Here is a 70,834-nt window from a genome sequence, read left to right as displayed (position 1 = left end):
TGTGTGTGTGTGCGTGTGTGTGTGTGTGTGTGTGTGTGCGTGTTCCTGTTCTCTTCTCCTAAACAAAACCATTGTTCCAACCACTTCCTGCACAGCAGCTTGCAGCTGGACTCTGAGTAATAGGAGGAGAATTTAAATACACACACACCCTGACACTCACAGCGGTCGGTTCCACTCAAACATGTTGGCCGAACATGGGTGGCAGCAATGATGTCATCAAACTGGGACTTGCTAGATCACTGCAGCACTCAGGCTGATCAGAAGCGAGGAGAGAGTGTGTTTATGTAAGTGAGAAAGGAGAGAAACATAAAGAGAGGAGGAGAGAGGATGTCAGGCTCGCTGCCAGCATGCAGGTCTGATATGAAAAACGATGTCTGCAGCCGCAGTGACAGGCGAGGGAGGACGGATCCAGTTCTGCATCAGAGACACTACATCACGATCCACACAGACGAGTTACGCTCTCACACACACACACACACACATACACACACACACACATCACTGCCGTAAGTCATCTGTTGCAATATTATATAACAGAACTTCCCCATAAAATCAATGCATTCAGCTGCAAAGATTCAGAGACTGAAATCACACAACAACTCAGTTTTGTACCTCAAGCTCATCACAACAAAGACAAATCAGGGTGACAAATCACCGGAGTTTCCTGGTGTGTTTCCAAAGTGTGTCTCCCTGCAGAGCGCAGATGCATTTGTCTCAGGTGGACTGACTCGCAAACACATCTGCACTCACTTCTGCTCACACCATCAACTCTTAAGACCCTGTTAAACAAGATACATGCAGCATTTTAACATGTGTGGGTCACTGACATAGATATAAAGTGCTTTGTTGCATAAATCAGCAGCAGGATTCCAGTATAAATATCAGTCTTAAGGGTTAAGGCTGGCACTATATTATAACTTTATATATATATCTATATATATTAAAATGCCTAGTTGACGGATTTTGAAGAACATTCGATTATGACGATTAGTCGAATGCTCACGACACGTTCAAACCCAAACATATCGCAGCTTTGTCAATTGACTTTCACGTCAACATATTATGCTCTCCTGCATCTGCTGTTGATGTTTTGGGATTCTGTTACTGTGATGTCAACAAAAACACATGGTGGCACAGATGAATAGGTTTAAGTAACAATGGCACATGGTAAGGTGTAGAAAAAACCCATCATATTCAGACAGGAAGCGAACAACATGCTCCCGCTTTAAAGTCCGGGGTTTGTTGGATCCATCCACCGCCCTTCCTGCCCGCCACACAGGGACTTTTATTGTATTTAGCTGTTACTGGCAGCGTTTTTAACCCGATGCCATCCAGTGGTATAACATGCAGACGCGACAGTTTCCATCTGGCTGCATTCTCAACTGATGTCGACCTTCTGTGTATCACGGTGCCACGAAAGGTGGTTTTGGGGGTCAGGATCTTACACCAAAATCATTACAAGAGCAGCAGCATTTGAAGACCTTGGAATGAAATGGGCTGGACGTTCTTTACCAATTTTTGTGTTTTTTATTGAAATATCTGAACAACTATCAAATGGACTGCCAGCAAGTTTGGTACAAAGATTCATGTTTATCTCAAGATGGTCATGTATGACACTCAGGATGAATGAAGCCCCAGATCCAGACATCTCAGCCCGGTCGGGCAGCTGGAAGCAGTCTGACATATTACTTCCGGTGTGCCGAGTTTGAGTCGATTCTGGGCCAGGTCATTTTGGCCACTTGGGGGATTGCAAAAACTTTTGTAATCTTTTAACATTTCTTCAAAAGCCAGACAATGAGTTCAAAATTTTAGCCAAGTCACAAGTTAAATTCAAGAGCTTCTGTTGTATTTATGACTTGGTGAAAAAGAGGGACAGTAAAATAATGGGGCGTCCTTTGATTCTTCAGTGAAATTACCTAAAATAAAGCACTTAAAGAAAATTCAAATGTAAGCAGAAACACAATTTATTAAGGTTACAATCTCCTCTGCTCCAAAATAGTACAAGTAAAACTATCTAGAGTAATGTCTACTTTAGTAAAGACTTCGTCATGAGCACTAAGATGGAAAAGAAACGTCTGATATCCTCTGTTCCAAATGCAGAAATAACAGCCAGGAAAAAGCAGTGCCTTGCAAAAAAGTGTCCCAAAAAAGAGATAGAAAATTCAAAAGCTGTTAATGGCTCATTCAGTCTTTATGGTTCTCCATATGTACTGGTTATACTGGTGCCTTCAGTCGGTCGATGTTAAGAGTCATATGTGGTTTTCTCTGTGGCAGGCTGCCTGGCTCCACTCCTCTATATTCCTCACCAAACAAAATCAAAAATCCCCTCACCAAACATTTCCCCTCTTCTTTGTTCCCCAAAGCCATGCCCTCTTCACCTGTGTGGAACAGCACACCTGAGCAGTGTGTACTTGTGGTTGGTGACATTTTAAAGCAGGGGTCAGAGAGACACAGTGTCTTAGAAGGTTAATCTTGCTATTAAACCTCCTAAAAATAACATGCATTTAATTCTACCCTCACTTTCACCTCTTTGGTGTCACAGTTTCCCCACACTGAAGGAAGTGTGTATCACCCGCTAACTCACCTGGCACCACTGAGCCAGCTAATGTTACAGCTCAGCTGAGGAGGACGCCATTCATATTTACATCTTGCCATGTCATGAGTAGATGCGCACTTCCTTCTGTGCAGTAATATGATGTCACAGCAAATTTGACCTTTTGGATATAGGATGCCATAATTTTGTTATTATTATTGTTATTATTATTAGTAGTAGTAGTAGTACTCTTGATTTATGGCCAAAAACATATTTTGTAAGGTCACAGTGATCTTTACCTGTGACCACCAAAATCTAATCAGTTCATTGTTGAGCCCAAGTGAACGTTTGTGCCAAATTCAAAGAAATTCCCGAAAGGTATTGTTGCCTTTTTTTATTAACAAGAATGGTATGGACAAATGGACAACTCGCAAAGATAATGCCTCAAGCTATGGCTACTGCCGACACAGAGGTATAAAAACATTAGTTTGTGATTTGGAGACGAACTGTCCCGTTAAAAGATACAAATCATCTTTGACGTCTGGGAAAATGTGCATAAAATGATGCACAATACTTAATGGTTCAGCCATAACAATCTTTGGTTTAAATATAAGTGTAAACATCATGAAAGCTATTCAAGTGGGGAAATATCTGCTCACATTCTGCTGCAGCTAATTTACACATTGTTATTCATATATTTATATGTCTAAGCACTGGAGTTGTTTGCTGCATGTTAGCACACATCCCTCAGGCTGTCTCCTATTTTGCATCCTGTTTTACTTTGATGTAAACTGTCGGAGCTCACTTGCTGCAACGGCCTGATTCCCCACAGGGATCATTAATGTTTCATCTAATCTAATCGAACCCCTGCTGTCACCACAGAGCCACTCTGCAGAGCTGCAGAGCAAACAGAAAAGCCTGTTAGAAGTACAGCAGACCGCATTGAGCTCACACCACAACAGGTCAGAAAATTGAAACCAAATGTAAGGGAGAAACATGGACAAACATGAAATATGTTACTTTTAGTACTGAACGACATAGATGTGTGGCACAATGGGTTAACAGCCACTTTCAATGAACATCTGTGGCTGTGACATCCTGCAGAGTAACAACCTGCTGATTCACCTGTAAAGCTCATGTCTTTTGAAAATCTCCTTTACGTCACATTCCAGCTCTCTGTGAAGGAGTGAAACGGTTCGAGAAAGTGAGAATGAGAGCAATCACGTGCAGAGGAGTGTCTGCAGGGGCGTTGAAGGGAGGGGTGATAGAGTGATAGATTGAGGGAAGTGAAAAGAAAGAAAGAAACAGAAACTGATGCATATTCTCATGAAGCCAGTCTGAACTGTTCGGGAACTCACACATACCAACTCAGTGGCATATATATATATTGTCTATTTTTAAATTTTGGCTATTTTTTTTTTCTTCAACCATTTCTGAATTTTTATTTCCGAAAAGATTTTTTGAGGAGGATGATTTATTTTTTTTGTCTTTAATATTTTGGCCAGTTTTTGTTCTTTAAAAATTATTGGTTAATTTCATTTTGCTTTTAAAGTGCTTCAATTTTTTGCCATTTGCTTCCTTTAAAAGTTTTTGGTAATTTTTTCTTTGGAAGGTTTTTAAGAATCCATCTATCTCAAACATTTTGGGGTATTATTGTTTTGGCCTTTAAAAATGTTTGGTAAGTTTTTGTTTTTTTCCCTTAAAAGCTTTTGTCGATTTCTCTTTCTGTAAAATGTGATGTAATTTCTGGCTATAATTTTTGCCATTTTTTAATCTTTATAAATATTTGGATTTTTAAACTTCCTCAAACACATCATTAAGTGATGAACACTCGATCTATGATCTTTCATCGATATTGCTTTATTCTGTCTCATTTAAAATGTGTCCAAAACTAATATATAACATGCACAAACTAACCAGCATGAATGACAGCAGTGAAAAACTAAGGCTTTTTCATCTCCAAAATTTCATCTTTCATCAAAGTGTCAGTTTTTAAAATCTAACAACTAATTTATGGTGGAGGGAGGGTCATACATTGTTCTAGAGCCATTCATGGAGGCTCAATGACAAAGATTTGGTGCGTCATTCCCGCCACTGATAAATAAAGAGCAGTCCCCCGTGTTGGCATGGTATCTACACACACACACACACACACACACACACACACACACACACACACACACACACAGACCGTGCATCATGTTATTGATATGACTATGGGAACAGAAACAGCATGCATGCATCTCTGTCACTTCCCTGGTGGTCAGTGGGCTCTTTATAGTCACACACACAACTTCCCTTGCTTTCAGTCTAAGTGTAATGTATTGTTTTAGCACTTGTGTGTGTGTGTGTGTGTGTGTGTGTGTGTGTGTGTGTGTGTGTGTGTGTGTGTGTGTGTGTGTGTGTGTGTGTGAGTCCGGTGCTAATGCGTCCAGCCAGGCAGCACTGATACAACAGTGAGAGCAGAGATAAAGCCGGCTTTGTGTCCGACTCAGGATCTCGGCCACAGAGCGGCTGAAATGGCACACAGCCATTGTCACAGGTTCACTGCGGTCATGCACACACACACACACACACACACACACACACACACACAGCGACACCAGCAGTGGCTGAACCCACAGATATAAAAGGTGCTGCGCTTTTTAACATCAGTGAATCATCACCGTATTATTTTGAGACAATGATATTATAACTGTAAAAAAACAGGACTGACAGCCTCTAATAGCTTCTGCTACATTGTGCGCCACTGAAACATATTTCACAGGAAATGTGAAGGATTGTATGATCTGTCCTTCCACTGAGAATGCTGCTTAAATCTGCATTAACTGATTTTTTTTTTTTTTTTGCCACTTGAGGGCAACAAACAAGACGTAAACACAGCACTGAGATCCTGTCACCTCGTGAAGCTGATATGTGTAAGAAAACTGTTGGCTGTTTACACCTCAAAAAGATATGGAGCATCATTAGCATTCATTTGTAATTGTGTTTTTTGCAAGAATTCTCTCCTTTTTTAGCTTAGTTTTGGTCTCCACCTGTGAAACATATCTGGTTACTTTGCTGCTAAATGCTCTACTATCAGTCCCTCCAGTTCCCGTGAATTCTGCTCGACCTCACAATATTTTCCAATCATAAATAGATAAATGAAATACACAAAATTTCCACAAAGATACGCAAAACCACATAAAGATGAATAATGACTATAAAAGAGACACAAAATATATATATATATTTTTTTAAAGAGCCAAAATAAACACAAAGTCTGATTACTCCTGTGTAGGAAAGGTGGTGGGACCCTTTGCATGTTTTGCCCGAGGGCGCATTGTCTCATAATCTGCCTCTGGACATGTGGCATGAGAGCATGTGAAAAGTGTCAATTGCGTTAATCAATTTAGAATTGGCAGCCCTGCAATTAAAAACAAACCGTATTTACAGCTTCTCACTAAATATCACATTCGAAAAACCCATTGACATTGAGATGAGAAAACCGGAGGTGCTAAAAAGGAATTTTGGGTTTTAGTTCTCATTACCGGGGCTCTTCATAATCAGTCAATTATAACAGTTTAAAGGTGTGGTTCAAATCCCATAATTCCTCCTTTGAAGCCTCTTGTATTCGTCTCAGACAAAATAAACAAGAAACCAGAAACAGACGAAACAGCTTGAGACACGTTGAGTGATTGATGCAAAGTCATTAAGACGCACAGCTGCTCATTTTCCATCTCATTTCTACCCGCTCTGAACTTTGACTGACGCTGACTCGACATCACGCATCATTCCTTCTGATAATTTCGGGGCTTTGTAATTCGTTTTTGCCTCCCATGTCATACCAAGTACCCTTTCAACTGGCAACAAACTGATTGTTTTTGTATCTCTCAGTATTCTTTTATTTGAAGCCACTTATTAAAATCCATATCCTGATAAATTTGATGTAAAAGTGTTTTTCCACAATGAAGCTTCTCTGTCATTTAGCTTGTGAGGCCAAGGCTTTAGCCCTGAATGTTTTATAAATACAAAACTAGGAACTGGCCCAAGGATAGATCTTTTTTTTTTATCAGAGGTAATTGGTAATTGTGTAATTTTTACAATTTTTATTTTGGCAGGCCAACTCAAAAAAATGCCCAATTTCATTTCAGGAAAAACAAAAATCAGCAAAAAATAATAAATAAGAATTGAGAAATTTTTTAAAGAATTTTAAATTTGAAAAAAGAAGAAAAAATCCCCACATTTTTAAAAAAAAATGCCAACAAAGGGGAAAAAAACCAAAAAAATTAATAGAAAATTACTGAAAAGAAAGCAAAGACGAAAGAGAGAAGTGAGAAATGGTGCCCACCTGTGTGTTTTGAATGCATGTTTTCTTTCTTCAAAATTGGCTCTAAAATAAAACAAAATTTTAAAAAATCTGCACTTTAAGATTTTTTTGACATGCCTCCTTCATTTTGCACCAGGCCCTCCCCTCTCATAAATAACTAAAAATCACATCATAACATCCATGCTTGTACTTAGTTAGATTCTGCCACTTTTAAGAAAAATTAGTTTTCCAAATCTAGTCAACACATAGAGTTTTCTGTTTCTACTCAGCACACATTACTCACAACTACTAATATTTTTAACATCACAATTCATAATTAAAGTTAAAAAAAAAAATCTGGGTAAATAACGTGCCAGAGCATCAAATTAGAGCTTGTTTATCAAAAAGGAAGACCCCCCGAGTCCAGGCTAAGCCCCCATTGTCCTAAAATCTTACAAGTGCCCCTGCTCTTTGCCATAATGTATTGCTATTATTTCCTTCTTTACTTAACTTTTCTCAGCCATATTGTGCAGTCAGTGTTTTACCTTTTTCCCACTTCCTGCTTAAGCTCGTCTGGTGCAGATCCGGAACCTCGACCTGTAGAGAGAGCAGAGGTGAGGTGAAGTGCCTGGTTTCAAATGCACCCAATGTCACTCTGTTCGTTCTGCTCCCCTGCCCACCTCAATACACAGCGCAGTATCCTCTATCCTCGAATGAAACAGCCTGTACGCATGGTGTTGCTTCATGCCTGCTACACCTACCTGCAAGACAATTTTTTAATTGATAAAAATGATTAATACAAACAGGTACATTCATTTAGACTGACCGGCTCTATTGACTTTTACAGTAGGTTTTACATGATTTTCACTGGCCCCTTTTAAAGTAGCATCTGCTCTGCTCTTTGTTCTATGACTTAAAATATTTCAGCAAATACCACACTTTGTACTTTGAAGGTGGTTGCTAACAGGTGCCTAAATGAGAGTACAGAACGCCATCATGCCAAACATAGCTCTACAGCCTCGTTGTGGTGGTAACATTAAGACATGTGACCATAGTGAAGTTTGTTTATAACATAACGCTAGCTTTTTACCTCTGGCGATAGCATTTAGGCTTCAAAAATCCTAGTAGTGGCAGTCATTTTTGAAGATTATCTTGCTGAACAAAACATGGAAGTATGATTGCTCACCACAGAGCTTATTTTCTGCAATGATCCAAAATCCAATGGAAAATCCGAAAAAACTTTCTGACTGTGCAGCTAACTTCAGGAGCGGCCTTTAGAAAAACATCATCCCTGGGGAACCCTTCTGTTTATGTGTTCACTTGCTAACAGTTTTCTTCTTCACTGATTTTATTGTCACACTTCTGGCATGGAATTACGCTACCAACAGCCAATCAGCAGATCAGCATAAAGAAGCCAAAGTTGTTTTATCAGTTGTCTTACAGAGAACTTGAACTGATTTTATAAGGTGCAATCTGAAATCTTCAAATAAATGAGGCCAAAAAGAGGCTGTAAATCTTCTCAAGTGTTTACAGAAAACACAGTTAACATATGAATTAAGGTTGAACTAATTCAACCGTGGTAAACCCCAAGTGCCCTGCAGCAGCTAGCTTAAATAGCACTGTTTACACATAAAGTGAGACAGGTGTACTGATGGTGGGCCATCTGTGAGGCCGTTGTGTCCACAGCATCCATTGACCCAGAAAACAACAATGTCCTGCTTCTGTGTGAAGGATGGACAAACTGAACTGAGCAGGATCACTCCGCAACAGCAGACTAACAGCTGACACGTTAATGATAAACACTGCTTTTAATCATCCTGTCCTAATACAAGCAGGTTCTGTCACTGATCTGATCACTTAAAATGCAGAGAGATTAGATGGATGGATGGATGGATGGATGGATAGACAGCAATAGAGAGCTCTCTCTCTCTCATAGAGACATAGCTAAAGAAAGAAAGATAGAGATTTAGAGATATATAGAGATGGATACACATACATCTGCTAGCTTTTCACAGCAAAGTTTTGACGTCAGAATATGACTTTTTTCGTTCAGCATCAGCAGTCTGGCGTAAATAGAGAAACTGATACTTCATGCAATAACCACAATAACAGGGTTAAGAAAAGAAAACTGGGGAATCTATGAGCTGAACACATCAACACAATGAAAAGTGAATCATTCGGATTGTTAATGTAAAGCGGTGAAGTAAAACAATGGCAGCTTCTCGACCCTGTTTACTGTCTTCATGTGGCACTGGGCCATGCTGTGCTGCACGTGGACAAACCCTGTGTGTTTATTACCATTCCTGTTCCCACATTCTCTGAGACACTGCAGATCCTGATGCCAAGTTGTCGGCATTCGCCCGACCTCGCTGACACACTCAAAAGATTGGCACAGCGGCACACACAATCAGCAAAGGGAATCTGCTTGATTTCCTGTAGAGGAGGAAGAAGCCAGGAGGTGAGCTGAGGACATGGAGAACTCTGTGACCCCTCTTTTATCACCACCACCATTACACCACTGGCATGTGTGGTGTGTGTGTGTGTGTGTGGACAGCTGGTGTTTGTTTGTGTTTACATCTGAAGTGGATTCAGGGAGGCAAAGCTAGCGATGGCCGCACTCCCTCTTTCAAAAGCCTTTCTCTCTTCTCCATTTCTGCTTTCATCTCCGACCTTTCTCGCTCTAAAACATCAGACTTGACAGTTCTCAGAGACACAGAAACACAGAGAGGTTTGTACAACATGACTTTGTAGACTGGCTGGGTGACTGTATTAAATCCGCCTCGCTGAGAGGTAGCCAAGCATGAGATTATGATGCATCCATCTTCCCCCTGTCATTATTTAACACTGTGCTCTGGTGTCTCTCACACACACCATAAGTCTAAACTAGAATTACCGCCTCGTGGTTGTATGCCTCCCTGCACCAGTCAAGTTACAATTTACATCTATGTCTGTGAAAACATGGATGCTCCACACACACTTCCCATCAGCAGCACAGACGATCTATACAATCTGCACAGTTTTAAGATTAGTGTGATCAATTCAGTATCTGACCAAATGTCTCCCTTTTTGTTCCTGAGATATGAAAAACAGAAATGTGTTTTTGCAGAACAGTATGATGTCACTGTGAGGTTGACCTTTTAGATATTAAGAGTCAAAATTTCATCGTACCTACACACATACACTTGAGGACGTTTGTCATAATTTGTGGTATTAATTCCTGAGTAATGGCAAAAAAAATGTTTCTTGAGGTCACAGTGGCCTTTGAACACCAAATTCTAACAGTTCATATTTTTAACCCAAGCGGATGTTTGTGCTAAATTTGAAGAAATTTCTCGAGGGCTTCCGGGCTGACATATGGTTTTCAAGAGAATGACACAAATGCAAGGTCACATTGACCTTGACCTTTGACCACCAAAATATAATAAGTTCTTTAAGTCCATGTGGACGTTTGTGCCAAATTTGAGGAAACTCCCTCAAGGCCTTTTTGAGATATTGTGCTCATTCCTATTCCTATCAGTTCATCCTTGAATCCAAGTGGACGTTTGTGCCAAATGTCCGCAAAGGCCCTCAAGGAGTTCTTGAGATACATTGCTTACAAGAGTGAGACAGATGAGGTCAAGCTGACCTATGACCATCAAATTCTAATCAGTTCATCAGTGATTTGCAGAATTTGACTTGAAGGAATTCCCACAAGGCGTTCTTGTGATACTGCACTCAAAAGAATGAGAAGGATGCAAGATCACAGTGACTTTTGACCACCAAAATGAAATCAGATCATCTTTGAGTCCAAGTGAACGTTTGTGTTAAATTTGAAAAAATCTCCTGAGGTGCTCTTGAGATATGTCGCTCACAAGAAGTAGACAGATAAGGTCACAGTGATCTATGACCACCAAAATCTAATCAGTTCAATGTTGAGTCTAAGTGGACGTTTGTGCAAAAGTTGGAAGAAATTCTCTCATGGCATTCTTGACAGAATGAGTTCATAAGAATGGGATGGACAGACAACTGGAAAACATAATGCTTTCAGAGTCTGCTATTGCCGGTGTGGAGGCATGAAAAAGTTAAAACCCTCACATTTAATCAGCTGTAGAGCTGATATTCCCTGCTGCAGTAAACCATGCCGATCAGGTTGACATACAATATTTATTTAGGTTCACAAAAATGATAAGTTAATTATCAGGTAGTCCACAAATATTGTGGGAATGGTCTCATACAGTCATACAAGTGGGGAAACATACATGAGAAACCATTTAGGAACAGGCCCACCCAGAAACACTCTGATTTAACCAAATAAAGTGTGAAGCATGGGAAAAGAATGAACTCAAACATTAGTTTAGTCTAAATAATAAAAAAGGAAGTTGCTCTTTTATTCATTATATCCATAACGTCTCCAATCATCTTTAAGAAAAGACCTTCACCTATTCAAAATATCTCTTCTTACTCTCAAAAAAATCAAATCAAAACTAAAAAAGGGGCAGACCCTGTGTTTAAAATATTGCCGTATGTCAGGGTCGTCCCTGAACTGTCCCTCAGCAATATCAGTGGACCAGGGACCGGTCGAAACAAGAAACCTAAATGTTGTAAAAACCCATCTGTGTGATAGTTTATACATCTTAAAGTAGACTGTAGTGTCCCCAAATATGTAGTGGGTTTCTCAAAGCTGCCCCTCACCCACTGTCTTCTTGTTTCTCAAATCTCAAGAGACATGTCCAATTTGTCCTTCACAGTGAGATGCTGCTGATTTGTTGAGAAACACTCATCTGTTGCATCTTTATTAGCTCTGGGACCCACCACCCCGCCCTCCTCTTTAACTCCACCCCCTCCCATAAACACGTCTTGACTGTAGTCTGCATTTAAAGGTGGACGACATCACAGCTCCATAGATGTATAACAATAGCTAGGTACCAGATGCCAAGATGGTGCTTATTCATTTCAATACAGTTGCTCCCTTGGCATATAAAAAAGCATCCAAGTTGAAAATGTGCAGTAGTGTTTCACCCACTGGGCCCGCACCCGTCATTGTGATGACGTCACTGGTATTTAAATTTCTCCGCTGGTGTAAAGTTTTACAAATATAAAACCTCCATGGATCAAAAATTCAGAATATAAAGAGTCAGAATGAATCTTGCAGTTGGAGGTGCGCCGTCAAAAGTTTTACAAACGTCTCTTTTTTAAAAGGTGGTCTATGGTGACGCCTGGGCCGCAGGGGATTTTTTTCACTGCAATATTGCAAGTGACCAAGAGGGAAAAATGGCTGCGGGGCTAAGCAACATTCCCGGGGGAAAACTTTTGAATCCTAGGACAGCGAAGGACTGACCCGCCTTACTGTACCTCTGATTTACTAGTACTCGCTGTCTTCATTGGCTGGATTGGCAAGGTTTAGGCAAGAGGAGTGAAATTGCTAAAGGTTAGGGTAAGAAGGTCAAGGTAAGCCAATCAGAGGGAGAGTAAAGCAGAGTAAGGGGGGCCATACCTTCACTCTCCTAGGATTCACAACTTTAGACTGTATGTATATTCTTGTGGTGCTCCAGCTCCAAAAATAAAAAAAATCAGTATGTGGCAGTAGATGTTTTAATGACAAATAAATGTGTAGGAAACCCTGATGGCGCTGCTCTTGATCAGTCACATGTATGGGCGGGAACTTGATACAGCGGAAAGCACTATAGCACAAGACAGCAGCATATATTTTGACTTCCCGGAGACGTGTCGTCCATATTTATATCCAGACTACTATGGTCTCGACCTCATGTATGTTTGCTACAAAAGATGTTACACGTTATGAACACATCATGCAAAGTGGCAATTCTGTTTACAAAGATGGAGTCGTGTTTTTTTTTCTTGTTTTAAATCTGTAGCTGCGTTTGATTCACTCTTTCCCAATTGAAAAAAAATCCTGAAGTCCCACCCACTTTCAAAACCACCTCCCTTAAACTTTCAACAAAAACAGAACAATTAGCATCATAAACAATATTATATTAAACCATGATTTCTCATTTTTCTTGTAATAACAACCCAAATCTCCAGAAACAAAGTGGACAGTTGTAGTCTGGTTTCAAATGGTGTCAGGAGAAGCCGTCACAGCGAGGATCAAACCTGCTGACTTTAAGAAAAAACCTTTAAAAACGTCCTGCGGCGGCAACGGTTGGTTTAAGAAGAATCCCTGATTGGCTGAAAGAAGTCAGGTGACCACCAGGTGAGGTAAGAAAAGTCCCACCTTTGACGATGGGGATGACAGTATGGAGGTGTGTCCTCTAAAAGCTAATGTGTGTGTGTGTGTGTGTGTGTGTGTGTGTGTGTGTGTGTGTGCGTGAATATGTGTGAGTGTGTGTGTGTGTGTGTGTGTGTGTGTCTGTGTGTGTGTATACATTTTTGATTACAAACCCGCTCACATGCGTACACACTCACTCTCAAGTGCGTGTTGATTTTTGAGTTCAAAACACTGCATCGCCAGTTCCTCTCTCCTCATGCAGCACAGAAACACAGAACACCAGTGGAGAAAAAACACCGGCTGAAAAGATGGAAAAAAAAAAAATAAAAATAAAAACTGAAAATTAAGTTTGCTGCCTTGAAAGTCCTTGAACATCACATAGAATCCTTGGGCGTGACAATTCTTTAAAAATTTCTGGGTTTTTTTAAGTTCAATAATATTTCTCTTATCTATGCATTTACTTAGGAAAAACTAACAAAGATTTCGCTCCTCTCTTATTACTATGTGTGTGCGTATCTCTCTTTTTTTTTTTTTTTTTTTTTTTTTTAGAATTTTGTTTGCATTGGTTTCCTCCTCGTCCTAAATTGTCCAGTTTTTCTTGGTTTGCGTAGTTTCCATCCGTCTTTTGGAAAAAAGAATTTTCTACCCATTATCATATCCCACCCTCCCCGCATTCATCCCATCCCTCCCTGGGGGGGAGAAAAGGGGGGCTTCTCAGTCCCATGCTGCCCTTCATCTCTCTGCCTCCATCGCTACACTGGCCTTCTGCTCAGCGCCTGCATGGGGGTTCACACCCGTGGGCCAGGCGGGGCAGGGCTGCGTGGGGGGCTGCCCCTGAGTCCAGAGTCCCTGTTGAGGCTGCGGCACATTAGGTACATTTGGTGAGAACCCCCAGTTGCCAACCTGGGGGGGTGGGGGTGAGGTGGCCATGGAGGCGGCCATTGGACTGCCGCCGCTGCCGCTGTTGAAGCTCTCCGACGCCTTCAGCCTGGAGAACATGGTCAACGCGTCCGGGAAGTTGGGGGGCGTCGCTGGTGTGTTGGCGGGGGTGCACATCTGAGGATGAGGAGGGAGAGACAATCATTAATGCATGCTCTAATTTGTTTTCTACACACCATTATATCTGACCACGGCTACTTCTGTCAAAGAAAGGAGCTGAAAACTCCTTAAATCAGCATGAAATAAATCAATGTTGATAATTAGTGAATTTGTATCAAAATTAATTTTCCAAGCAAAAATATCCCAAAGGTTTCAGCAACTCAGACCAAGAAAACTGGCTAGTTTTCTTGGTCATCGATGACAGTAACTTGAATTTTTCAGTTTTTTCAATTTCCACCGGCAACATGTCGAACAATAGGTTAATTTTGCTGCTCTTCAGTTTACTGCACTGCACTCCACTGAGGTCTGGCAGGAGCTTGCAAGCTAAAAGCACGCAAACTGTTACAACGCCAACAAGAAAATAAAATAAAGATCAAAACATTGAAATTCTCCGTCCTCTTAATGGACAGCACGTTGAAATGCAGCAACAAAACTCACTGAGTCAATGTAGCACCAGACTTTGAGGAAAGGCCTCTTGTAGTTTATGCTTTTTGCGTTAACTTGTTGGTTACTGGTTAATGGGTATCAGCCTATCAAGAGCAAAATTAACAGATACAGTCATCCCTAATTGCAAAAAATAACACACAAAAAACAATTTATTTCAGGGTGCAGGTTTTGCTGTCTTTAATTTTTATATATTAAAGAGTGGTTGCCACTGATGGCAACCCATTTCACATATTCATTAACCATTGACCTATAAAATGTCAGAAAACAATTAAAAAAACAATAAATGCAAGGTTTTTTGGTTTTGTTTTTTTCACGTTATGTTATGCACTGTTTATGTTACGAATATGAGCTGGACCCCAGGAAGAAAAGTAGCAAGCGTGCTTTAGCTATTGGGGATCTTAAATAAAACAAAGTTAAACTAAGCAAATTAATCAATAATGACTTTTGACAGCAGACATGTACTAAGCTTGCTGCTTTCAGCTGTGGATTATACCGTACTTGGAGGACAACAGAGTGAAATATATTGTCTTGAAGCTGCTGCACTATATTTTGTTTTATTGAGACTACTATCAGTGGAGAAACTGGCATGTTTTTTCTTCTTGTGTGATGAATTTCTGCCAGTATGACTGCTGACTTTAACCATAAAATGATGAGGCTATAAAGAAGTTTTTGCTCTTTTGTAACAACAGAACGACACCAAAACCTAGTTATACTCCAAACACTGCTGAAGTAGAAAAATGTTATGAGCTGTCAAAACTGGTTAGTTATCTTCAAGAAAAGTGGTCAAACAGCAACAAGCAGTGTGACTACAGCAGCGTGCATCATGGGGCACAAAGGGCAGTTTGAAGCAGTGTTTAAAGACAGATATCGCTTAACAGGAAGCAATCAGTTTTGTATAACCGAAGGGGAATTTAGGGGAATCCCATGCACTCTTTGCTACCCCCAGAGGGTTCTGATGATGACGTCTCACTTCTTTGTTTATATACACTTCCTGTTCCAACTATAATATAGCATTTAACCTGATTTGGCAGGCTACATAAACTTGTCACACAGAGTTAAAGCTAATGTTGCTTTCTGGACACACAAGTAAAACTACAAGTCTCCTTAGTATATCCCCAGTGCTTTAGCCTGCTCCAACCCTCCTTTGTGCCAGCGCTGTTATTGTTCTGCTGCCAGGAGTTCCTTTAGTGGCGCCCACCCCGAGCATGCCAAAAGCAACACTCAACCTACCACCTCGCAGCTAACGAGCCATGTGAACAACATGTTTGGCTGCTCAGAGGCCTTCATCATCGTCATCCTCACTATCACACAGCTCCATGGCCTGCTTCCTCCTCTGAGTCCCCGTCCGTTCGTGACCAGGAAAACAACAACCTGCTGTATTCCAAAGGGACGCAGAGGTGGAGCAATGTTTCAGCCAGGAGGCTTGTCATCTAAAAATAAGACCCTGGGCTGAGAGGCCAACAGGGCAGGTACCTACACGACAAAATAACTTGAAATTGCCACAACAATGGAGAAAAACAGCTTGGCAATTCCTGTTGAAAGACTTTTGTGTAACACAATAGAAGATTATGCAGAGATTGAGGATCTTGGTGGGTCATTATTTACAAGAACTATATTCCTTTTGATTTATTCCCTATCCTATGCCTGGTGGAAAATATTACACCAAACTACCTTTAGAGTTATGGCAAATTAATAATTCCTCACGTCTGCAAAAACAAAAATCTCCAGAAACACAAATTAAAAGGTTTCAAATGTTTACAGTATTTTTGTCAATTCGGCGTCAATATCATCTGTAAAGATAAACTGCATTCGTGCACAAACTTGATGTATGGAACTGTGGGAGTGAAAGACAAACGTTTGAGAAATTAAGATTTCTCATTAAAATCAGTGCTGGTTGATGAATCAGACACACAAATTGAATACCAACTGTTGTTCACTCTACAACTATACCACTTTATCCTCCTTTTTCAAAAGAGGATAGAGACATGTTTACGGTCTTGCTCCTCCCCAGAGTCCCCTCCATGTTTACTGTCTGCCTTGTTTGCTGCTTCCTGTTTGGTGCTGCAGAGAGTGCAGCTATTGGTTGCTGACTATGTTAATGCTATTGAACTTCAGTATTTGCATGAGCCAAGACTAAGTAGAATTACCACTTTGTGGTTGTTTTTCTATGCAAACCGGTCAAGCTGCAGTTATAGTTTGCATCCATGTCTGTGAAAAAAATGGATGCTTCACACACAGATGATTTATGCAGTCAGCGCAGTTTCAAGATGTGTCACAAATTCAGTATGAGTAATGGCTAGAAAAATGCAGAAATGCAGAGAAGTTGACATTTGACCTTTTGGAAAAAAAATGCATCACTCCATCATTTGATCCTATTAGACATTTGTGTGAAATGTCATCATACTTGGTGAAAGAATTGTTCAAAGATTATTTTTTGGGCTTTCATTGCCTTTTAATTGACAGGACAGTGAGAGTGTGAAAGGGGAAGAGAGAGAGTGGGAGACATGCAGCAAAGGGCCGGGGCCGGATTCAAACCCGCAGCTGCTGCAGCGAGGACACAGCCTCTGTACATGGGGCGCCGCTCTATCCACTGAGCCATTCGGTGCCCCGGTGAATGAATTCTTGAGTTATGATCACAAACGAGTTTTGGCAGGTCACAGTGACCTTGACCTTTGACTTTCAGCAATCAAATTCTAATCTTCTAGTTATTTTTTTAGTCCAGGTGGATGTTTGTGCCAAATTTAAGGAAACTCACCCAAGGCCTTCTTGAAACATTATATTCATGAAGTGCAACAGACAGTGTCACAGTGACCTTTGACCACAAGATTCTAATCAGTTCATTTTCCTGTCCAAATGGACATTTGTGCCAAATATGAGGAAATTCTCTCATGGCCGGTCTCAGCTACTGCTAGCACAGATGCATAAAAAATGACTTGAGACAGCCTGGGTTGAGTTTTATGACCACTTTAAACTCAATGATCAAGATCACGGGGGTGCACATCACCAGAGGAAAAACTTTCAAGTTTTTATTGTGACAGTAATTTGTCAGTGACATTGAAATTGCTTGAAAAGTTGTTTGAGGTAAGCATAAGATATTTTTTTTCTTTTGTTTCAATTACAGCTGGCATGACTGATTTTGTTGTTGCATTCAAATTAAATCAACTTCATTAATCGTCTATTGTTACTTCATTAACCACTTCTGGCCTTAAATCTTCCCCTGAGCCTCTTCAAAGATAGATTTCAACACTGAAGCAATGTTCCGATAACATTTTCCACTTTCTACAGATACATTGGTTAAATGCTACATTGTTTGTTTAAGGGGGGGTCATTTTCTGGAATTGGGAGTCATCGGCTCCATGAATCAACTGTGGGCAACAGCAGCTGCAGTCACACATGATGAGCACTGGGAAAAAATGTTAACATGCTGAAAAGAAAAAAAGCTCAAGAACAACATTCCCTTTACAGACAGCCAGAACTCCGTCTGCCCCGCAGTATCTAATCTACCCTTGGCTCCATCACCCAGGATGCTCAGATTGTGACACGCAACAGCGGGACAGGAACACCATTCCTCCCTCGGGGGTGTAATCGGACCACTTTGCCCCCTAAAACTGCTGCGGCGTGCAGGTTGGTCCTGCAGCGTGAAGCCAGACCGAGTGAGCAGTACTCAGAGTGGCATGCTGTTATGAAAGGTGAGTGTGTCCACTGTGCACTCTGACAGGAAACGCTGGCTCATGTCTCTGAGGCCATTTCCTGTGGTAAAAAGACACCCTGGAATGCTGAAGTGACCTCTGTGATCCTTCCTGTTCCTGGTGGGTGGATTTCTTAAACCTTGTGACCAGTTAAGAGTCCGTGTGACCGGTGTTCATGTAGAAAACAATAGATGAGGCCTCATGAAAGTAATCTGCTGACACATGACCTTTCTGGTTGTCCACTGGGACCTTAACATTGAACTTACTCATCTATAAACACATGAGCAGGTACAAATATAAACCTTCAGTCAGCTCAGAGATGTAACTTTTCACCTCATATTTATTTTTTGGCTTTTGCTTCACTGAACAAAAATGTTAACACATTTTTGTTTTTCCTCCCATTTTTAAAGGTTTAAAGATCCAGGTTAATGATCAGAGACTTTTTATGCACTCAGTATATTTAATTCTCTCAAATTTTGGCTCAAGACTGTAAATATTTGTGTCAAATTTGAAGAAATTCCTTCAAGGAGATCTTCAGATATTGCTTTCACAAAATGAAATGACTACAAGGTCACCATGACCTTGACCTTGGACAATCAAAATCTAATTAGCTCATCCTTCAGTCTACTGGAAAATATGTGCCAAATTTGCAGAAACTCCTTCAAGGTGTTTTATTATTCTATTTTCAAGAATACAGATAAGGTCATGGTGGCCTTTAACTTTGGCCACCAAAATCTAATCAGTTCATCCTTGAGCCAAATTTGAAAAAATATCCCTAGAAGTTTTCTTGAAATATTGCATTCACATGAATGAGACAGACAAGGTTAAAAAGACCTTGACTTTTGACCACCAATATCAGTACGTACGTACGTACAGGCGGACCTCCTGAAAACATAATGCCTCCAGCAAAAAGGCATAAACACACACTGACTTCAAGAAAATTGCTGACATGCTAACTCATTTCTGTGTTTCAGGAGTCATTCCTGGGGCTCTCAAAACTTGTGAAATTTGTGTAATTTTGTTGTGTGATCAAACTGTACATTTGACACAGTAAGGTTGGTTGGCTGTACTGCCAAATTTACAGAAATAAGACACAGCCTTTTTTTGTGACCATCCCAAGACACACCTGTGTAGTAATACTCTTGTTTTATCAGCCACACCTGTCAGGTGGACAGAATATCTTGGAAAAGGAGAGGTGCTCACTAATGCTGAGATTAAAAGAGAAATAAATCTACTGAGTGCATAAAAATGTCAGATCTTTAACTTCCACCTGTGGAAAATAGGAGCAAAACAAGTGGTAAAAATGTTGTTCATTATATTCTGCAGTGGACTTAAACAGGAAAAACAGGAGAGGGAGGCTGACGACAACTTTCAACACCATGTTTTTTGTCTCACAACTGCCCACCTCTCACTCCTCTGCTCATTTAATAACACAACACACCTCCAAAGTGTCGGCATGTGAGTGTTTGTCTTTGCAGGGGACCTTGGAAAGAGTCAGAGACGCAGACGGTATCGACCCACAGGGAAGAGGATCTGCTCCAAAGACACGGCTTCTCTGCCAGGCTGTCTTGAGTTTGGATCTGACTGCTTATCAGACACTTTGTCACTGACAAAAGCTTTGACTGCCTCCACATACATACAAAGAAAAACACTGCATCTTCCACTCCCAAACAAACTAGACACAAATATGAGATGTGCCTCAGGTCTACCAGATCACAAGTGTCACATTCCAGTATTGCAGCACATATTATGAAAGCAGCAGAGGTGAAAACTCCACAGAGATTAAAGCGGTCGCTATGCTGCAGCTCACTGAGGAAGCAGGTTACTGTGTGTTTCGTCTTTGTGCGTATTAAGCAGCCTGGTAGCAGATTAACTCTCGCTGCACTGGGGCAATGTCAGCACGAGCTGCTGAGGACGCTGCGTGCAGACCGAGGCTCAAATCCTGTTGCATGACTGAAGGGCACATGAGCTGCAACGTCAGGGTTAATATTTCATCTGATGACATCACTACCTGTGTGCAGCTTGCATACAAACACACATGTTGACGTTAAGAGTGTCTGCAGAGGGTTTGTAGTTGCAACACATACACAGATACTATAGCAACATTAACGGATGTGAGCACGTGCTCACTGGGAGATCTGTGGAGCTCAGTTTAAGAACGGGCTGCTTGATCGGGAAGAAGGAGGGTTAAATATTTATTTGGGATTTAACAAATTACTGGATGTTGGTCAAAAGACGTATGCACACTATACTTTCTGGTTACTATGTATTTGAACATTTTCCTTACGTGTATATTTTGTAGACTATTCCAATATTTGGTTATATTTGGTTTTCAATTTAGGGATATTTTTTCTTCTTTTTTTTTTTGCAGAGGATGGATGTGATTTCAATGTTTGTGAGAAAAAATAAACACATATTTCATCTTAGATTTGTTTTCATAGTATGCTCTGTTTATGCTTCACAAGGCTTCATCATGTTATTGTTGTAGGTCTTTCCTAATTTGTAATTAATAATAAAAACTTTCACAATGTGAAATGTCCCAAAAAGTGCACAGAAAGGTCATTAAACTCAACACCTCCGGAGTTTGAGTTGGTCCCTTTCTTCCTCTGGTTACCATGAGGCTGCTGCTGCCATTAATTGTTGTTGACCAATGCTGAGGCTTCGGAGCCCAGATAATTGTATTCAGGACAGCCCTGAAAAATACTGATGAGTTCATCACTCTTAAATAATTTAAAATGAACTTTAAAAATGTGCATTTTGACTGACATTTTACAGAACACCATGCAGCAAAAATAATAACGCAATCATTGATATCCCTGAGTATCAGTCTGGGGTAAGTTTTGACAACAGATAATCCAGCAGAGTTTCTACTTTTTATGACATGTCCTTTAAAAGCATGTTGTAGCTGATATATGAGGCGGTATATATAAATATAGTAGGTTTGATGTATAGCTTTGTTATGTAACATTAGTCCCTGCATGGAAATAAAATGTATGTATGAAAACTATAAAACTGTTCAAGCAGCAGCCATGTTTGACTCCACCATGGATGATGAGAGGTGAAAATATATTGTACTGCATTGGCTAGCAAATGGTTAAACAAGGCAGTATATATTCTATTGTTTATTCTGTGTGTAAATGTAAGTTCAGGCACAGACAATGTGAGAGGTCTTGCGAGGTAAATTGAGGTTAGTGTGACAGTTAATTGTCTCTAAAACACCGTTGTAATTTGAGAAGCGTCAGCTCGGTTAATCCAAACCCACGTGTGTCTGTAGGCTTTGTTAGAGTTAACAGTCCAACGTGATCATTTGGGAAAATAAGGAATAAAAAAAGATTAACTCCCACTGAGACCAGTACAGAAATGCACCGCCATGTTGAGAAAACAAAAACTGTATGTTCAGAAACGTGAGCAGATGTGAGTAGCTGCTGAGGACCTTAAGAGTGATGGACTGTGTGTGTTGAAGTGCATGTAGCAGCAGAAACAACCATCTATTCAAGATATACAGATGGAGAGGCAGAGGGCAACGGCAGACAGTGAGAGTGAGTTTGTGTTCAAAACAGAGCCAACAGAAACAGGGTTTCCATAGCGACTGTTGTTATGAGGAAGCAGCACAGAGCTCCTGTTGACGGGACAGGGCTGAGGCGCTGTGGTCACAGCAGCCCGGCCCTCTCTTCCAGTCTGTTTGCTGAGCCCAGCATGAAGAACGCGAGGCTGACAAGCAGCGACCGCTCCAAACATGCCAGGCCCGGGCCGGCGGTGACGCTCCACCGACCTTAAACACTCCTCCGTTTGTGTTTGTCCACAAACACACAAGTTCTTTCCAGACTAACCGACCACATTCCTCAGAAATATCAAGTGTGTTTGTGTTTGTGTGCATGTGTGCCAAGCAGAGAGGAGAAGCTTTCTGTCCCTCTGCATACTTTGGACGAGGGTCCGTTGCGTCTCGTGACCCCGACTGACCTCCACCATATGACGTTTACACCATTCACTCACATCCATCTCACTTCAGCTCTTTGGATGTTTCCATCCAGCTGTCACAGAAATTTTGAGACAGATATTGCAGTGAATGAAATGTGATCTGCTTCATGAAAAAAATACCAAAAATGTCAAATTGAACCCTTTGAACTCTGCAGCAGAAATGGTCCGCCACTGCCTATTTTGGTATTTTTGCTTATCGTGATGTAATTTCCTGGAGTATCTTTGAATAATTCATAAGCCTAAAATCTGTACAACCTAAGCCAAAATGTTGTGTTAGTCAATAAACCATGATAATTGATTAAAATATTAAAATTGTGTAATTACAAGAAAACAGATTTTAGATTTCAAAAAACAGACACACAAAACATACTGATCCAAAAGACTTTCAAATGAAGAAATTTTAATTAAATATTTCTTAACACTCCCTAAGCTATTTGAACTATGTACAATATTCCGTTTTAGAAATATGTTCATGTTTAAAGAAAAGAAACTGTCTAAACAGCATTGTTAAGTGTCTTCTTCAAGATCCCAAGAGTGACACGAAGGGACTTAACCAATCATTGCAATCAAAAAAACTTCCAGAAGCCGACAAGTATTTTAGCCTATTTGGACATGTTCTTGCAGTCGAATTTTCTCTTTTGCCGTCAGGGCGTTGTTACATCTTCCCTGCCTGTAAGACTGACTGCCAGTCAAATCTTTTATTCCCTTTGCAATTCACCTTTTGAATTGTCTGTAAGTTGTTTGTATTGATTTCACTGTTTTTACTTCTTGATGATCAAACTTAACTTAACTTTTATTTATAGATTGCTTTATTCCACTGAGCTCTGTAGGCGTGCACAATAAGCTGTTCAAACAAATTGCCCCTTGCAGGATTAAAAAAAGTCTTCAGATTTCTGATTTTTATAAGCAAAGTGCAAAGGCATTTTCCTCATTTATTTATCTGACGCTACCATGCATATTTGCATGGTTTTGCACCACATATAACAGCACAATGACGTTATTATGTGCGTACAACATAATGACAGGGAAGACAGAAGCCTTAGATTTCTGCTGCAAAAAGAATGAATGCTCGGCTATTATGGCTTTAATTTTACATCGATATTTATACAGGATAATGCAAACAAGGATCTCCTGCAACCGTCTGTGGGATGTCTGTTTTTAAAGGGTTAAGTTAAATTGAGCAAGTTATTGTTGTAAACTTCCAGCTAAAGTTGGACATTTTATAGTATTGTTTTATTGTATCAATATTTCACAATGTCTGAAAAAATCTGGTGAGACCATCAATTCTTAATTTGTCTCATTGCTTCAAGATTCCTGAGGAACAGCACTTCTGCTGGGAACCAAACTTCTTTCCATCTGCTGTGAAGATGAGTATGAACCTATAACTTCTCTCTCTGTTTTCTCTCCATCTTTCTCTCACTTCCCACTCTTTGTCTTCCTCTCCTCCACTCTGTGGCTTCACACACTCTAAGTCAGCAAACTGTGCTGAGAGATCTGTGAGACACGAGAATCACAGCGAAGCACGCAGCCCGAAACTCACTGTTCAGTGTATCTGGACAAACTGTCTTTAGGACAAACTGCTTTATATCTGAAAGAACACTTGACGCCATAAATCTGACTACAAGCAAAAATGACACTTGTCTGGCACAAAAAGCTGTGTGTGTATCAATTTGTGGACGTGTTTTAAGCCATCTCACAAACCTTTTAAGGTAAGTAAACTGCTATATACCATTTTAATAAAGTAGTAATAATAAAGTTAAATGAGGTACTGTTATAAATAAGTTAAATAAAGTACTGTTATAAATAAGGTAAAAGAAGTACTTAAATTAGAAAAGCAGTGTTACAATTAAGTTAAATAAAGAAGCTACTGTTACATAATAATCAAGTACTGTCATAAAAAAGTTACCTAAAATACGGTTATAACAAAGTTAAATAAAGTACGTTTATAATAAGGTTAAATAGAGTAATGTAATAATAAAGGTTAAAAAGAACTGTTGTAATAAAATCAAGAAGTAATGTTACAGTTAAGGTTAATTAAAATAGCTCATGTTACATAAGACATTAAACAAAGTAATGTTGTGATAAAGTTAAATGAACTAGTAATGAGTATAATACATTTAAACAAGGTCCCATTATGATAACGTCTAATAAAGTAGCTACTGTTATATAATAAGTTACATAACAAAAAACAAAGAAATACTATAATAAAGTACTCTTAAAATAAAGTTAAATGAAGTCTTGTTTGTGGTCTGGAGCGAGTATAATCGATTTATCACCCACCCCCATACTAAATTAAGTTTGAGAAAAAAATAGTTTTTTAAAAAAGGTGTCAGTGCTGGATCTATGGGAGGATTCTTTGGTTCCACCAGCATCATGTCTGGACTAGTCTTGGGTGCATTCACGTCATGAATGTTTATATGCATTCTGAAATATTCAGCCCTTTTGTTTGGTTTGTTTGGGCATGTGAGAACAATGCCATTCAAACCTGGCAACACTAACAATGCAGCTCTCTGTCCACTTCAAGAGAGCTGCAGCACAGAATGTTCGACCTGACAACTGGCATCTACCCCAAAAAGAAACGTTTTATGGGGAAAAGTGGATGAATATTGACCGAGGCAAGAACTACCAGACAAATGGAGGTTAAACTTTGTCTCCTGGTGGTATGAAATACCACCTCAATACATTTACTTACTGGAAAACGGCACAGATTAGTCCATCATGATGAGTAAAGACGGGAACTGGAATTTAATGTTTCGTCAACTTGCTTCCAAAATATTTAAAACATGATGGTTTACCAAAACTCTGTCCAGTAAACAAGTTTGAGTCTGTGTGGCATTCGGGGCCTGATTTACTTTAATCTGGCAGAGAAAATCTTAATAAACTACAAACCAGGGTGCAACAATTCCATTTATGGATTGTACATTAGACAAACTGTAGATGTGATGCAGTCTAATGCCACTGTTGTTCCTTAAAGAAACAATAAGGCTGATTCAGACTGATGCCCTCTGAGGACTATGGACATGGCGGCTAACAGAAGAAATGAGTAAAAACTGAAAGAAAAAGGCAAAACCAACAGATTGAAGGTAAACAACACAGGAGCCAGAGGGAAGGATGGAATAAAGGATAGAAGTCGGGATGAATAAACCAACGCTGAATTAACTGTTCATGATTCTGCCTGTTAAATGTTTAAACAGGGACTGTTCTTACGGCGTGTATGCAGCCGAGCATTGCTCTTTCTGTTTAGAAGCTGAAGCTCTGCGGTTGGATCCAGACGACCCACTATGTCAGCCCCGAGAAGGATAATACGCAATTAATAAAAAATTCCTACATGTAAATAATAACAGATGAATTGAATGTGTATGCTTGAAAAATCCAAATAGATATTTGGATGTTTTTAATGATAGGTTAGCCGAAATTGAATTAAAGAAAAAAATAGAGGTAAAAGAGGCCCCTTTGACATTCTTTCATATTCTTATTTTACATACTGTTCCCAAGGTATTGATTATAGCTGAGTAAAAACCTTAAACTTTAACAAATTATTTAAATATAAACTACAAATTGTAGTTTGTTTCATAAGAAGAGCTAATTGTTTGGAATAGAGTGAGCATTAACTGTTCTTATAAATAGAGCTGGGAGGCACAGAAAAAATCCAATATTAGGATGTTTTTGACCAAATACCTCTGTATTGATATTGTATTGATATTGTAGGGTTGATCATAAGTGCTTTCACAAAATATTCTTGATTATCAGTAAAGTGGATATAATGACTAAGGGCTCAGTTATACATGTGTTCATTTTGCCCATTTCTGTGCGCGTTTTTTCAAAGAGGGATGGATGGATCAGAGCAGAGCCACCACAGATCATGGAGGCAGGGGAGCGTAGTTCAAGTGACACACTGACAGAGGACAGAATAAATCAGTAATATAGTGAAAGTAATTCTCCGTCTGCATGTGGCGATGTATTTAATGACCTCACAGACCATCACCATCTGCAACACTGCCTCCATTTAAAGGTACATTATTACGACCTCCACCACCTTCGCCTCATTTGTTGTTGGCTGTATCTATGGCAACATAAAGGACACAGAAATTTGAGGAGAGTGAAATGGAAGTATCTATTCTCATACTTAGAGGGAGTGTAAATGAGCCTTTAGTGGGTAAATACAAATAACAGAACTGCTACAGCTGTCAGGTAAGTTCAGAAACTTACATCACTTAACTGTAATGCCTTTAAAACCAGGAAGAGACAAAACAAAAAAAATAGTTCACGCAATATCACAACACAATATCTATGTTATTTATATATTGCCTAGCTGTACTTACAAAACAACTGATGGCTTAATATGTTGACAAATTGCTAATACTTATACACATTCTTCTACTCTATTCTTCTATCTGATTGCTACGCATCAAAAACTGCCCTTCCTTTACACATGTATCAGTGGATCATAACAACAACAACATGACATCTAAATCTATCCCATCACAGCAGGAGGTGACAGTCAGGTTTTATGGGAGTGGCTGGAACTAAATGTTTCTGTCCCGAACTAAATAAAGCTTGACAGGTGCTGCTGAATATTTCAAGTTAACGTCCTCCCCTTCCCCTTCCTCACCTATGACCCCTCACTCCTTTGACCTTACCCAGCTCCCAGCAGCTGATTGCTGAGCCATTTATGTGTGAGTTAATATTATATACACAGGGACAAGGCTGGATTTGTGCTCACGAGGAACTCAGTTGATCATTAGCTCGGCTATGCTCTGTTTTCATGTGAATCATCACACGATTTAATACGGGGAGAAGACTAAGAAACGAAAAAAGAGGAGCGATGACAGAAAGAAACAGAAAGCAGCAGAAGATGGGAGAACTGGGACTGAGTGGATCAGTGTTGTGTTTGACCAACACTGCACTGCTCTCAACAATAGCTAACAGGCTAACAATAGGTGTTCAGTGGCCCACTCCTATCTAGAAAAAGGAGTTTGGCCTCACGATTGGTAGCAGTCTGGCAGCAGAAACTACTGGGCCAAAGGTCACCGTGAGGGAGAATGAAACCCGATTACCATGCAAAGACTCAGCATGCCAAAAGATAGCTTACTTCAGGTGACGAACACACTGCAGATCAAAATTTTCTTTAACCTCGTCTGCAACATATATTTTAAGTTTTATAATCAAGGTCAGTATCAGTCTGAACCACTGAAAACATTCACACAGGAATTTTGTTTGAAAATTTGAAAATTAGAGATCTAATGAAGGAAGTGAAAAGCTGAAGTAAGACAGGATCAAACAAGGACTGGTGAGCAATCAGCTGGGGCCACATAATTAAACAAATATGAATCATGATTTGTGCTTTCCACAATTAAATGAACATGATCAAATGGGATATCGATGTTTTGAATGTGTTCTCTGCTCATTGAAAACTCTGCATATCAAACCAGGCGCTTCCTAAACTAACAGCAGTCTCCATGTGAGGCAGGATTTATACTTCTGTGTCAAATCTTTACCATACCAATGGCATAGGCTCTGCGTAGATACGTACCATACAGCTTAGTCTGACATGCACTTCCCCACACGTTATGTATACGTCCTCCTGTATATTTCCTCCTGTATATTTCTGTAAGCTGAAAACCATTTCCCTTTTATTTACTTTCATTTCAAAAGATAAGCAACAATAAATTATTAAGACAATAATTAAGACAATAAAGCCCCTGCACAGTGGTGTTTTTATTACTGTGTGTGATTTATCCTGGCTTCAGCAGAATGTGACCATGTTGTATTTTGGGGGAAAATGTGTCCAGCAAAAAAACAAGTGTTTTGTCTGTGAATGTTGGGAGTTACAATGAAGCCAACTTTTGTGCATGTGTTTAACCGACTAGCGTTTTAAGATGCGACAGACAGACTCACCATATATATGGATATATATATAAATGCTCATAATGGCAAAGGCCACAGCAATGGCTCTGCGTGGAGCTGATCCACAATTATTAAACCAAGAAGAGCTGTCTGCAGTGCAGCCTGTGGAAAAACTTTCCTGACTGTTGCCACTGCAGACAGGCAAAACGAAAATTGTCCGTCATCAACAATCATTATCTGTTGTTTGAAAGTATTTCAGATGTAGGAAAGAACAAATCACATCCAAAGTTTAACTGCCTGAAAAAAAAACCAAAAAAAAACAGCGACTAACACCTATCACTGGAAGATGCATGAAATTCATCTGAAAAAAATCCGTATTTTAAGTCTTACTTTCTTACTGATTAATTTTTAGTTAAAAGTTTTGGCACAATTTGATTTATATTTGTCCTCTTGAAGATGTACTGTGAATAAGGATCTTAATGCAAAGATTAGGACATTACCAAGCATGTAGCACAACATGAAAGTAAAATGCTGTGAAAGAGCAATAAAAGCATTTTGTCCCTAAAAACAACAAATGATTGTGATGTCAATATTGATCAAAATAATCACGATCACTTCGGCCATAATCGTGCAGCCCTATTATACAGATACTTGTGAAGCTGTCTTTATGCAACAAACAAGGTCTCCACGTGCCGTTTGCGTTTCCTCCTACACAGGCCTAACCCCTGTGTGTGTGTGTGTGTGTGTGTGTGTGTGTGTGTGTGTGTGTGTGTGTGTGTGTGTGTGTGTGTAGTGACTCCAAGAATCAGTGTGAAACTCAATCTAACTCCAGCGCTCATAAACACATCTGGTCCTCGCAGCCGTCCCACATGGATTCCCATTCCCAGAGTCCCTTGAGCCAAAGTTCCTCTGTGTGTGTGTGTGTGTGTGTGTGTGTGTGTGTGTGTGTGTGTGTGTGTGTGGGCACTGATGCATTAACAACATTAACAGATCGAGACATGATTAAATTTGAGACACACTGCTTCATGCACACCCACACACACTCATGAAATCAGGCTTCATTACACAGACAATAGGAAAAAACACACCTCATTCTGCATTCAATACACTTCATAGTCTGCAGTGGGACAGAGAGCACCTTGTTTCTTCACAAAGCAGCTCTGTGTTAATGCATCTTCTCCTCTAATACCTGGCATCGCCTTGCTATTAGCCTGTTTCACCTTAAACCTCAAAACAAAAACAGAACATCTTTTTCCTCTTACCTGTAGTGCTATTTATCAATCCACATAGTTTTGGTGTGAGTTGCTGAGTTTTGGAGATATTGGCCATAAAGAAATTTAAAAGCAGGCGCCTGGGCACAGACGGAGCAGTAAAGCGACAGCCGCAGTGAAAGTGAAACTTAACTGTTCATTCTGCTGGGCCTAAAAAATGTCTTATCCTCTCATCCACTGATCTGATCAGATCTGATTGCAATAAACTCTCCTTCTGTTGGAAACACTGATGTCTCTTTCCAGAAATCATGACCCGGTTCCTAAAGATAATCCAAGGACCTTGTTGTGAGCAGTTTCATGGAGGAACTATTTTCTTCCTCCCAAACTACACCCACCAACCGTATCAATGACCAGAAGGAAGCGGGCATCTACTGCTAACTCACCTACTACCACTGACCTGACTAACATTACAGCTTGAGGAGGACAGCATTTTATAGCCCCTTTTATGTTGCCTGTCCAAGGCGGGAATATCACACCATTGTTCCGTGAAACGATGGTTGACTTGCCTTTAAGCCAGCAGGGGAGGTAGTAAAAACAATGTCTGTATAAAAGCATAAGGAAAGAAAGAAGAAAATGGCAGAAAAATAATGTGCAAATAGCTTTTTGCAGTGTGATACTGAATTTTGATTATTCCCAGGTATTAAGCTGTGAGTCAAAGAAACAGGACAATCCAATTACCACGTCCAGGGGAAAACACAATTTTGGTCCTCTACACTTAATATTAAACAGGAATCAGTATAATCTACTCTAAAAAAAAGGAGTTAAACTGACAGTAAGTAAAAACTCAACAACTCTGACTGGGATTCTGTTCAAAATAACATTCCTGTAAACTCAATTCATGACGCAAAATATCTGTGTTCAGCATAAAAAAAAGGATTACATAAACTAGAATTATCAGATTATCAGTAGATGGAATTTAACTACTTGCAAATATTCTGAAAGCAGCTTTAGGTAAATACAATCTCAGCAAAATATAATGATACAATCTTACAATCTTAGATTGGGGGGGCGGACAAAGTTGTCCCAACAGTGCTGAAACGGTCTCTGTATAAACAGGACAGTCTGACAAGCAGGACCATCGTAGGGACATGGTGTGACGTTTTGACGGCGTGTTATGTGAGCAACCCACCACAGGACACTTAAAAAACAGCTAGCAGCAGTTGGCAGCTAACTCAAAGAAAAAGAACAGCCGCTGTAAATGTCCACATATAGGAGCTCCTTACCCCTTGATCAGAGGACGACATCAGCCACCATTTAATAGGGATGCTTAATAATTGTTGATCACATTTTATGTCATTGTAATTATTTATAAAGTGCTGCTAATGTGTATGTTTTATGTCACACTAGAGGGCGACGCTATTGTATTAAACGTCATGCCGCTTTTGTTTTCGCGATGCCAGCATGCTGTCTAAAATCATGCTATTTGTTCAGTATAAAAATGCAAAGGATGCGGAAAGAAGGGACTTTGTAGCTCGATAGTGCTATCTGCAGAAAAAGGGCTCATGTTTGCTGTCACAAGCATCAGTCTCTGTAACATGAGTAGAATGCATCCTTCTAAGCGGTAATACAGTTGGCAGGTGGCGTTCGGGAGAAGGAAAATAGTTCCTCCATGAAATCCCAACAATGTCTGTCCTCTTGAGTTAGCGGGTCATGATTTCTGCTGTGGAGTTTTTCAAATGTTTTTTTTTTTAATCTGTTTCCATTATATTGGAGAAAAGGCAGACGTCTCTATGGCCAATATCTCCAACACTTAACAGCTCACATCAAAACTGTTACTGCTAAACAGACCTACAGGGAAGAGGACAAATATTTAGTTTTGGTCATCCTTCCTCACTTGTTTCTATCGATTCCTCGCTGCTACTTAAACTATTTCAGTAGCCGTTATATACTTTAGTCAGCCTTCCTCTATCTCTTGCAGTGTGATGATAAAAAGACAGGGTGTGAGACACAGAGAGAGAAACAGGACTAGACAGTCGTCCATGTTGTCACATGATGATTTATGAAGGTAATTATACCTCTGCTCTTCTGCACGAGCACACCACACACTTCACTCTAACTGAGATCCAACATGGATGAGAACAGTTAGGATTTCTAAGAATCCTTTTTTAAAAGCCACACCCAGACACCAAAAACCCAATGTTTGCAGTTACCAGAAACACCCCCTCAAAACACACACACACTCTCCTTTTTTCTCCTCCTGAGTGTTTATATTGCCAGGAAACAGCCTTTAAACAACCTCACGCCCACTTTTATCGCTGCCCTGCAGAGCTCAATACTATCCTGCTACGTCACAGTCAGTTGTTACTGAACATTGCCCTTCATTAAGTTTCATTCAACTTGTGTGTGATGCCAGTGACGAACTGCCATTACAGCACAATAAAAAAAAGGGTGATCATTCAAACCATGGAGCTGTTTTTTCATGATTCTGTGGGCTGCAAGATGGTGGGCAGGCTGGGTTGAGCTCAGCAGCAGGAGGAAACAGTAAAAGTTCTTCAAATGGATGCAGATGAAGATTACTTAAGTGCCTACTCTCAAGGCACAAAAAAACCCCTCTAAAACCTGCTAACATCTGTTTTTTATTCAATAGGAAGAGTTATAATCAGTGTTCACAACCACGTCAAATGACTGTATAAGTCACGGGTATTTATCAACTCCAGATCCAATTGACCTCCATCCACAGCGATGGAAATATAACATACTAATATTAGCCCCTTTACTAGCAAGATGCAATGATTCACCGACACAAAATACTGTACGTCTTTGGCCAAGCAGTGCCCTACATTGTTCACTGGCCTCCATGCTGCTTTCTAATGTTTACTAATTTGTTTTCCAGCCTGTTTGTGATGTTGAATGTGACATATCAGTTTAAAAAAAAAATAAACCACACATACTGGTCTCCTGCAGAGCTGTGTACACAGCTCTAGTTGACTAGCAAAGAAGTCTTGTCACCTATTCTTAGCGTGTTTTCCTGTGTTAAATATCACTGCTCTTATATTTTCACAATGCCGGCATGCTGTCTAAAAATTACACACTGCCGCTGATGTTTGGGTCTGTGTAAAAATGTAAAGGCATTATAAAGAAGGGACTTTGTAGCAGCCCTTTAGCACCATCTCTGTGTAGTGGAGGGGCATAAGAATTGATATGAAGCCCAGTGTTTATGCATCCATTTATGGCAAACTATAGGAGTGAAAATGAAGCTTGTGCATGTGCACCCTGTGCCACAAAGATCGAGTTTTATGAAATGAAATCAGGCATGATTTAAGTGTTTCTTTTCTTGCATCAACATATTCCACACACACTCCACTCCAACACATCGCTACTTCACTGCAGGGCTGCTTTTAACATCCATGACTCCGGCAGACATTACACACATGTGAAGCAGGCCTTGTGGCTTTTTTGAGGTCGCTTTCCTGCTTAGTCACATGATGGGGTGATGGGGGTCACATGTTTCCAGACAGCAGTGGAAGTAGTCATCCAGCTACTTCCTTCTCTGTGGTCACATGAGGAATCATTCACTTTATATGAGCCCCACATGGAGAGATGTTAATCATGGACACAATGATTTAATCAGTTTAACGCATCAGTATTTGTCCTTTAAACTTCACAGAGAAACATAGTGAACTACTCAAAGAGAGCTGCACTGTCCAGACCTGATCAGTTAAAGGAATACTTGGACAATTTCCAACCAGCTTTCTACCATAATAATGTGTGTAGTATGTGCAGATGAACTGTGATAAACTTCCCACCAGATGATGCAAAACGTATCATACAGCGGAGTTTCGCTGTATCTCGGGCTGCTGCTCGAACCACAGGCTGCACTTCCGCATTTTTATATTGTCTGCCACCACAAACACAGACAGTATAGAAGTGGATCGAGAGAGTGTAATTTCATTCTTAAAATGGGTTTGGCACATTTTTAGAATATGTAGTCTATGAAAACAACAGGGGTACAAGAATGTGTGCATAATATTTGTAAGGAGGGATTAGCATCAAACAGCCAGAAGCAACACAAACACAACTCATGTATTGAGTGGGAAGAACATGCTGACGTGCTGTTCTGGAGTTGGCAACGGCTTTGAGATTTATGCCGAAACAAGACGCTGAGTACGGGGCATGATTATAAAATTCTCTAACAGGAAACATAAACGGCTAATTGAATTCTGGAGTCTCGTGTTTTGTGTCTGTAAACAGAAACAGACAGTTCACGAGGAAGAGAGGAGAGAGCGTGTAAACTGAAGACAAAGACAGTGTGTTTTTAGTTACGCCAGCACCTTTGGCTGTGAAAAGGTCCATTTTGGGTCGGTGTGAGCACTGCATCCTGCACGAATGTGTTGGTGTTAGTGAAGGCAGGGTGGGTGTACAGGAGGAAACTTGACAGAGCGGGGTTGCACAAAACACAGAGCGGGTTGGATAGAGTTTAGGATGTCTATCGTAGAACGTACAGTAGCTTTGTTCAAAATGAAAAGATAAAATCTGTTCAAGATCCATCATGTGGCTGTATGGCTCCCAGTTAAACAGACACACTCAACATAAACACACACAGAGTCAACAACTGAATGCGCATCTGTGTAGAGATTGTAGCTCTTTTACATCATGTGCCAAAACTCAGGCACTCCCCCAGGTCTGGGATTGCTACTAAAATGAAACAATAATGACAAGAGCTTTATGCAAATCCTCCACCTTTCACAGCATTACACAAGACTTAACTGATGAGTAGGCTCTCATTTGATATATGATATACAGTATAAAACAATGCACAAATGATGCTATCCTACCGACTGTTATAAATCCTTACCAGACAAGCCTTGTTTAGAGATATTCTTAAACAACAGTGCTTTTGTATCCAAGATAATTTATCTCCCATGATACCAAAGTCAGACAGGCTCAATAATAATAATTTCTCAAGTCGAGTCCAATGTCACATCAAGCTAGTTTATCAAAAGAGGTAAAAAATAATTAAACACAGGGTTTCCTGCATGTTCATTCATTTATGGTGGCCCGCCACGATTAAAACATCTGCTGACATTTTATAAACAACAGATCAGTTAATTTGGAGAATAATCATTAGATTAATCAACAACGAAAATATTCGTCAGCTGCAGCTGTTGTATACACTCAACCCCAGAGAGTTAGAGGTACACTGCATTCAGCTTCATACACTGTCAGGCCTTAAAAACAAAAGCATACACCAGCTCACTGAACACTATCCATGACCCACATGCCGTCCTAACCTGCCACACTGCCAAGATCTGAGTGTCTACAGGCTATCTGTTGGGGCCGGTGGGGCCAGGGCGAGGCCTCTAGCCAAAATAGCAATCTCAAGGATGAGTTCAGTTTGTGTTGTAACACAAAACAGTGACGCAACAGCATGTGCGACAGAAGCGTAACCTAATGTTAATGCTTAAACCGGGGGGAGAGAGAGAGAGAGAGAGAGAGAGAGAGAGAGAGAGAGAGAGAGAGAGAGAGAGAGAGAGAGAAAGAGAGAGAGAGTGAGAGCAAAGTGGATTAGATGTGTACACTGTGGCCTGATAATCTGCAGGAAGGTTGGACACGCTGCCCTACTATAGTACTGACTCACACACAAACACCCACTATGTGCATGCACAAAACGCAATGCACGTTTAGTACGCAGAGACGCATGCACACACTGCCATATGCAAAAAAAAAGGGAATGTTGCGATTATGCAAGAACATAACAATACCAGCACAAACACACGCAGGTGCTGTGACTTTCATTATCCAACGTCTGCAGCAATCCGCTCGTTTTGGCAAAGAGACGAGAACAGCTTTCTGCGGATTGTTTACTCTCGAAATTAAAGTGAGACATTTCATGAGCTAAATAAAGATGCTCTTGTTTACTGATCACATAATAAAGAAGGACTCTTACTTATAATAAAGATGATCCAGCTCAGCAGCGTGAGCCGTTTCTATGCTGACTGGTGATACTGCAGAGGCTATCAACGCAGACAAGCTCTCACACAATGCAATAAAATTCCATACTTTCCTCCAGAAATGCAAAACAGTTTTATGACCATTTTTGCCACACAAACAGTTAGTATGTTACACTTAAATGTAGCGCTTCTTAAGACCAAATTTAATCTTTTTCGTATTAAAGGAAAATATGAATGTCAGTCCTTGTGATATGGCAAATGCTATAAATGCGCGCACGCACGCACACACACACACACACACACACACACACACACACACACACACACACACACACACACACACACACACACACACACACACACTGCATCCCAATATTCTTCACTTTCCTCCAGAAATGCAACACTGTTTAGCTCTTTCATGACCGTCTTTGCCCCACCGAGTGTGATCTTTCACAGGGTGTCTACAGGTTTAAAACACTCAAATTTAATGCTTTTCAAGGCTTTTTCAGAGATTTTCTTTTTTTCTTTTTACAAATTCCATCCAAATTTAAACTTTTTCTTAGTCAAGCCCTGCAGGAATTAATAATGGTTTGTTGCATATATGTGCACAGGTATGTTTTATGTAGAAATATGATTATTAGAATGAATCAGATTCGTCTCATTTTGCCAACAGGTAAGTTCAAGTATAAAGTTGACACCAGACGTCAAAATGATGTCAGAAAGATGTTGGACTCTTTCATCAGACAGATGTTGAAATTAAGTTGGAAAGAAACTCAGGTTGATACAACGACTGAATTTAAACTTTATGTCATTTCGCAGATGTTTGGTTTTGTTCTTCACACATCACGACTTAATGTCAATATTCTGCATCTGGCACATGATGTCAGAGATGTTTGGAAGACGTTGGATTTTGGTTACTTAAAAACACAAACCAACAAAATATTAACACTGTTTGTATTCTACATCAAAGTTAGCATTAGAAGTCGTCTGGACATTGAATTTTGGATGCCAGCTGGGTAAACAGTATTGTGGTTTAGCGGTAGGATTAAAGGTTTATAACATCTGAAACGCAGACTTTCATGCAGAAGAGCTTGACTCATTTTGGCAAAAAAGAAGGAAAAGATAGTAGACATATGACTTTTAGGACTTAGGGAACAAAGTTAGAAGTTGTCTCTTGTTACAAATATCTCAGTGTTTGACTTCATGACTTTCTTTCTTTTAAGTTCTGGTTGATAAGTTTCTCTTTTGAGCCCAGAAGAAGAGTGGTCGCGACTTTGTTTTTACTGGTTCTGGATTACAGAGATCTCTAGTACGTAAATGCATCTGCACATTGCTTGCACATATTAAATAGTGCATATCACAGCGCACTGAGATTTGTCTCACTCATCACTGTATGCTTTATTCCAGGGCTGGTTGGCATCTTTGAACTTTTGTAGGCTCAATGGTTGTTTATTTATAAATCCATTCTGGGTAAACTCCCTTCATACATCTGCACTTTGATTGTGCAGAGATCTGACGATAGCTATAGTTGGCAATCTTTAGATTTGGTCGTGCTGTCTGTTTCTTGAGCACAGTATGAGCTGCTCTGCACCCTTCACTTAGAATAACATTCAAAAAGATTGGAAATTAAAAGAAATGGTCTCTCTGACTGATTTTAAAGCTCATACGTACAAAGATGAATGAATCAGTTGGTATTCGTCATTTTGCTTTAATATTTCTACATGTTAATGTATATTCTTTTTTGGGTTTTTTTTTTGTTGTTATAGCTGTTGCTTTCATTGCTAGGTCTACCTTAAAAAAGGAAATTGTTGATCTCAGTGGGACCCACCTGGTTAATGGGTTAAATAAAAAAAAAAGCTTAATGGCCATAAACAAGGCTTAAGGATTTGCAGACACCCAGTTAAAAAATTATCAATAGTTTCAACCAAGTGGGCTGTTGCTGCATGCTGCCATGCATGCAGCTGCAAACAAAGGCTTGTATGCTGCCAAAGTGGGCTGCTGCTGCTAAAAGCCCAAATACAGTGTTTCATAACCCGTGTGTGCATGTGTGCAGAGACTCCTGCAGCCCTAACGCCTTCCAGTTTACTCTACGCCTTAAAGTCCCCAATGTATGGCAAAAACAGCCAAATTAGCGAAAGCAAATGTAACTGCTGGAGGCATCTGCCCTCTTCCTGGAATTTTCTTTCTGTGTTACCCAGAAACTGAGGGGCCCTTCCTTCCTTTATGTTGATACAATGAAAAATGAGGAATTTCGTGTATCTATCTCCCTCCCTCCCTCCCTCTCTGTTGAGTGTGGCTGCTGCGGCTGCATGCCTGCCTGTGTGTTTATTTCTGGAAGCTCACAACATGGCCGACATGTGCTTTGTTATTGTTAGTACAACATCATCCCTCTCGGCCTATAAGAGCTGTTTATCCTCCCCCATCCCACCCCAAACAACACGGCAGCCTTAAAGATATAGTTACTAACTTGAAATTAGCTTTGTTATAATGACAAACACAATAAATAGCATTTGGAAAAATAACCAAACTCCACCTTACACTCACCATTTGATGATGATGGCCATATGGAATATTTGTTTCTTGAAAAAAGGCACTGAGCGCAGTCTGAAACAAAAAAATACACAAAAAATGAATGAGGTTTGACGGCGACGTGTTATGCTTCACATAAACGCATTTAACAATAGCTAGGAAGAAAGAGTCGCTTATTTTTGTAATGGACAACAACAACAACAAAAAAAACCACAAACAATAGAGACAAATAAAAGCGAAATCAATTATATAAAATGCCTCCTTGTTGTAGGCTGGTCGATACAATACGGCGGTCATCTTTATTGCGTAATAGCAGTCGCCGGCCTCGCCTGAACACTGCTGTCATGTGTCGGATTATAGTATTTAATCTAGAGTAAAGTCTAATTGGATGTGCTAGCTACTAGCTGCTAAAAGACACATGAATTTAGTTTAAATGCAGAAAAAGTTGGGGTTCAAAGTGAACCGAATTCTAGCTAACACTTTGTTTTGTGTTTTAAAAGTGACTCCGGTAGAGGATAACGGTCGGTTCAGACATAAACCGACAACCGTGCGGCTAATGCTAACGTTAGCCTGCCAATCATTTTGTGTTTTACCTCGAACTGCCAGTGTGCCGCCTGCAGAAGCTGCTTCGCCTGGTCCGCCGCACAACCCGCCGTCAGGACGAACTGGTTAATCATGACTTGATGTTTGAGTTCATCCATTTTCGACGATGTCCTACGTCCTCGCGGCGGCTCTAAAAACAGACTTTCACGACCGTTTTCTCCTCTCGTTCTTCACTCTGGTTGTATTCCGTCTCTCCGCCTCAGTCGTCCACCATTACAGCCGGTTGAGCAAACACAAATATTTACTGTAGGAGCGGTAGTGGAAGGAGCAGCGCGTGAGTGACAGGAGGGCGCAGCCAACCAGAGGAGAGCATCGCCGGTGGGAGTTGTATGCTGCACGCGGAGGGTCTCGTATCGGCGTGTCTATAACCGTCTATTTTAACGACTAAACACGCGGTAAACGACACTACTCCATCAGAATAAGCGCATTTGAAATTATCAAACATACGCTGCGTTGAAATCACCGCAAATCCCCGCTAGATTGATCCCCGCCAGGGTTTGTTTTGGACTACAACTCCCATGAGCACTCGCTTTGTTTGTAAAGCTCCAGAAGGCAGACTTTTTGTGAATGACGGCCGCTCTCGTCCAATTCCCACGCGCGCTGTGTCACTATCTTGCCAAATATGGTAAACAAATCCACCATCGCCAATTACATCGCTCCGAGTTAAATTAGGGACAGCCGACAGTCATGTGGGTGCATGTGCACGAGCGTCGTGTCTGCTCCCCGTTGTGTGTGTGTGTGTGTGTGTGTGTGTGTGTGTCCCATCATCAGTGCCGCAGCTTATCTGCACACATCAGTGCGGACTGCGGCGGTATTACAACTTTTACGCGTCATCATTTCTCCTTTGTCTCCTAACAACACTATTATCACCTTCTTCTCTACTGTCATACTCTTGGGACTGTTCGTTATTTATGAAAGCGAAGGGGTGGTGCAAAACGGGCGAGGCACTTTAAATATTTTTTTTTTAACACTGGGGAGGGACTTATGTTTTTAAAGGCATTTATTAATTTAGTAATTGTTTCCTGTATTTATTCATACATGTATCTACTTATTCACCCTTATTTATTTCCTGTATTTATTTAGAGATTTTTAATTCATTTCCTTATTTGTTTTTCCTGTATTTATTGATTATTTCATTATTTATTCCTGCATTTATCCATACATTTATCTAACTGTTATTGATTATTGATACTTTACTTTAAATGGTTATATTTTGTAGCCTATTTATTTTAAATACCTCCAGAACCCCCCAAAACACAAATGAGTTTGAAAGGGTTTTTTTAAAGAAAGAAATTACCAAAATCTCACCATTTATCACAGTCAAAAAAAGTAAAAACAGGAATTATTGTAAGATATTCAAAAGTCTGCTTGCCCCCATCAAGAAACTTAATCAAATGTAAGCATATAATCACAATCACTCTATTCTACATATCTCATTTAAAATGCTGCCAAAGGAAACTATTTGTTTTGACTAAAACCGGTGAAAGAAAAAAAAAACAACATTAAACAGTGGGTCCTGGTTGCACAACAAAGGCTTTTTTTCTAACTTTTAACTTTCAATCATTGAAGGTGAAGTTTTTAAACTCTTATAAGAGTAGCTGACATTTTGGCCATTGGTGCCACTTTTGTGTTGTTATGGTTCAACTGTCATTATATGCACATGTTACTGATGCTGACTTTGGTAATTACTATCTTTGTAATGTTTGCTTGTTGCATTGGCTTCAACACTGACATTTGGTGTTATTATGCAAAAATATGGTTATTTATGGTGGGAGGAGGGTCATACATTTTCACCAGGGTCAAGATTTAAAAAAAAAAAAAAAAAGAGTTACCCCAGCCACCTGTTTATTCAAATTTTCTTCTTAATTTTCTTCTTAAATTCATTGTATGAGCCAGTGGCTCCTTGAGCTCTATTGACACGTCTTATTTTTTAACTCTGAATTTAAGGTAGTTTTTTGTGTGCAACTAAAATAAAATAAAATAAAATAAAATAAAAATAACAACAGATTTAGCATTGGTTTTCATCCTCTTGACTTTGCTCAAAGACACTACGGCAGCTTGGATGTGAGGTGACTAGGGTTATAATAAAGAAGAGGAATGGCACCTCTACAGCATCACCCAGATGGTCATATATATTAACGACTTAATCACCCTCTGACTATAAATGACTGAAATTAATGAGCGTAAAATAATGAATCATTAAACAAAATGGGCCATTTATTTATTTTAATGGGAGTCAGCAGCACACGTTATAAAAAGAGAGGAGAATGCAGCCATTTAAAGTGGAACAAGGAATGAACAAAATGACATAATACAGTTGCACTAAAATTATGTAATACTAGTCTGATTATATTTGATACAATAAATCCCCTCATGTGGATGCAACGGATCGGAGTCAGTAAAGGAAATATATATTAAAAGCAGCAGTTGTAGAGCAGGCTGTGCGTAAAATAAACACACACCGCTCAGGATTGTGGGTAACTATAAACTGCAAATACTCTTATCAATGGCAGGTTTGTTTCTCACAGAGCAGAGTCGAAAGATTGGAAACAGCGACACCTGCTGGTGAACGGCACTTACTATAAATGACAGCGTCATTTACATTCATGGTAATAAAGCTGGGCCGTATTCATAATATACTGGTGGTTACTTATCCTCCTCAAATATTCCTACATAAGGGTATTAATAAATATTACAGATATAAATAAATAATTGCACAAGTTTTTAAAGGACAAAAAGAAGAACTGATGTTGAAATAAAAAGATAAAACGTAAATAAATGAATGAATGCTGATAATTAAACAGGATATTTTTTAAAATATCTATATTATTATTTATTTCTACACGGTTTTACAGCTATATTTATTTATTTCTGCATTTATTCATACATTTATTTAATTATTTCTTTTTTTTTAAATGTGTGTATTTATTTGTGCATTTATTGATTTATCTATATACATATTTGTTAATATATTTATTTTTATTTCTGTATTTATATATATATATATATATTTCTATATTTCTCTTATGTCTGTACTAATTTATACATGTATTTATTTATTGACACATCAATGAATCTTACATTCTCCACAGTAAAGCTTGTTGACAGATTTATTTTTAATTCTTTCAGCTCTTAGTACCTAGATACTTTAGCTTTACTAATGGTGGTAGCCTCATCTTTATGTCTTCTAAATGAGAGCTCTAACAACATTCTTGTCCAAGTCTCAACAAGAAAGCCAACAAGCTCATCTTTCTGTTGAACTATTCTTCTGGGCACAATTGAGTTTAAAATCATGTAATGTTCCCCTGTTTTGATCAACATTTAAAATGCTTAGTATTAGAGCTGTAAGATAATGCAAATAAAATGTGGCAAAAAATAATACTTGAAACTTACAAAGCGAGTGTTCAGGACCTCTAATCTCTGCATAACTTAGTTGATCCTCCACCAAAAAAATGTATCTTTAGGACTTAAATTCAGAAACTGTTATATTATATACTGTATATTCTTTTTTTTTTTTTTAAATTGACACCTCTCTAAAGGTTAACAGCGCTATCAACAACCCATCAGATGTACTGTAGCTGTACTGTATGTGTGCTCAGCTCCTGTGAAGGATGCCGGAAAGCCTGGCAACAATAAGAACAGCTGTTCAAACATTTGCCCACCTCAGCAGCCGTCCCTTTGTCAAGACCCTGAACAAACCTGAAGACATTTTAAAAATCAAGATGCAACAGCTGGCCCGACGTATACAGGCTGTTCAAGCCCCACAGCACCGACTCTGTCACTCATCCATCCTCTGTGCCCCACACTGAATGCCAACTCTCATCACCCTCTGCACTCCAAATGTAAAGAGCTGTCATTAATCCATGTGGGCCCCAACTCTCCTTCGATTAAGGCTTCTCTATATATTGAGAAAATAATTCTTTATATCAAATATGCGTGTTTTAGGTCTTGCTGCACTAAATTTTAACTTGTTAAAAAAAATATTGGCAAGTAAAATGTTCTCGTTCTGTTGGCACATTATTTTACATAGTATCCTAAATTTTGTCACTTTTTCCCTCCAAGTTTTTTAGGAGTTGACCTTTTAAGTGCCAAGGCCTTCCTTTTAAAGATGGAACTGAAGGAGGGTACAAACAGCACAACGCTGTAACAAGGGATTTCTGTTTGTCTGAAATGTTTAGTGGCATTCCCTCTTCAGCCAGAAAATAGAGCAATAACACGAGGAAAATGATTGAAAGATTTTGATATTTGCACCGTACAGGGCACGCATGGTGAATCCTTTCAATACAAGCAGTATAGTGAAAAGGCATACTGAACTCTACAGAACCGAACCCCTGCATAAAACAATCTTCTACAGGTTACAGGACGTCTTCATGGTGTCTTGGTAGTTGATGAGGTAGATGTACTATTACAGTGATACTCAACCTATGGCCCGCTGACGAAATCTGGCCCTTGATAGGGTGCCAAGTGGTCCACCCCAGCCATTTACTAATTCACAATAAAATAAAGTGAATCACAGTGGGAATTGTTTCTGTACTTTTAGTGTAAAACAGCATCAAAATAGAGATTTTTACAACAACAAAAAAAAGTGCCAGTGGAGAATCCCCTGCACCTCCCAATAGAGCCCCTAATGTCCTTAAATACTGGAAGTGACCTAAAGTCCAAGAAATGTCCTAAAATCCTGGAAACCTTTTAAAATCCTTAAAACCCTCCAAAAAACATCCTACACAAATCCTAGACAAATCCTAAATTTCTAGTATCATCCTAAAATCCTAGAAACTTCCTAATATCTTAGTAAGACATTAGGACGTCGCTGCTGTAACTGGCCCCTGGGCTCCTGTCATTTTTGCAAAAGTGGCTCCCAAGCAAAGTAAGTTGAGTATCCATGCACTACTGGGTAGATAACAGTGGAGTAAGAGGGTATACTCTCGTATATAGTCAAATATAGTGTAGGCAGCCTGAAACAGAGGTGGTATATCTGCATATAGCCTTCACTGCATCACTTGACATCTTTCTTGCCATCAGGGCCTCCATATTGTCTGTTTTGCCTGCAGATCAGTGGCATTATTCTTGGTTCAGCTCTGATTGTAGCTGCACTGCAGTATTGATCCACTGGGTGTCAATGTTTTCTCATAATTCAATCTGCCTCTGTTGTGGAATACTTTGTTTAACTTGAACATGTATACAGGGGAGTCAGTTCAAAGACTGAACTGTGTTTAAAATAAATTGGAAACTCTCTGAGGCCCCTCTCACCCCTTAAAGGCACATGGTGGTTTTCCCACCCCTGCAGGAGGATTAATCTCTAAACTCAGCCAAAGCTGAGTGAGTGACTGATTATGCTGCTCATGTCTTTCCCCAAAGAAGGGAAAGCAGAAAACTGACTTTGTAAAACAACAACAACAAACACTGAAATCGGTGTGAGAAAGATGGATCAAGAGAAGAAGGGCCCAGAATTCCAGCCCCTGTCAGTGCACACCATCACATGAATGGGGAAAGATTAAAAACTGGTATATTTTATATATATATATGAAGGAAAACTTTGTTAACTTTGTTAACATCTGTTTTATCTAATAAGATGAGACTTTTTAAGATCCATTGTATAGGATTTAGGAGGATATATATGGGAGGATATAATGTCAGAAATGCAATATAATATCATAAGTTTGTTTTCTTTAGTTTATCATCACCTGGAAATAAGAACGGTTGTGTTTTTGTTATCTTAGAATGAACTGAATAGGGAGAGAGCGAGTCCTCATCTACAGAGATCACCATGTTGCACCGCCATGTTTCTACTGTAGCCCAAACCTGACAAACTAAACACTGACTCTCAATAGAGACATTCAGGTTTTCACATCAGACACTGTAGTTAGCAGCTCCTCCATGAGGAGAGTGTCAGAAAAACACTGATTCTGTAACATGAAACAACTTTATTCAGTGTTTTTACAGGTATAAATCACCTAGTTTGTTTGTTTTGGAGAGATCTCTGCATATATTCAGTTTCAGCAGGTTGCAACCTGCAGTTCACTGCGAGATGCCACCAAATCTCACTAAATCCAACACAATGGATCTTTAAAGATGAAGTTTGTCACTTCAGTTATTTTTACTGCAGCAAAATCTATGTAGCTGACCAAAATTATTATTTATTTTATTACTCTAGTAGGCTACTTAATGTTTAATATATTACAAATTGATAATAGTAATAATAAAAAAAATAGATACTTGATGTCTGTGTATCGATACAATATTGCCACATAAAATACTATGCTGTATTATTTTTCCCCCACCACCTATATACATATGACAGCTTTACTTCACTTCATCTTGACAAAGTGACTAAACTCATTTAATGTGACACATTTATTGATCTCCTACACACTGTTTTGCTCTATTAAATCTCACACAATTATCACTGATCTGACAGGTTTTTTTATGTTGCCAAGGTAGAGTTATTATTAATAATTGATAATATTATATTAATAATATTGATAATATTATTAATAATATATAATATAATATTTGTACTGAAATTTACTGAAGGGCTAATTTGTTTGTTTATTTATTTATTTATTGAGTTTATTGAATTAGGACAGTGCACATTAATCGACATATCAGCAGTAAGCATCAATTTAAATTTTAAAATGGGATCAACTGGAAGATAATCATTTAAGTGTGCCAAACTGATATTCAAATAGTCAACATTTGCTTTTTCACGTTTGGCATGGTAAACACAGGCTTATCAGTTAAAAGGTGGTGTTGGCCTCGCAGGTGCAGAATTGCGCTCCAAGCGGGACCTGTGGCGCGTCTTTTTTCAGCGCGAGCTGGAGGGGGGGGGGGGCATGACGCCACTGAGGTCACATTTCAGCCTGTGTCCAGTATGAAGACAAAGATTAAAGGCAGAGAACCTGACTGTTCTTACTGCAGCGGACCTGTAGAGCACTCACTCCTTATTCACCCCCCCGCAGAGACAGAGAGAGAGACCTGGACAGCCAATCAGAAACCCCCTCGGGCGTTTAAAGGGATGGTGGGCAGTCTCTGAGGCTTTATGAGCGACTTATTTTACCACCTCCGCGCATTCTCACGTATTGCTCTCCCACAGACACTCACACAGAGCCGCGTGATTTGATGCGTAACAGTCTAGTTGTCCTGACTCGGCATGGATCTGTCCTGAGCGCCGCTTTGCTTCAGTTTCCTCCATATGAGCTGCTGCTGCTCGATACTGCCCGCCCTCTCCCTGCCGCACTTGTTGCGCAGAGACTGGATACGCTTCTGAGTCCTTGTAGAGGAGGAGAGGAGAGGAGAGGCAGGGACGGACTGCAACAGGTGCATACGCAGTCTCCTCCAGAAAGGCTGCACTGGCGGGAGGTACGGAAATTACGCATCATTTGTTGGACTAATATTTTGCTTTTTTGACGGTGATTTAGATTCATTTAACTGTGTTTTTCTTCTTACACTCCTATCAAGATCAAACTTTAAATGCGGATTTGAGAATCTTTTCTTCAGCCCTGACCGCGCGCGCAAACACAGGGATGCCGGTTCTCACGAGCCCCGACATTGCCAACAAGTTTAAGGAGAGATGGCTGGCGGTTTACCCGGAGGATCAGGTCACCGGGTCTGACTCCCTCCCGCTAGACGACAGCCTCACTAGCCTCCACTGGCTCCAGAATTTCTCCATCCTTAACGCGGACCCGGAGCGCGCCAACGGAGCCGGACCTGGCTGCCCGTCCTCACAGCAGCACCTCTATCTCAGGCGGCTCGGCTTCCCCAGAGGAGGCACCGACTCTCCGTCCAGCCCTCCAGCAGGAGACACCGCTGCCACCGGGATGCCTCTGTACCTCGGGAGTCCCGTCACCTCCGGCAGCGACACGCCGCGGTTCCCCAACTGCTCGCATCCTGTGACCGGGTACCCGCAGATCCCTGTCCAGGCCAGCCCGCCGGTGGAGGTCGACTACAAAAGCAACCCAAAAGTCAAACCGCCCTACTCCTACGCGTCTCTCATCTGCATGGCCATGCAGGCCAGCAAGCAGCCCAAAGTGACTCTGTCCACCATCTATAACTGGATCACCGAGAATTTCTGCTACTACAGACACGCGGAGCCCAGCTGGCAGGTAACCGAGACTCACCTCCGCTTCTATTATTAATGAGGCAGATAAATGATCCTAGTGTCACCATCAGACAGGGGGGGCTGTCTCTGACCAGTGTGGGGAAACAGAAAAACATCACATATTCATTATTGAATCCCTTTATTTCTATTGCACATGAGTCTAATTTTCGCATCTGAAGATTTCCATGACGTGTTTCTTAAGGGACTGTTCTTTATTTATCAGAGGAGGGGGTGGAGCTCCGAATAATTTCCTTGAGCCTCCTTGAGTGACATGGAAAAAATGCATGACCCTCTCTCCACTATGAATTAATAGTTGAATTAATCAAAAGTATCCTTTGATGTTTAAAAGTGAAAATTGAGGATGAATTCTTGGAGTTCAAAAAGGCCTCAGTTTTGAAATCGTGTCATGCGTGCTGCTCTGTTTTTGGATGCATTTTAAATGAGAAATACAATAAAGTGATATTGATGAAATATCATATATTATATATTAAATATTATACATTATATATTATATATTATATATTTTCCAATCACCAAAATCTTACTTTAAAAGAATTAAATTAGCAAAAACTAAGATGCTGAAACTTAATTTTAAAAAGATCACCCAAAAAAAGCCAATATTTTGTAGAAAGCCAAAATTGTCAAAAATGTTTAAAGAATGAAAAAGCCTAAAAATGATGAAATAATGAAGCAAAAATAATACACCAAGAATTTTTAAAGAAAAAAAAAAAACATTTTCAAGAAAACACTACTTCCAAACCCCAGTGTCTGCAGGTCAGGAATCATGTTTTCTTTAAAAATCCTCAGTAAAATATATACAAAATACAACAATTAATTTTAACAATTATTTGACATGCCTTATCCTTTTTGCACCACCCCGTCATAAATAACGAACAGGGTACCTAACGCAAGACTCAAATAATCCATCTTCCAAGGAGACACTCGATACAGGGTTTTTGACCTAAGGGAAGAAAGCACTCTAAATGTGTGTGTGTAGTTGTGTGTGTGTGTGTGTGTGTGTGTTTGTGTTAATGGAGGTCTCCTGAGAGAGATGGCAGCTAAGCACACTGAACATGTTTGAAATGCACAGACGGCCGTACTAGAAAAAGACCTGCATTTAGGTACATTTGCATTATACAATCAAAAAAAACAATACATAACATCCCCCACCCTCCTCTCATCTCCTCAAAAAGACAAACGGCCACATTCAGTTTTATCATGACAAATTTGCTCAATGACATTCATGTTAAAACAGGTTTTTTTAACTAACGCTCTGTGCTAGCGATGGCTGAGGCCCAGCTGAGGCATTATGCATTCAGGTGGTCAGTCTGTCCTATTCTTGTAACGTGATAACTCAAGAACTCCTTGAGGGAATTTCCTTCAAATTCCCGCACAACGACCACTTCAGGGACTCAACAATGAACTGATTAGATTTTGGTGGTCAAAGGTCACTGTAAATTTGCCTCTTTCTCACTACACACTTGACTCTGAACTGTAATCACTCTCACATGCAATGCGCCCTTGAGGAGTGACGTTAGTCCCTCAAGTTTGGCACAACACGTCCACATGCCTTGATCCCAAGAATGAAGTTATTAGCGCTTGGTCGAGATTTCTAAGTCAACGCAGATCAAGCTACACTAGCGATGTCGCTCTCTCCAGATAATCAAGATATACTCTGAGTGGGCGAACATCCAAAGACTTACACATCTATTAACATTTCTGATATACACAAATATATTCACACACAACAAAGAGCTGTAATACAGATCAGAGAGAGATAAGAACATTTCTTTAAGACACTCACATCTGTTGACAACACACAACAATCCATAAAATCAGGTACACAGGGCGGCATTGTCTCCATGTCAGATAACCATTGGACGCCTAAGTGCACTACAATAGTAGAGCGCAACAGTGCTCCTTCTCAGCACTATCCATCCCCTCGAGGTATGTCTCTTCACTACTCAACCGTCTATACACTCTCATGGTAAGCAGAGTACATGATGCGCGTGGACCTATAGTATGTTGCGAAGCGTCAATTTAGGTTGAAACCTGTATCATCTGTCAACATATATGTCTGATTTTAGTACAGATCGGATTCATGATGCGTTCTTTCTGAGTTACTGAAGAGTGTCGTATGTATGACGTTTAGTTCGCGATATGGGGCGCTGGATGTTAACTAGTGGACTGCATACGTTCACTTATTAGAGCAGCTATGGCAGTTACATCAACTGTCGCAGTGCTACTAAACTCGCTTGTCTGTCTGCAGTTTTTGTCATTTAGTTGCAAATGCTTTCTCTAGCGAGTTTGCGTATTCGTCTCTCAGAGTCCTGTCTACCGTCCATAGTCATAGAGATTGGTCATATAAGGTGCCTCGTAGAGGGCTGAGCTTGACACGTGCAGTTGGAGGTGTCTGGCTGTCAGGAAGGTATCATTTGGTGGCTCGCATGTTACAGAGACAGTACACTGCTTGTCAATGAGCTACATGCTTACTAATCGTCGCTTCTAGGTAGAAGTAGCTGCGATGATCTTTTTCTAGTACATTTCATCAGTACGATCACTCTGCATGCAGTGAGATGCGAGTATCTCCTCATACAGGTTGTTAGACAGTCTGATCTCTGCAACTGAGACTGCATGTGTTGATCTCCTAAGCTCGCGGAGTTGGCGAGCCGTCGTACCGCTGCAGCCTTAAGTCATTTACGCTCTACACAAGAGCGCATTGCAAACGGTAATGTGCAGCTACACTGTTCTGGTGCTCCTCTATTTAGAGCTCCTAATGTTTCATTGGGTCAGGACTTTGGCAGTGATCACTTTTAGTCCTTTCTCTCTTTTTTATGCGAACAGACTGACTTTTCTGTCTATTTAGTTCAGTATGCTTGGTGAGATACGACTGTGCCCTGAGTAGTGGCAGACTCTTGACCAGTAGATCGTTCGCAGTGGTTCATGTCAGTATGATGAGTTCCCTATCTGCTGTGGACACTGTCTATCAGCCGAACATTACAGATTTGGATATATTTGTAGAGCTCGACAATTGCTAGTCTCGACTTACCTTATTTGGCACTATCACTTGGTTGATCTAGTTTTCTCTAGCTGCCTCTATAACAACGTGAAACGTCTATGCGAGTTTTTTCGGGGGTCTTTACATGTCTCTCTCTCTATGTCTCCTGGTATTGGCGGTTTGCTTGTAGTTGTCTCCTCCGTGAGTTACTGCTAGTCTGTGGAGGATGGTCTCTTGAGTCATTCGATGGTAGTCTGCTATCGGTTTTGTCATGGGTGGGTTTTGGGACAGTTTGTTGGTTTTCTCTTGATCGGTTGTGCGGGTGTTCTTTTTTTTTTCTGTCGGTCTGCGTCGCGGAGTTAGGCGTGACGATCAGAAGGGTTCCGTCTGGTTTGGGCGTGGGGGTCACGGAATCTGTGACCCTCAATCATGATACTCCTCCCCCCCGCACTCTCTATCATCTCCTTCTTTCTCTCCTATACTCTTTTCTTCAGGTTCATATCCATCTATCGCTACTCACCCAATTTCTCCTTGTAGTGTCTCTTTGTGAATGAGGTTAACTCTGCTCTCACCCTGACGTACTTATCGACTTTCTTTCTCCATCTTCCTCAGTCTCTGAGTTCCTATTCTCATCCATATCTTTCCTGCCATGTTGCCTGTACTGAGTTATTACATGAGCGGCTTTGAATCATTGAAGTTCTTCCACAATTGTAAGAGCTAGCATGCGCATTGAATTTCATCGCTATAGCTATGGAGTAAAGACAGTGTCCGTTCATCGCATTACACTCAACGTAGCTATCAGCATTAAGGCAGCCACATCAGTATCCAGGCAACTTATTACTCACTTTAGGGAGTGTGGATTTTGAGTCATGGGTGACCTTATATTTTCCTAATTTTTCCCCTGGGGAAATCACCAAAATCTTACTTTAAAAGAATTAAATTAGCAAAAACTAAGATGCTGAAACTTAATTTTAAAAAGATCACCCAAAAAAAGCCAATATTTTGTAGAAAGCCAAAATTGTCAAAAATGTTTAAAGAATGAAAAAGCCTAAAAATGATGAAATAATGAAGCAAAAATAATACACCAAGAATTTTTAAAGAAAAAAAAAAAACATTTTCAAGAAAACACTACTTCCAAACCCCAGTGTCTGCAGGTCAGGAATCATGTTTTCTTTAAAAATCCTCAGTAAAATATATACAAAATACAACAATTAATTTTAACAATTATTTGACATGCCTTATCCTTTTTGCACCACCCCGTCATAAATAACGAACAGTACCTAACGCAAGACTCAAATATCCATCTTCCAAGAGAGCACTCATACAGGGTTTTTGACTAAGGGGAGAAAGCACTCTAAATGTGTGTGTGTGTGTGTGTGTGTGTGTTTGTGTTAATGAGGGCTCCTGAGAGAGATGGCAGCTAAGCACAGCTGAACATGTTTGAAATGCACAGAGCTGCCGGTTACTAGAAAGCCTCATTAGGTACATTTGCTTTATACAAACAAAAACAATACATAACATCCCCCACCCTCCTCTCATCTCCCTCACAAAGACAAACTGCCACATTCAGTTTTTGCATGACAAATTTGCTCAATGACATCATGTTAAAACTGTTTTTACGCCTCTGTGCTAGCGATGGCTGAGGCCCAGGCATTATGTTTTCAGGTTGTCAGTCTGTCCTATTCTTGTAAACGTGATATCTCAAGAACTCCTTGAGGGAATTTCTTCAAATTCCGCACAAACGTCCAGTCGGACTCAACAATGAACTGATTAGATTTTGGTGGTCAAAGGTCACTGTAAATTTGCTTCTTTCTCAAGCTTGTGAATGTAATATCTCAAGAAGGCCTTGAGGGAGTTTCCTCAAGTTTGGCACAAACGTCCAGTTTGACCCAAGAATGAATTTATTAGGATGTGGTGATTTAAGGTCAAAGGTCAAGGTCACTGTGCGCTCACATAACATGTTTTGGGCCATAACTCAAGACTTCATATGCTAATAATGACAAAATTTCACACAAACAGGCTAAAATGATGAAGTAACACCATTTTATAACCAAAAGCTCAAAGGTCAACTTCACTTTGACATCATCACGTTTCCTGTCCATTACTCAACGTCTTATCTCAGGAACAGAAGGGGAGACATGTACTGAATTGGTGACACCTATCTTAAAATTGTGCTGATTGTAGAGATCTTCAGTGCTGCCGGGAGAAGATGTGTGTGACATATCTATGTTTCCACAGACATGGATGTAAACTGTGACTGCAACTTCATTGATTTGCAGAGGCATATAACTGAGAGGTGGTAACCCTAGTTTCTTTTTTTGTATTTGTTGCAGAACTCCATTCGTCACAACCTGTCCCTCAACAAGTGTTTCAAAAAGGTCCCAAGGCGGAAGGACGAGCCGGGGAAGGGCGGCTTCTGGCAGATTGATCCGCAGTATGCAGACATGTTTGTCAATGGCATCTTCAAGCGCAGGAGGATGTCTGCGAGCAGCTACAACAGCAGCAGTGGCGGCCCTCATAGACAGAGCAAACTGGTTCAGGGTTATCATAGCTCCCAAAATGGCTGCCCTTACCAAGGCAGCAAACGGAAGCACCTGCCCTCTAAGAGCAAGAGAGCGACCGAGTCCCCTCTTTTGGCTACAGAAGCCCAGAGAGCAGACATCCTGAGGGGAGACTTTGACCTGGCGTCCGTGTTCGATGACGTTCTTGGCGGGAACTGTAGCACCTTCGAGGATTTGGACATCAACACGGCGCTGAGCTCCCTGGGCTGCGAGATGGAGGTGTCTTTGCAGGGGAGGCAGGGGCTGGGGAGGTGGTGCGGCGGAGGGGACGCCATGGGTCCGAATCTGAACCACCACCAATCCTACGGTTACATGGAGCTGAACACAGCAGCCACGGACTGCACGGTTAACATGGGAGAGCTCCATGTGCCGCCGCAGCATCCGCAGCTGAACCAGGATCAGCTGCTCCAGAGCCACCACCACCTGCAGCAGTTCGACGAGTCGTCAGTGCTGTTCCCAGAGCAGCCTGAAGAGGTGGTGTTGCAGCCCTGGGAGGAGATCAAAGAAGAGGCACAGGCGATTCCTCTGACCCTGGATCAGGGTTTTGGCCTGTGCGAGGGCTTCTTCACAGAGATCCAGCCATGGGAACGAGTGGATGCCTATCTGTGACCTTTGACCTCACTGACTCCTAATTATCTAATGACTTGAACATGTCACCCTCAAAAGGAGAACTCTGATTACATGCATTGTCATTACAACTTGTCAAATACCGCTGTTTGGTCACGTCTGGTCATGTCTACATATGACGCTAGGTTTCCTCCTGCATCTGTTGTTGACATTCAGTGACGGCGTGTCAATTTACGCCAGTTAATAAATGTCTTTTCACAGGAAATGTACATTTTCTGGTTACTAGATGCATACAGTCTTTTTTAAAATAAACTTAGTAAAACATCTTGTATTTAGTTTATTTCCTTAAGTTTAGAAAAAGGCATCATGGTTTGCCTCAACATTCACACTGAAAGTGAACCGCAGGCTCCCAGTGAAAGTTTGTTGGACCCATCCACCTCTCCTCCCGCCCAACCCATAGGCACTTGCTATATCACATCATACCCAGCAGCCTGTCAACTCTGGTGGTGTGTCATACAGCCACAAATGGTACCATCAGGCTGCGTTAGAAAATGGCACCACCCATTGGCGTATCATACCGCCACAAAAGGTGCCGTCCAGCTGTGTTATAAAATGACACTGCCTAGTGGTGTATCATACAGCCACAAAAGGTGCAGTCCAGCCACCTGGTGCGTATCATACTGCCAAAGAAGGTGCCGTCCAGCTGCATTATAAAATGACACCGCCCCGTGGCGTATCATACAGCCACTAAAACGGCTGTCCCACTGCTTGTTAGCCTATCATACCGCCACAAAAGGTGCCGCCTGGCCATGTTATAAAATGACGCTGCCCAGGGGTGTATAATACCGCCACAAAAGGTGTCTGACACCAAAATCACTGACCAAGCAGTGGTATTTGACAAGTTTGGAAATGAGAACAAGCTGATTAAAACTATAACACTTGCATTCCCTCCAATCATTCTGCAAAAAGCTGCATTTGTAATTTATTTTTGTAACATTTACCTGTACTTAAACATCAAAACTAATCTGAACTATAAACCCAGTTAAAGATTCCCCCAAGAAGAAACACCAATCTAACTACTGGACAACGTGATGTGGGATTATTTCCTGATCATTTCTTCCTGAGGGTGTCAGGTGATGGACAACAGTGTGTAATATGACACAACACTGATATATCAATCACACTGAAACAATAAGAGAAACTTCTATAAACCAAATTAAAGTTTCATGTGGACCTCAGAGGATTATCGCACTCTGTTGGATGAAATGCAGTAAGAAAAATGACAAGACTTCGTGCAGAAAACGGGGCAAACTTTATCCTTTAAATTGGATTATTCTGGAACTGTAACAGCTCAGATGTCAGAGAATGTGTTCATTTGCCTCCCCAAGTTTTGATGAAATGACGACTGGAGCAAAGTGAAAAAACCCAAAAGCACTCATCACAAACGAGCATGACGGGACTGAAGAGACGTGTAGAGTTCTATTTTGCTACATTAGCATTAATTTCACTAACATGCAGCGAAATCAACCATTCATCAAGTCATCAGTGCAAAATTTAAAATCACAGTCTGAGATTAGAAATTAGTCATGTTTGACTCTGTTATATAGTCAATTTAATATATATTCACTAAAGTATATAGCAAGAAGCTTGTTGGGAATATTTGCCATTTGTCTGCAGTTATGAGGAGCTGGGAATTTGTCAGTCATGAAACATTATGCACTTTGATAGCAGCAGTTTTAGAAAAGCAGAACAGGATGTCTTATTTTCTATCATAATAAAATGTTTCCTAAAAGTTTACTGACTATAATGAAAGTGATGCATTCACTGTAACAATTAATTCAACTCTGCAATAAGTTGACTGGGTAAGGTTGTTTTTTTCTTATATATAAAGTTTTTCTTTTCAAATATATAAAAACTGGGCATTTGTTGATTATGTTTCGCCAAATTTGTTGATAATATGCAGTTTATTGGTGTTTCTGTGTTGATTAATAAGAAAGAAAAACCTGTTTTCTGTCACTGGGTGATGGATTTGTCCTTATTGATTCCTTTGGTGTACGTCTTTTTTATTTGTATGGTTGGTGTTTAAGAATATAACAGATACATAAACTCTTTAAAAGGCCAGATTTTCTTACGGTATCATATTGATCAGGTTTGATATATGCTCTTTAACCATGTTCTTTTCATTTGTACTTTTTTAAGCTGTTTTAAAAATGCAATCATGCCTCGATGCAATAAATGGTGTCAATTAAAGAAATAACAACAAGACGTGAATCAGTCACTTGTCATTGCGATATATCAGAGATTAAAACAGCCACACATTTTGCTGTAGAGTAGAAATCTGTGGTCAGGATTACTGAGTTCAAACTGTGTGTGTGTACTAAAGAGATAAAGGAGCTGTCAGAGTTTATCATTAATCCACAGACAGGTCTGAACTTGCTTGGTATTTGAAACATACCGGGGGCTGATATAACAGCATTAACAGCTCTGTAATATGACACAATCTAATTATTGTAGCTCTAGCATTAGCTTTGACTTGTGAAACTGTCTCTTTGAGACAGTACATATTAAAAAAGGGATACATGAGCATTTCTCACTTTTAAATTGCTACAACGGGCTTTACAAAACAAGACTAGCTGTGCATTCCTATACCCATCCTACCATATTATAGACCAGTTATAGTCCATGGGCCAAATCTGCCCCCTGCCAACTGTTTTCTTATTCACAATAAAAATAAAGTGAGCGACAGTGAGTGGCCTTAAATATTTTGGAGGTTCTGAGAGGCAGAGCAGGGTTTTAGGCTAAATGCTTACATTGCCGTGTTGTTATACTCACAATTAATGTTAAAAAAGTTTACCGTGTTAACCATCTTAGTTTAGCGTGTTCGCAAGCTAACATTTGCTAATAATCACTAAAAATAAAGTACAGCCGGGGCTTATAGGAATGTTACCAGACTTAATCATAAACCAAAGTATTGATCAAATGAAAATTTTGATCTAATAAAGCTGGATAAAAAGTCTGGGGATCAAAGTGCTTGTGTCCCTGAATGTGTGTACCAAATTTAATGACATTCCCACCAATAGCTAATGGGATGTTTCACCTAAAACCACAAATGTCATCATCATGGTGATGCTAGAGGAAATGTCAGGGGATCTACAAAGTCATTAATTTATGCTCTGCAAACAATTAATGTTTGTACAAAATTTCATGGCCACCCATCAAACAGTTAATAAGATACAGTATGAACCAAAATGGTGGACTCACCGATAGATGGATGTTGCCAGACATGTGTAACAACTTGGATTTGAGTCAGAATTGAGTCACAAATTTGATGACTTTAGACTCTACATGACTGAAGACTTGCATCTTGTCTTGGACATTAACACCAATGACTTGTGACTTCACTTTGTCTTGAATAACTTAATACTTGATACCTTCCCCCAAACTGAAACAATAAACAGTATGTTCTTTAAAAAGTATGCCACAAATCAATTTATTTCCCAAATTGCCCAGCATTAATGTTTTTCATTCCCAGCAAGTCACTTTCTCTGAAAAAAAGATACCAAAGATAATCTTGCTCATGCACAAAAACTAAACGGTGGTCAACAAAAACACAAAGTGCAGTATCCAAAATATGCGGGTCAAAATTGCAAACGGAGACACAGCAACTTCCAAATTAGTTCAACATTTTAAGTTGCACAAAGAACTGAAAATGAAGGCTAATTTTTGTCACTCATGTCACCTTTTTCCAGGATTTTGGTTGCATGCTTTGTATGAAAATGTGCTTTTCGACCTCAAATCTCTTTTTAATTGAAAATTGTTGGAGGAAAAAAGGGGAGAAATGCAGCAGCTTATCCCCGTTCCTCCGGCCTGCGGCTCCCAGCGGCGGTAGGTCATGTGTGGAGATCTCTAGGAATGGGTGGAATAACTCAGATTCCCAAAAACAGCAGGGACTACGGCCTGATTCGAGGCTCAAGGCGTGTGACCACCGGCCACCGTGCAAATCACTCCAGCTGATTGAGAGGCTGATCCTGTGACAGCTGCAGGTAATTTTATAATACTGCTTTCTATTTGAAAAGTAAAGTTGAAGAATAACTAATACAACAGGCAGAACAACCACACAGACACAAAAACAACCAAAAAAATACACAAAATGACCTCAAATAGACAAAGCAACAACTACGAAGTGATGAAAAGGAGCTGCAAAGAGACACAAAACTACAACAACAGGCAAAACTACCATGAAAAGACATATATTACCAAAAAAATACACAGAATGACGCCAAATAGACAGAAAATGACTACGGAGACACTAACTACAACAACAGGCAAAACAACCACAAGGAGACACAAAATAATATCAGGCAACTGCAAAGAGACAAAAAATAACCACAAGGAGAGACAAAATAGCTACAACAAGCCAACAAACCACAATGAGATATACAATGACCAAAAAATACAAATGATCTTGAAGAGACACACATCAACCACAAGGAGACACAAAATTGCCTCAAAGAGATGCAAACAAACTGCAAGGAGACACGAAATAACTACAACAGGCAAAAAAAAAAACATAGAGACATATAACCAAGAAGCACAAAATGACTTCAAAGAGACAAAAAATAAGTACAAAGAGACCCAAAACAACCACAAAGAGACACAAAATGACCACAAAGAGACAACAAATGATCACAAAGATACATACAACCACCACAACAAGACACAAAATAACTATAACAGGCATGATGACCACAAAAAACCAAACAACCAAAAAATACTCAAAATGACATAAAATAGACAAAAAATGGTTACAATATCACACAATATAACCACAAAGAGACACAAAGGCCGAGCCATGTGACCACTGGCCACTGTGCAGATAACTGCTGCTGATGGAGAGGCTGATTTTAAGATAGCTGCAGGTCTTTCTAGTGGTGACTTCTGTTTGCAGAGAAGAGTTGGAGAATCTGTGTCACTGTCATGCTCAGGTTGAAGGCTAAAGAGGCATCCTCCGCGCATAAACGTGTGAACTTTCACATTTGTCTCTGTTTGTCTGTGTGCACATTACATGCCCATAATGTTTGTGTTGATCCACAGGCTTCTTTTGTCTGCACTCTCGCTGATGTGTGCGCCGCCTGCTGAGTGTGTGTGTACATGGCGGCGATCGGAGCCCCGTGGCGGCCCAGATAACACTATCTCTGTGGAGCCAGAGCCCCGTGGTTCTATTCATGGCGGTGGATGAGATGCTGGGACTGCCCAGCACGCGGACCTGCCTCAAAGAAGGAGGAACAAGCTGGGCTGTCACTGTGGGCAAACCTGGCTTATAATGGTTTATAACCTCCTCCCCAGTGCACCTCTGGGGGGCTCTGCATTACACTGAGGAGGGCGAGAGACAAGAAGAGGGTGTACTCGGTGTTTTATTGCTATCAGGGCACCCTCTGCTGCTCCTGATTAGAGTCGAGCACAAACAGGGTCAACCAGCTTTGCTAAAGAAGCGCCCCTCCCAGCGTGACACAGACAGAGGGTTCAGCTTCCCGTTTATTGGGGATCGACACAGAGCTATTCTTTAAGACATGATGGGGGTCCCTCACTAATTAGATCTTCCATTGTGGCACAAAGCAAAAAATGGCAGCGGGAAAACGCCCTGAGCCCGTTTTATAGCCCCTGAGGAACCCCTGAGAGTCAGTGATTACATGTACAAATAAGTGTTCGATCACTCTGATAAATTTCTTCATGAATTGAGGGAAAGAAAAGGACCGGCAGCAGGAAAAACATTCACCCCTCCAAACTGGCGGTAAATTGTTGTCTATATCTTGTTTCCAAACCCTCATCACATATTGATAAGGGAAAAAGACTGAGAAGATATTCAGCGTTTCGACTGTCTGTTAATGCCTCTTCAAAGTGTCCACACACAGCAGCATGGACATGTCATTAAACTGGTCTACAGTAAACAGGACAAAATGTAACTCAAATGAACATGTCGATGACTACAGGGTGATGCAAAAGAACTGCAGGAAGACAGGAAAATAACAACAACACCAAGTCAAAAAAGACCAAATAAGGTACAAAATCACTCCAAAGAGACAGACATTTCTACAAAGAGACACAATACAACCACAAGGAAACACAAAATAACTACAACAGGCAGAACCATCACAAAGAGACACAAAGGACCCCAAGAACTCAAAACAACATGCAAACCAACTACAGAGACATAAAATGACCCCAAAATATACTTTACTTTATAGAGGCAGCAAACAACAACAAATAGCAAAAGAACAACTACAAAGAGACACAAAATATTCAAAAAGAGAAACAAAATAACTGCAACTGGGAAAACAACCACAAAAAAACAAAACAGCCAAAAAAAGACACAAAATGACCCAAAAGAGACACAAAACAATATGCAAACCAACTACAGAGACATAAAATGACCTCAGGGACACAAAACCACCACTAGGAGACACAAAAATAGGCAAACAACCGCAAAGAAATATATAACGACCAAAAATATACACAAAATGACCTCAAAGAAGAAATACAGATCACAAAGAGACACAAAACAACCACAAAGAAACACAAGACAATTACAAAAACAAAAATCAAAAGACAAAATGTCCTCAAAGACACAAAAAACAAACACAAAAAGACCACAAAATGATGCAACAGAACTGCAGGGAGACACAAAATAACTACAACAGGCAAAACAACCACAAAGAGACATAAAAGAACTAAAACTGACATGGACTGAACTCAAAGACATGACAAAACGACTACGAAGAGACACAAAAACGCCACAAAAGAGGCAAAGTCACCACATGGTCTGTGTGTCTTGCTCCTGTGAAGGAGGGGTGGACGGGCCTTTTGCGTATCTGTGCCCACGGGCCCATTTTCTCACAATCCGCCCGTGCATGATAGGAGGGACTTCAACAGGAAATACACCTTAAACAGTCTTTTTAGCAGACTGTTGTTTATGTATGACATGCTAATGAGGTTTCAGTTCGCCTGTTCCATTCTGAAAGGAATTGCGGATGGTAGATTAGAATAAGAGGGCTGAGGTGTAGCACGGCAAAGGGGGTGGGGGGGTCTTAAAGTGTGCACCCAGCCATGTTTACATTCAATAAGAACAGGATCGTTACTCTAAGATCTGAATGTTTCCTCAGAAGCCTCATCGCTGGAGTTTTTTGTCCAGAGGAGCTTTTATTCTGCAGATGACTAATGAAGACTGAACGCGCACAGAGACCCTTTAAATTCTACTTGTTTTGATGTGCTAATTTTATTTATTCAGGCATGTAGCACACACAAACGCAGGTGTGCAAATCAACACACAAAGATGGCAATTAGGAATAAGTATAGAGGTTATTTAAGGCTAGAGAGGCTCTGTTCACCCTTATAGGAGCGTTCGTGTCACACACTTTTCTTTTCTCATCCTGTTTCTGTAATGATGACGTGGCTGGAATTTGTGAATATGCACTCAGGATTAGGCTTTCGCTGCAGGGTGCAAAAACATCACTAACCATTTCCGTTCCACCTGTTCTGCTCCTCAGTTCTCTCATCAGGGCCTTGACCTTTACGTTTCCCTTCTTACTCACAGAGCAGACCTTCAGCTTCTTACTGACATTGCGGCTGATAATTAAAATCAGGTGAGTGAAGTCAGCCTCGTGGAAAACACGCTACACATCTTCTCACTCACACAGTCAATCAGAGGGATCATCTGACCGTGAGCTTTTGCCACACCTTCAAATTTCCACTGGGAACATGATGGGTGTCGTATGTCCTATTGTTTTAACAATTAAAGTGATATTTGCATGTTCTCAAGTACAATGTATACAATATTGTATTACACCAGTGGGTGCCAGTTGACTTGTATCTTATAAAATCACATCACTGTGGTATTTATTATGTGGTTTTATGCAATTTGTATTGTTTATCTCTCTGCAACACAAATGGTCCTTCAGTGTTTACATGGTATTTTTGACTACAGAAAGACACAAAACAACTACAAAGAGGTCAAAATGACCTCAAAAAGATACACAAAATGAAACTTAAAATTACTTCGAAATTACCACAGAGGCAAATAATGACTACAAAGAGATAAATAATGGCAACAAAGAGACACAAAACAACCACAAGAAGACACAAAATAACTACAACACTCAAAACAACAACAAAGTAACACAAAACAACCAAAAAAGACAGAAAAAAGATCATAGAAGACAAATTGTCCTCAAGGAGGCAAAAAACGACTACAAAGACGCACAAAAAAACAGTGATGTAACAGAAATGTACTTGCTTATTGTGATATAATTTCTTGGAGTATCTTCAAATGCTTCATATCCCTAAAATCTGTACAACCTAAACTAAAAGGTTATGTGAGTCAGTAAACCACAATAATTCAATACAAATAATAAAAAATCGTATCATTTAAAAAAGGACTTTTTTTTTTACAAAATAAAAACAAAAAACATTGATTCAAATGTTTTTTAAAATGTAGAATCAAAAATAAAATATTTTTTGACACAGTTATTTTTGAGTTATGCTCATTTTTGTTGAGATGGATTCATCATTTTATTCCTCTGGCACAATCACACATTCTTGCATCATCCACAATGTAGTCCAATGACATCATTACAAGTATACAACATGATGAAACAGCAACAAGGTGGCTTGTCATTGGTCAATGGAGTAAATTTGTGTGTCAAATTTCATCAAATTGTGTCTTAAGAATATGCCTTCTCTGTGGAAGCCTTCTACATGGAACACAAATACACTTTTAAAAAATATAGTTATATAAAATATAGTTAAAAATTGTATCGATAAATAAAAAAGCAACCTGTGTGTATCAGCATATATGTGTGTTCTACTGGCTTGTGTGTGCATGTATGTGTGCATCTTGGCATTCACAGCTCTGTCCCTGAAAGACATTCTTGCCCCGTGCCTTCGGTCTCTGTGGTCGCAGGGAGCGGCTGATTGTCCCACAGCTGCCACACACACACACACACACCATAGAGACAAATACGCACACAAGCCAGTCACAAATTACACACAGATACAACCGCACGAACCCTCACACCGTCAAACGCTTGCACACACTCATGCCCACACATAGAGGGCTAGCCAGAGGGCAGCGTGTCAGGAGGGCGAGCATGGACGAGAGCGCAGAAAGCGAGCCAGGACAATACTAGAGCTCTGCCACTCACACAGCGTCCATCTCTGTGCCAAGGAGCAGAGCAGAAAACAAGTCTGGACCAACCTCCTCAATCTGGCCTGCTGCTCCGCCTGATTCCCAGCCAGAAAACTCCTGGTCAGACTGCTGCTGAGAGCCAGAATTCATGGTCACAAAGAATCTCGCCAAGTTACGGTGTGCAACTTTTTTGTCCGGAGGCAGCTGAGTATCAGACTGTTCACAATGTTATTTGTAAATAATCAGATCAGATTTGTGTGTCCAGACATCACCAACATATCTGCATGGATTGCTATGGTAACAACGAAAGCATTAGTAACTACAAAAATACGCGGGTAATGCTGCTTTCAAACACAGAAGCATGAGAATTAGAGGTCCATTATCTCGTCCTCCAAACACTTTGAAGTCCGATGTTAGCGGCCAGAGCATCTGGGCTGAGAAGCATCTATAGGAATCTGATTAGATCACATTTTAAACTGCAAAATGATGTTTGGATCCAATTTGCAAGAATTGAATGTGTTTTTTTTTTTTTGCCGTCTCCACTTTCTAAACTCGATCTGGATATGCCAAAAGTGGGTTTGGGTTTGTTCCGTATGACTTGTTGATTATTTAGACCAATGGACCTTCTTTTTTGTCTACATCTCTATCAGATGAAATCAGGTATCCCTTCAGTCATATGTCCAAAATGTGGTCATTTTAATTGTTTCTAAAGAAGATATTAAAACTACAAGAGTTTGTTACAGAGATGTTTTCAAACAATTGAATTGTCACTGTTTAGGTAATTTTGGTCAATTCTAAATTTATACCATTACCACTTGGAGTGGCAGAATTGGTATGTCAGCAGTTTATCCATCCATCCATTTTCTTCTGCTTATCTGGGGCTGGGTCAAAGGGGCAACAGGCAGAGCGCAGTATTCCAAACGTCCCTTTTCAGCAGCAACACTGTCCAGCTCTTGCTGGCGAACCCAGAGGCGTTCCCAGGCCAGAAGAGATATGTAATCCCTCCAGCATGTTCTGGGTCTGCCACGGGGCCTCCTACCAGTTGTATGCGCCCAGAACACCTCTGACAGGAGGCACCCAGGAGGCATCCTGCACAGATGCCCGAACCACCTCAACTGGCCCCTTTCAACGTGAAGGAGCAGCAATTCTACTCCAAGCTTCTCCGAGATGTCTCAGCTCCTCATCTCTAAGGCTGAGCACAGCCATCCTATGGAGAAAACTCATTTTGAGTTGGAGTTGTTGCCCCAAGTAAGTGTTACCCCCCCCGGGTACAAGAACCCTGGATTGGAACTGACTGCAAGATCATAAAGTGTCCATTTTAACCGTAAACTGCACTTGTTTTCATCTTTTTTTCTTTTTTTTTACAAGATGGAATAAATCAACATGCAGTTAGACCTTGGATTTGGTGAAAAGTCTTTTACTATTTCACCATCAGCGTTTCATTCTTTTCTTACAAGGCCAGTTACCAAAGACTGAAATAGTCAAGGATTTTCACTGGAAAACAAAGAAACAGAGATAAGACAAAAGATGTGCTATCTTAATACATCTGTGTGTCTGTGTGTGTGATACATGAGTATGTGCATCCATGATTGTATGTCTTCGAAAGCAGTACAAGGTTGTGCAGGTGTGTATGTGTGTCCCTCCACCCCCACCAACTATCCAGGACCTCTTCAAGCCACTAGACTGCCTCCACCTCCCCATCCTCCACACACACTGTTCCTCCATCCTGCTCCCCGTGTCTGTGCGCTGCTGAGGGCTCTTATTTGATTAGCTGCGATTTGCTTTGTGAAGCAGTGGAGCATTTGGCTCACCGGGGGAGCCATACACACACACACACACACACACACACTTTCACGGACAAAGGCGGGTGTTCTCAGACAAAACACACACAAAGACACATACAGGATACATGCACATTTCAAATCCAGCTTTTACTCAAGATTACCCTCGTTGCTTTTATCTGTGCAGTTAAGTGATGAGCAGAATTCATTTATTCATACGTTTGACAAATGAATATCCTGACAACAGAAAACAAATCCTCAAACGTGGACTGACATGTGATCGACACTGTGAAAAACCAATGTCTGTTTACTGGCCATGACCTCATCCCGGCCTTCTCAGGAAATCACCTCTGATTACATAACTGCAGAGCGACACCCTATCTATCGGCCTTAGCTGCACTAACCACCACCTTCAATAATGGATGTGAGGTCAATGTGTTGGGAGGTTGCGTGAAAAAGAAAAAAACAACGGCTGTCATTGTTTCAGTGTCAGACTCCCCACGCCTTTGTGCTGTCTTCATTCATCAGGGATGATGCACACGGGTGACAGATTAAAGGAAGCCAATGTCAAGTGTTTTAGTAAGGTGTTTAGCCGTCAAGTTGCAGTTACAGTATACATCCATATCTGTGAAAACATGGATGCTTCACACACAGAACATCTCTACACACAGTTTCAAGATTAGTGTCGCCAATTCTGTATCTGACCAAATGTCTCCCCTTAAGTAATAGCCAGAAAACATGATGATGTCAGAGTGAAGTTGACCTTTAACCATTTGGATATACAATGTGATCACTTTGTCATTTTATCCTGTTACACATTTGAGTGAAAGAGTGAAGTTTTCATAATTAGCATATGAATTTCTGAGTTATGGCCAAAAACTTGAGGTCAAAGTGACCTTCAACCGCCAAATTATAGTTAGTTTTATTCTGAAGTCCAAGTGGACATTTATGCCAAATTTGAGAAAACTCCCCCAAGGTGTTCTTAAGATAATGCATTTTCAACAACAAGACAACGCCTCCTTGAGATATTACCCTCGGATGATGGGGGTGATAAGGATGAGATATGCAATAAATTGCATGCTGAATTTGAAAAAGTTTTTTTTTGTGTGATGCAAGAAAATCACCAATAAATCTCCAACTTTAGACCTGGCAGAGGGCCCATGATGGGTCCATTCATGTGCTCTCAAGCTGGTTTAAGATTCATACACACAGCTAATGTTTTATTGTTTTTAACAATAAGACTGTGTGTAAATCTAGATCCAGCAGCAAAGCCAAGAACATTTCACTGTCCAGCAGACCAACAATTTGGTATTTTTGGACATGTTTGAGGATGGCAAAAAGCATGATTTGTGCACTGCAGAAATTTGTCCCAGCACTTGGGATGGGTTCCAATAACCAATTACATTTTGGATCAAACCAAGTACATGATTTTTTTTTTTTTGTGTGTGTGTGTGTGTGTGTGTGTGTGGCTAAATCAGTTCTGCCATTTGTTTCTACAATTTAGTCCAGGAATAGTGTTTGCAAATTTGACAATTTTACACATCCTCAAGTTCACAAAAAATATACAAACATAATTATAATTATATATTAATATATAAAATGCATTAAAAAGCAGCCCTTCAGGGACAGTCACTGTAAGATTTATAAAATACATGTGTTTACCTGTTTTGTTGTCTATCAGTATAAATTGTTTTGGTGTGAGCTGCCGATTGTTGGATATATTGGCCATAGAGATGTAAGTTTCATGAGGGAAATATTCTCTTTCTACTGAACTACACCTGCCAACCGTATCACCATGCAGATGAAAGCGTACATCTACTCATGGACGGGAGGCTCTTAATGACGTCCTCCTCGGCTGAGCAGTAACATTAGCTAGCTCAGTGGTGCTAGATGAGCTAGCAGTAGATGCACACTTCCCTCTGCATGGTGATAGGGTTGTGGGGTGTAGTTTGGTAGAAAGAAAATAGTTCTTACTCAGGGTTCCTACAGCTATAGGTAAGTTGTAGCTAAGTCTTTTAAAAACTTTTTAATGGCACTTTGACCTTGTGTCTATCTTATCCTTATCTTCTGATGAATGCTATATCTCAAGAACACCATGAGGGAATTTCGTCACATTTTGCAAAAACATCTACTTGGACTCAGTGATGAACTGATTAGAATTTTATAGTCCAAGGTCAAAGGTCAAGGTCACTGTGACCCAACAAAACATGCTTTTGGCAATAACTCATGAATTCTTAAGCTACTTAGGACAAAATTTCACACAAATGTCTAATGGGATAAAATGATGAGGTGGTGAAATTTTGTCCAAAAGGTCAACGTTCAACTTCACTGTGGCATCATCATGTTCTGCAAAAATCCCTTTCTGGCCTTTACTCAACATCATATCTCAGGAACATAAGGGGAGACATTTAGTCAGATACTGAATTAATGTGTGTGAAACATCCATGTTTTAATGGATGTAAATAACTCTAACTTGACTAGTTTGTGGAGGCATACAACCACAAAGAGGCAATTCTAGTTCTCTCAGTTTATTCCCATCTCTTAGCTACATCTCCTGCAATGACAAGCAGAAATTTCCTCTCACTTGGGTTTCTTGTTCTCTCCTCCAGCTTTCCTGTCTTTCTCCCACACCCCTCCCCCATCCATCCTCCACCACAAGGGGTTAATTAAAACTGATTGGGTCCTGTGAGACCACACCTGCCTCTGACAGGTAAGGTATCGGGCTCATATGAGCCATGCGTATTTGTGTGACTCTGTGCGGATATGTGCTTAGCACATCAGTCTGTTAGCACATCATGTGCTCTGCTGCTCTGAGTTCACAGCGGTCCCATTAGAGCTCGATGAGAGCTATCAGCGTTTATGTGTCTGTTTATACATATGCAGTTTTTAACTCTGCATTTGCATGTGATGATTTGTGTGCATTTCATTTGAGTGTGTCCCGTCTTTTCAGAGCCACTTAAGGGTCTCACGCTTGATGTGCTGATTAGACTCTGCTGGCTGGAACCAATCGTTGCTCTGCTTTAAGTTCACGCCTGTCTGCCTGTCTGTCATGTTGAGAGCCGCTGGAGGAGGAGACGTACACGCAGTTCTAAACCTCTGATCACCACTTTCACCATCACTGAGATCACACACACAAAGTATCATCAGTTAAAGTGTCGTTACAGTTCACACTCATGCATTAAACTGTTTACATGTGCAGGCTTCTGCTCCATCCGTGTGAACTGTAACGACACTTTAACTGATGATACTTTGTGTGTGTGTAAGTTGGTATGCATATTTGCTGGCAAGTGAGGTGTTTGTGTGTGTAGAAGCAAGAACTAGTGTTGTATAACAGCAGCTGGCAGGGGAGAGGTGCACACACACACACACACACACACACACGCAAACACACACACAGATCCCGCTGCTAGGCTGGCAAGTAGAACAGTCAAATTAGCCACTGGAGAACAAACCGATCCAAGAACTCTGCTGGGAAAAGGTGAAGGGGAAAAAAGTGAGGAGAGAAAAAAGATGGAGGGATGGAGGGAGAGGTGAAGAAAGAACAGCACAGCCAAGACAGAGAGGAGGAAGATGAGAGGCAAAGGCACGACAGAGTTGTAAATGAGTCGGAGAAAATAAGAGCAAGGAAATGAGAGAGGCAGGGGAGGTAATTGAGAGAGGGGAAGATACTGGAAGGAAAATGACCAAGTATGATGGTGGTATAACAAGGAGAGATGAACATGATGAATATAGCAAAGACAAGATGATGTAAATTTAAAGTTATTTTGAGTTATAAAAGCTAAGGTTATAACTCAAAATCGGAAAAAGTCAGGCTATAGCAGCAGAATAGAGACCAAACCAATCATGCAAATATAAATGTATATTCCACAGTTATGGAGTTTTTTGTGTCCAGATTCAACAGTATGTCCACAGTTTTCAGCTGTAATGCCAGAGTAATAAGGTGAGAGTAAACACGATGTCCCTAAAGGTGCAGCGTGCCCTTCATGGCCAATTAGTGGCCAAACAAAATGTAACCTCTGTGTGACCTGAAACTGTAGAGCACCCTTGGGTCAGTCTTTCTAATTTTGAAAATGCAGCGGTGAATCGCATCAAAATTCAGAATGAGTTTGCATAACAAGTGACATATTTGTAGAAATTCCCTCAAAGTGTTCTTAAAATATCACATTAACAAGAATAAGACAGAAGAGCTCACACTGACCTAAAATTCCTCAAGGTGTTCCTGAGATATTGGGATCACAAGATTAAGACGAACAAGGTCACAGTGACCTTGACCTATGACAATCAAAATCTAATCAGTTCGTCCTTGAGTCCAAAATTTTGCCAAATTTGAGGAAACACCCTAAAGGAGTTCTTCAGACAAACCAGTACAAAAGCAAGGTCACAGATCTTAAACTTTGACCATCAAAAGTCGATTAGCTCATGGCCGAGTCCAAGAATCACTAGAGATACTATATTTACTTATTTATTATATATTTATTTATGACCTTTGTCGACCAAAATCAAATCAGTTCATTGTTGATTCCACATAGACATTACCCCCAAATCTGAGGAAATGCCCTGAAGGAGTTCTTGAGATATCATGTTGACAAGAATGAGACAGACAGAAGATCATATTGACCTTTGACCACCAAAATCGAATCAGTTCATTGTTGAGTCTAAGTAGACGTTTGTGCCAAATTTGTAGAAATACTCTTAAGGCGTTTTTAAGATACTGTATTCACGGGAGTAGGACTTATACAAGGTCATACCAACCTTGACCTTAGACCAACAAAATCTATTCAGTACATTACCAAGTCCAAGTGGACATTTGTGCCAAATTTGAAGGGGGAGAGAGGGAGGTAACAGGGTGGTTGGAGGTCCTTCGCCAAAAACATTATTTGGTTCTATTTTTTCCTCCAGTTTGTTTCATTTCTGCATCAGTTTGTTATAAATGCCTTTAATTTTGTCAAAGTAAAGGTCCTGTCATGTTTTTAGTGGCAGATACAAATGCGCATGCAATTTGACGAAGTATGTTTCCCCTGTGTCCCCCCAAAATCTACACCTATAACCTGTCTTTTGCCAATAAAACTAAACACTCAAATCAAGTTTAAAAGTACGTGAAAGCTGGTGGGAGAAAGCACTGCACACCCGGAACTCTAAACACGTCTCTGAGCTGTGGTCTCTCCAAGAAAGTGGATCTAAGGGCAGCATGCCGACAGTCAGGGCTGAGCAGCTTTGAATGAAGAGAGAGACATGGACAGGCCTCCTTAACAAAATACTGAAGACCCACAAAGTCTACTGAGATGCCATGAAAAAGACACTGTTGTTGTTTCTCAGTCTGAATCAAAGCCCTCCATGCATGATAAGACACTTTGTAGGAACAAGTCCAAGAGCGGAAAATTACAAAAAGAGTTGTCTGTTTCGCCGGACATTGTCCAGAAAACAACTTGTCTCCCTGTCTGATTTTAACATTCATGTATCATCAACGTTTCTCAAAAAGTAAATGTAAACATTTTTACAAGGCCAAAATCTGTGTGTCATACAGGACAAAAATCTGAAAAGGGATACTTTTAGGTTCGATAAAATAATTGTTAACGTTCCCATGTCTCTGTCTTTGATCCCAGAGACACTTGGTTGCGTCTTTTTACCATTTAAATCCACACATTCACCCCATACAGACCCTGAGAGTAAAGAGAGGCAGAGGAGGCGGCAGCAGGACAGACATGCGTATTCTCTGTAATGAGCCGGGTTGAGCCTGAGCCAGACCTGGCCCAGACCCGCAGTCACTCGGTCCAGCTAATTATGCAAGGCTGCAGACAGCTCTGGCAGACAGAGGGGGGGCGACAAAAGGAGAGAAGATGAAATGAAAGACGAGAAACGAAAGGAGGGAAGACAGAGAAGATGACATGTTCAGAGAAAGCAAATGAAAGATATGCGAGGGACAAGGAAGGTAGCGGATAGGGGAGACATGCACAAAGAGAGGATGAGAGGGAGCGGGGGAGGGACTCAGCAGAAGGGCTGAGGTTTGTCCTTTGGCCGATGGTCAATTAGTGGCGGGGAGAGTAACAGGCCGCAGCGATCTGTGTCTGCGGCTGCAGAGAGCTCTCAGCTTGTTTACTCTTCGACTGAAGGAGACAGCTGGGGCACCTCCAACACTGAGGCTGCAGCATCGTTAGAGGAAATATTAACGAGGGAAATGTGACATGAAATGTTTCCTGTATTTCATTGGAGTAAACAAAGGAAGCTGCACTAATAACTGGTTCTTTAAAAAAGCCTATGTATAAATATCAGAGGGATTTTCTGGAGCAAAATAACGTCATTAAATCATCTTATTTTCAGTAGTTTACCAGGGCTCCTACACGTTTTCATGGATAAAATTTTTAATGATTGATTAAAAATCACGCCTTTTCAAGGCCCCATAAAGAAATATAAATTCTTGCCCTTTTTGCCTGACATTTTTAAAAACTTATCAAATTCATACTTTCAGCTAGCTGACGTATATGGAGGGTTAGCTGGAATACGAGAAGATTAAGGAATGTATGTGATGGTTAGCAAAACCTTGTCACTCATTAACGCATATTAGAGCTACATAATGCTGGCAGCTTTAGAAAATAAATTTGTTGTTATGGTTCATTATGTTGAAAGTTATCCGCTGCTGTAACACTTTGACAATTTCATTACACACAACAAAATTCGATGGCTTTTCCAAAACTTTAAAAAATTTCTCTAATTCCATGACTTTCCAGGCCTGGAAAATGTGATAGTTAAAAGATACTCTAAAAGGTCACTCTTATAAACTGTAAATTGTAACTATGCCGTTAAAATGTGGTTAATCTTGACCAAAATCAAATTATTAACAACTGATTATTATGTCTAAACAACAGACATGATGGCTTTTCATTAAATGTAAGAACAGATAGTATTTATTAATGGATCACCATAATTTATAACTGCATTATTAACAAGCAGAAAGAATAAACACCAGAATCTTGCACCCTGGAAACCTCTGTTCAAGTTTTTGTTTTTTTTTTCTCTGGTGATCTAGAACTAATCCTATTGCACACTAAATACCCGTAAAATGTAAATGAAATGTAAGTAAATGTTAAAGTTTTGGATCGGTGTCAGAAACTTTCTCCAGCATTTTCTCTTTCAGACTTAAGAGTTGAGCATGAAAGAGAAGGAGAATAAGAGAAGCCTCATTTAACTATTTTACTCCTGCAGGGCCGGTTTATGCGTTCCTGGCCCATCTCTATTGAGGGCCGGCTGATGTGGGCAGACGTTGGGTTT

General features: G+C 40.3%; 2 protein-coding genes across 2 annotated transcripts; one reads left to right on the top strand and one right to left on the bottom strand.

Moving 5' to 3' along the window:
• Window positions 1-10,945: 10,945 nt before the first annotated feature.
• Window positions 10,946-38,608, bottom strand: ubald1a (UBA-like domain containing 1a). The gene is made up of 3 exons (XM_042507862.1): window positions 38,373-38,608; window positions 37,795-37,854; window positions 10,946-14,085 (listed from the first exon to the last, which is right to left on the bottom strand). The coding sequence occupies exons 1-3, from the start codon at window positions 38,478-38,480 to the stop codon at window positions 13,762-13,764; spliced, it is 492 nt and encodes a 163-aa protein (XP_042363796.1). The 5' UTR covers window positions 38,481-38,608; the 3' UTR covers window positions 10,946-13,761.
• A 7,090-nt stretch (window positions 38,609-45,698) lies between these two features.
• foxj1b (forkhead box J1b) lies at window positions 45,699-53,655 on the top strand. The gene is made up of 3 exons (XM_042508549.1): window positions 45,699-45,741; window positions 45,841-46,484; window positions 51,812-53,655. Exons 2-3 carry the CDS (start codon window positions 45,906-45,908, stop codon window positions 52,646-52,648), a joined length of 1,416 nt encoding a protein of 471 aa, XP_042364483.1. The 5' UTR covers window positions 45,699-45,741; window positions 45,841-45,905; the 3' UTR covers window positions 52,649-53,655.
• The last annotated feature ends 17,179 nt before the right edge of the window (window positions 53,656-70,834 follow it).

Source organism: Plectropomus leopardus, chromosome 19, assembly GCF_008729295.1.
Source record: "Plectropomus leopardus isolate mb chromosome 19, YSFRI_Pleo_2.0, whole genome shotgun sequence".
Classification (NCBI taxonomy): Eukaryota; Metazoa; Chordata; class Actinopteri; order Perciformes; family Serranidae; genus Plectropomus; species Plectropomus leopardus.
Note: the sequence above shows the minus strand (reverse complement) of the source record. Positions and strands in the feature narration are given on the sequence as shown.

Excerpts from the sequence above, each read along its gene's own strand:
- foxj1b (XM_042508549.1), top strand. The coding sequence starts at position 45,906 with ATGCCGGTTCTCACGAGCCCCGACATTGCCAACAAGTTTAAGGAGAGA. Across the intron at positions 46,485-51,811 it reads ACGCGGAGCCCAGCTGGCAG|AACTCCATTCGTCACAACCT; the intron begins GTAACCGAGACT and ends TATTTGTTGCAG.
- ubald1a (XM_042507862.1), bottom strand. The coding sequence starts at position 38,480 with ATGGATGAACTCAAACATCAAGTCATGATTAACCAGTTCGTCCTGACG. Across the intron at positions 37,855-38,372 it reads CGGCACACTGGCAGTTCGAG|ACTGCGCTCAGTGCCTTTTT; the intron begins GTAAAACACAAA and ends TTTTTGTTTCAG. Across the intron at positions 14,086-37,794 it reads ATGGCCATCATCATCAAATG|ATGTGCACCCCCGCCAACAC; the intron begins GTGAGTGTAAGG and ends CCTCATCCTCAG.